We start from the raw sequence: 72,089 nt of genomic DNA, 5'->3' as shown, positions 1-72,089 counted from the left end.
TTACAGTGAGGGGTGTGGGGTATATCGGTGTTACAGTGAGTGGTGTGGGATATATCAGTGTTACAGTGAGGGGTGTGGGGTATATCAGTGTTACAGTGAGGGGTGTGGGTATATCAGAGAGTGTTACAGTGAGGGGTGTGGGGTATATCAGTGTTACAGTGAGGAGTGTAGGGTATATCAGTGTTACAGTGAGGGGTGTGGGGTATATCAGTGTTACAGTGAGGGGTGTGGGGTATATCAGTGTTACAGTGAGGGGTGTGGGGTATATCAGTGTTACAGTGAGGGGTGTGGGGTCTATCAGTGTTACAGTGAGGGGTGTGGGGTATATCAGTGTTACAGTGAGGGGTGTGGTGTATATCAGTGTTACAGTGAGGGGTGTGGTGTATATCAGTGTTACAGTGAGTGGTGTGTGGTGTATCAGTGTTACAGTGAGGGGTGTGCGGTGTATCAGTCTTACAGTGAGGGGTGTGGGGTATATCGGTGTTACAGTGAGTGGTGTGGGATATATCAGTGTTACAGTGAGGGGTGTGGGGTATATCAGTGTTACAGTGAGGGGTGTGGGGTATATCAGAGAGTGTTACAGTGAGGGGTGTGGGGTATATCAGTGTTACAGTGAGGGGTGTGGGGTATATCAGTGTTACAGTGAGGGGTGTGGCGTATATCAATGTTACAGTGAGGGCTGTGGGGTATATCAGTGTTACAGTGAGGGGTGTGGGGTATATCAGTGTTACAGTGAGGGGTGTGGGGTATATCAGTGTTACAGTGAGGGGTGTATGGTATATCGGTGTTCCAGTGAGGGGTGTGGGGTATATCAGTGTTACAGTGAGGGGTGTGGGGTATATCAGTGTTACAGTGAGGGGTGTGGGGTATATCAGTGTTACAGTGAGGGGTGTGGGGTATATCAGTGTTACAGTGAGGGGTGTGGGGTATATCAGTGTTACAGTGAGGGGTGTGGGGTATATCAGTGTTACAGTGAGGGGTGTGGGGTATATCAGTGTTACAGTGAGGGGTGTGGGGTATATCAGTGTTACAGAGAGGGGTGTGGGGTGTATCAGTGTTACAGTGAGGGGTGTGGGGTATATCAGTGGTACAGTGAGGGGTGTGGGGTATATCAGTGTTACAGTGAGGGGTGTGGGTATATCAGAGAGTGTTACAGTGAGGGGTGTGGGGTGTATCAGTGTTACAGTGAGGGGTGTGGGGTATATCAGTGTTACAGTGTGGGGTGTGGGGTATATCAGTGTTACAGTGAGGGGTGTGGGGTATATCAGTGTTACAGTGTGGGGTGTGGGGTATATCTGTGTTACAGTGAGGGGTGTGGGGTATATCAGTGTTACAGTGAGGGGTGTGGGGTATATCAGTGTTACAGTGAGGGGTGTGGGGTATATCAGTGTTACAGTGAGGGGTGTGGGGTATATCAGTGTTACAGTGAGGGGTGTGGGGTATATCAGTGTTACAGTGAGGGGTGTGGGGTATATCAGTGTTACAGTGAGGGGTGTGGGGTATATCAGTGTTACAGTGAGGGGTATGGGGTATATCAGTGTTACAGTGAGGGGTGTGGGGTATATCAGAGTTACAGTGAGGGGTGTGGGGTATATCAGTGTTACAGTGAGGGGTGTGGGGTATATCAGTGTTACAGTGAGGGGTATGGGGTATATCAGTGTTACAGTGAGGGGTGTGGGGTATATCAGTGTTACAGTGAGGGGTGTGGGGTATATCAGTGTTACAGTGAGGGGTGTGGGGTATATCAGTGTTACAGTGAGGGGTGTGGGGTATATCAGTGTTACAGTGAGGGCGTGGGGTATATCAGTGTTACAGTGAGGGGTGTGGGGTATATCAGTGTTACAGTGAGGGGTGTGGGGTATATCAGTGTTACAGTGAGGGGTGTGAGGTATATCTGTGGTACAGGAAGGATGTGAAGAGATTAATTAGTGCCCTATTCAGTTTCTCCAGTTGCTACGGTATTTGAGATTTGTTCCATGTTTACCCTGCTGGGCCCAGCAGTCAAAGCTGATGGAATCTCTGAATGGCTGTAAACCGTTTGGGATTGAGCAGCTTTGAGGAATTAAAACAAAGGCCTCAAATATAACATTAAACCACGGGCGAGAGGGGTTGTTAAACCCATAGGACCATGTTTGAGTTGTGATAACATGCTGAAAATGTTTGAGCCTCACTGTGATGTCTTTTCATCACTGAAATTGTGTTGTTCTCTCTAATCTCAGCCTAACCTTTCCATTATTGTCTATTTAATCTTTTAATTGCAGTTGGAGGTTAACCAACAATTCGAGCTTAACATTCGGTCTTAGTTTGGGGACAGAAGTCGAGCCATTCTGAATGATTGTATTGGTGCGAGATTTCATCCCAATCCCCCCCCCTCCCCCCCCCCCCCGTGCCCCCTCCCCCTCTCCTCCCCCTCCCCATCCCAGTTATCACCTTCCCCTCCGCCTGCCCGCTTCCGTCCTCTGCCCCTCCCTCTCTCTCTCGCCTTCCCTTCCCGCTCCCTTGGCACTAACCCACTCCTCCTTCCCACTCCCCTTCCCGTCCTTCCTCCCCCCTCCCGTAGCTCTCCCCCTTTTCGGGAAGCTCCCACCGTGACAAATTTAATTCAGGTTCATTTTCCCAGTTGAGCGTTGCTCCTTTCTTTGCGATCTTATGGTCTACCTTACGACAAAGAATACACTTCAAAGGCAACCAGCGGCTGGAGAGCTTGCTTAGAATTCCTGAGACGGTGAAACATGTTATCGAAACACAAGCCTTTCTTTTTTATTACCCCACTGCCTCCTCTGGTTCCACAGCTTCTGACTTGCCTCTTGCCTCCTGTGTATCCAATCTTGGCAGTCAGGTACACTTCCTTCCATCTCCCAGATTTACTTCTTGAACATTTCCATTTTCTTCCTGTCTCTCAACGTTTGTCAGGCTCCTGGAAACCTATGTCGCTGACCAAACATTTGGCCCTCTGTTGTAATACCTCTTCCGATGGTATAGTGTCAAATTATGTTTAAGTCATCTTCGGATGCTTTCCACAAGTCAGGAGTGTGATGGAATACTCTCCACCTGCCTGGATGAGCGTAGTGCTAACAACACTCAAGAAGCTCGACACCATCCAGGAGACAGCAGCCCTGCTTGATTGGCATCCCATCCACAGGCATTCGCACCAGCAGCAGCCGTGTCTACAAGATGCTCTGCAGTAACTCACCAAGGCTCCTCAGGCAGCACCTTCCAAACCCACAACCACTACCATCTAGAAGGACAAGAGCAGCAGATACCTGGGAACCCCACCACCTGGAGGCTCCCCTCCACGTCACTAACCATCCCGACTTGGAAATATATCGGCCGTTCCTTCATTGTCACTGGATCAAAACTCTGGAACTCCCTCCCTAACAGCACCGTGGATGTACCTACACCACATGAACTACAATGGTTCAAGAAGGCAGCTCACCACCACCTTCTCAAGGTGCAATTAGCGATGGGCAGCAAATGCTGGCCCAGCCACGGACGCCAACATCCCAGGAATGATTTTTTTAAATGATGCTGTATGCTCAAGTTGTTGTTGCATTACTCTAATAATAATAATCTTTATTGTCACAAGTAGGCTCACATTAACACTGCAATGAAGTTACTGTGAAAATCCCCTAGTCGCCACATTCCGGCACCTATTCGGGGACACAGAGAGAGAATTCAGAATGTCCAATTCACCTGACAGCACGTCTTTCGGGATTGTGGGAGGAAACCGGAGCACCCGGAGGAAACCCACGCAGGCACGGGGAGAACGTGCAGACTCCGCACAGACCCAATCCGGGTATCGAACCCCGGACCCTGGTGCTGTGAAGCAACTGTGCTAACCATTGTGTTACCGTGCCACCCATATGGATACCCCATATCGGATCACGTTTCATGTGCCGCCTTTCGCAGCTGAATAGCCTGTGTCTTTCCACTCTTCCTTTATGAATCAGGCCTTCAACACCTGGCGTCAGTCCTGGGAGGTGCCTCATGCCTCCAACGCTGGACGGCCTCCCGTGTCTCTTGGCGACGAAGAGCTGAACATGGTTCCGCAGGTGACTGCCGACTATGGCAGCACGTAACCTGATGGCAACCTCGCGGTTAGTCTCTCCGAAGAACTGAATTTCTGTCTTGCTGCCTTGATCTGATTGCCCTCGGACTGCTCTGGGATGTGGTGGGCTGTGGTCTCAGCTAGCCAGTGACTCACTCAATAATGGATTATCCAGAACAAGAATCACACTCGGACGTTGGTTCAGATTTTTCCGCCTAATGAATCACAAATAGTTTTTGCAGTGCTCCTGGGACTGAGGAATATGTGCAATCTCCTCCTGACAGGGGTGGAGGTGTGTTGAGGCCTGGTCTGCCAGGATCCAAACAGCTGCTCTACCTCTCGTCCATCTTCACTGTGCTGAAATCAAGGGTTATTTATTATAATATTGATACTAATTTGGAAGGAGGGGTGACCGCCAAGCAGAGTAACTGCAGAACTCTCTACCGCAAAAGGCTGTGTTGAGGTGACAGTCTGATCAGCCACGATCTTATTGAATGGCGGAGCATGGTACGAGGGGCCGAGTGGCCTACTCCTGATCCTAATTTGTGTGTTTGTAGTTATGGCCACAAGAACTTACATTTATAGAGTCTTTAATGCAACAAAGCTCAGTCCACACTGTCCCAATCAAACACTCCCAGGACAGGTACAGCACGGGGTTAGATACAGAGTAAAGCTCCCTCTACACTGTCCCCATCAAACACTCCCAGGACAGGTACAGCACGGGGTTAGATACAGAGTAAAGCTCCCTCCACACTATCCCAATCAAACACTCCCAGGACAGGTACAGCACGGGGTTAGACACAGAGTAAAGCTCCCTCTACACTGTCCCCATCAAACACTCCCAGGACAGCTACAGCACGGGGTTAGATACAGAGTAAAGCTCCCTGTACACTGTCCCCATCAAACACTCCCAGGACAGGTACAACATGGGTTAGATACAGAGTATAGCTCCCTCTGCACTGTCCCCATCAAACACTCCCAGGACAGGTACAGCACGGGGCTAGATACAGAGTAAAGCTCTCTCTACACTACCCCATCAAACACTCCCAGGACAGGTACAGCACGGGGTTAGATACAGAGTAAAGCTCCCTCTACATTGTCCCCATCAAACACTCCCAGGACAGGTACAGCATGGGGTTAGATACAGAGTAAAGCTCCCTCTACACTGTCCCCATCAAACACTCCCAGGACAGGTACAGGACGGGGCTAGATACAGAGTAAAGCTCCCTCTACACTGTCCCCATCAAACACTCCCAGGACAGGTACAGCACCGGGTTAGATATAGAGTAAAGCTCCCTCTACACTGTCCCCATCAAACACTCCCAGGACAGGTACAGGACGGGGCTAGATACAGAGTGAAGCTCCCTCTACACTGTCCCATCAAACACTCCCAGGACAGGTACAGCACGGGGTTAGATACAGAGTAAAGCTCCCTCTACACTGTCCCCATCAAACACTCGCTGGACAAGTTTAGCACGGGGTTAGATATATTTTAAAACCTCTTGAATGGTGAAGGTGTATCAGGCCCTGCGCTCCACCAAACATTTTGAGGACCTTCAAAATTTGATTTGGCAAAATGTGTAAAAAGATAAAACTGCCCAAATATGGTTATTTCTCTGAGGGAGAAATCGAGTTCACGTTTCACGTGCTTTGGCCCTTTTGTTTGAGCTGGAAAATGAGAACGGAGATGAACAGCCGACGTCAGGTAATTCCCCACTGCGGTGCAGAAGTAATTTGCTCGAGATTCCCTCTTTCCCTCATCTTTAATCAGAGAGAGAAGTGAGAGGTTGAAAGAAAATAGCACATTTGGAAAATCCCAGCCGAAGTGGCAGACTGGGACTTAATGTTTGGTTTGGTGACAGCTTTCGACACGCTGGGTGTTGAAGAGTCAGCGAGGGGGTTGTTCGGAGGGAGCGCAGTCGATGGCGAACTGTGAGACAGATTCCAGATGGATGCCGATTTCATTTCCAAAACAGGAGCTGAACCCAGCCAACTCATTGGAGGTTTGGAAAGGCAGCTGGCAGTTCATCAAGGAGAAGCGAGAACATGCATATCCTTTTACACCTTTCGGAAGCTCAGGATGTCCCGCAACACGAGAGCTAACAAAGTGTTGTTGAAACATATTCGCTGTTGTGATGGTGGAAAATTCAAGCGGACTTTTTCTGGACACGGCCAAGATCCCACATTGCGGCAACGTGCTGACGACCAGATAGCCTCCTTCCCTGACATTACGTATTGACCAGGGCACAAGGGGGAAGCCCCTGCTCCCCGTCACGCAGCTGCGTAGGGCAGCACGGCGACACGACGGTCAGCACCGCTGCCTCAGAGCGCCAGGATCCCAGGTTCAATTCCGGCCTCGGGTCACTGTCTGTGTGGAGTTTGCCCGTTCTCCCCGTGTCTGCCTGAGTTTCCTCCGGGTGCTCCGGTTTCCTCCCACAGCCCAAAGATGTGCAGGTTAGGTGGATTGACCACGCTAAATTGCCCCTCAGTGTGCAAAGATGTGCAGGTTAGGTGGATTGACCACGCTAAATTGCCCCTCAGTGTGCAAAGATGTGTAGGTTAGATGGGGTTAAGGCAATAGGGCGGGGGTGGTGGCCCTAGGTCGGGTGCTTTTTCAGAGGGTCGGCGCATGCCCGATGGGCCAAATGGCCTCCTTCTGCACTGTACGAATTCTCTGGTTTCGCAGCCACCCGGGAGGGCAGGCCAGACGGACAGTTTCCTGGCATGCTCGGTGAGGAAGCACTTCCCTCAGTCCTGTCCTTGGACGATCACCGTAGATCAATGGTGGGCCACTGCCCTTCCACCAGGTATCTGAGTGCCGCCCGCCAGACATTTCGTTGACCGTTTCCCAGGCCCCAGGAGTGCCTCCGTGCCGTTTCCTCAGTCTGTACTCCTTCGCCTGAGGAAGGAGCTGCGCTCCGAAAGCTAGTGTTTGAAACAAACCTGTTGGACTTTAACCTGGTGTTGTCAGACTTCTCACTGTGCTCACCCCAGTCCAACGCCGGCATCGCCGCATCATGTACCCATTTGAGGCGGACGGCAGTTCTATTAATAGGTGAACGAACGAGCACTTTTTATAGCTCGCTTTAGAATATCCGGGAGGCGTTGATCAAATTTAGCCTTACTGGGGTGGCCGTGGTGAGCAGAGGCCCACTCGCCCGCCTCGGTTGCCCATCAGCCCAGCGTGGACTTTGCGCTGGCGAAGTGGGCCTCACGTCGGGTGATGGGTAACCGAGGTATTCCCAGCCGAGTTGCCCAACGCACCAGGCGGCGCAATGATGCCGACTGCCCGCGTGAGTGAGTTGCCAGTGGGGACGCCCGGAAACGCAGCCCGGAAGGAATCAGGGGTGGAGGCTAAATGGTCGGAGGCCTGTGGTGTGTTGGGGGGGGGGGGGGGGGAAGGAAAACCCGGAACAAAACACAAAAAAAAAACAGAGACTGCGGAGGCCTGGAGCCGCAATTGTTTATTTTTTTCCTGCTTGCCCGTGCCTCTCCTAATTGATATATATCTGCATTAGAGGAAATGAAGTACCGGATCTCCAGATTTGATGTTACAGAATCGATTTTCACAAGGAATGATGATAAACTGTGTTGCTAAAGCGAGACTGAGAGCTGCGCAGTGTTTTAAAATGATATATCACACCTTCAGCAGCAGGCTGGCTACTGAGTCCTGATTAAAAAACATTTTCTCACTCCAGTTTTCTAAGCATCCTGTGATGTATGTGTAATGATTCATGAACCTGCTCTTCAACGTAACACAAATGTAATTCTTCGATTCTGCGAACACCGACGGATCAATTCTAATAGAGTTATTTAAAATTAGCTGTGGGTCACTCGCCAACAAACTGCACTCAGCGTTACAAATCAATAATAATCTGAATAGTTCTTTGGTGTAACCAGGAGCGATTCGATCCAGCGTTATTAGCTGGGTCCTCCACCGAACGGCTTGGAAAATAACAAATATAATCTGTTTCTCTCTCATTTTCTTCAGAGGAAGTTTTTTTTTTGATTTGAACAAGTAAAAGATCTTTTTTTATTCCCCTCAAAACATTTTCTTTATCGACGCGACAAATAAAAAAAAAGGCAAAGAATTCGGATGGCGCCCGGCTGGGAAGAGGGAGCATCTGCTGACGGGCCCCTTGCTGCTTGGGCCTCCCCCGTCTGCAGCACAGCGAAGGGCCTACTAGTCTCCCGCGGTCGGGGGATGGTGAGTCCGGGGCCCGCTCCGGGCGTAAAATCCAGTCAGGTGCCGGTGGGGGCCACTCTGTCAGCGATGCCATCTTTGGATTTTAATCCGAGGCTGATTTGCCCTCTCAGGTGGGCGAGGAAGGTGCTGTTTCGAAGATTCAGGGGGAATTTCCCCCCGTTTGTCCCTGTGACGATATGTAAACTATCATCGATCGATAAAATATAATAACCAAACCTATTTGGTAAACATTTGTGCCTGTGTGTATAGATTGGTCTTCTATCATCTGGCCACAGGTGGTGTGGTAACAGGAGAGCGTTACTGGAACACAGCTACAAGTGAGACAGGACGCATTCTAGCATCTGGCCACAGGTGGTGTGGCGACAGGAGAACGTCACTGGAAGACACCCACATGGTGAGAGAGGATGTATTCCAGCATCCGACCACAGGTGGCGTGGCGACAGGAGAACGCCACTGGAAGACACCCACATGGTAAGAGAGGATGTATTCCAGCATCCGACCACAGGTGGCGTGGCGACAGGAGGACATTACTGGAACGCAAACATGGGACACAGAACCGAGCACAGGCACAACCCAAGTAGAGACTATCGTCACAGATCGAGCAGCTCCTGAGTCAACAGTAATTAATAGTAGTTAATCATAGTTGTTTGCATTTAGCTGCCGTGTCCAACTGTAATCTTAGTAGACATCATAGAAATCCTTTCATGTTTTAGTTAGTTAATAAACAGTTTTGTTCATTTTCAAAGCTGGATGTTGTCTGATCACTTCAACTATAAAGACCTTACCATCCGTGCCGACAGAGACTATTACAGACCCGGCCAACACTTGACCCTCAATCGAGATCAGGATATTCGGCCATAGGGCAGCACGGTGGCGCAGTGGGTTAGCCCTGCAGCCTCACGGCGCCGAGGTCCCAGGTTCGATCCCGGCTCTGGGTCACTGTCCGTGTGGAGTTTGCACATTCTCCCCGTGTTTGCGTGGGTTTCACCCCCACAACCCAAAGATGTGCAGGTTAGGTGGATCGGCCATGCTAAATTGCCCCTTAATTGGAAAAAAATGATTGGGTACACTAAATTTAAAAAAAAAAAACTAAAAGAAGGATATTCGGCCATCGTCGCATTCCTGTTATTCGGAGCTTATTTGTTTCCCATGTTGCCAGTAGCCGGATTTCTCCTCCGACGGAATCTTGTGATTCCACCGAAGGTGATAACAGCAGCTCCCCCCCCCCCCGCCCCCCACCCCCCTCCGCTCCTTCCCCAAAGGCGGGACTGAAAGATCTTACCAATGGCAAGCCGCCTCTGCCGGCAGAAAAGCACACGGTGAGGGTTGGGTGAGTGGAAAATCCAGTGACTGAACGTGAAAAGTGCTCCATTGGCGGCAAGCACCGTGGAGCTGCCCGGGGTTCTGCAAAGTGATGTTTAAATGCAAACGTTTGTTGTAATTAGGGAAAGATGGTGGTAGTGCCACTGGGCTAGTAATCCAGAGGCCCGGGCTTTTGCTCTGGTGCCAAGAGTTCAAATCCCGCCACAGCTGTTGGTAGAGCTCAAATTCAACAATAATTAATCTGGTATATAAAGTTAGTCTCAGTGCTGGTGACCATGAAACTATCAATTGTTATCTAATCCCGTCTGGTTCACAATTGCCCCATTAGGGAAGGAAATCTGCCGTCCTTACCCGCTCTGGCCTACATGTGACTCCAGACCCACAGCCAATGTGGTTGACTCTTAACTGGGTCCGCTCAGTTCGAGGGGTAGTTAGGGATGCGGAACAAATGTTGGATCCCGTACGAAAGAATAATTTTTAAAAATCATTCCCCGTGTGACTTCTGTAGAATCCTGCTGGGGAGATTAGTGAAAAGCAGGGGTACTTGTCGAGAAAAGGCGGAATGAAGGAAAAGCTGAGCAAAGAGATTCTCTGTAGCTAACTGATGTACGGCCAATGGCAGATAGGAAAACCCCACTTGGTCCAACCCAAACTGTCTGACAGGGCGGCAAAGACCTACGTAGCGAAGGATTAGCTAGATAGCGAAGGGCCGCACGGTAGCATTGTGGACAGCACAATTGCTTCACAGCTCCAGGGTCCCAGGTTCGATTCCCGGCTTGTGTCACTGTCTGTGTGGAGTCTGCACATCCGCCCCGTGTGTGCGTGGGTTTCCTCCGGGTGCTCCGGTTTCCTCCCACAGTCCAAAAATGTGCAGGTTAGGTGGATTGGCCATGCTAAATTGCCCTTAGTGTCCAAAATTGCCCTTAGTGTTGGGTGGGGTTACTGGGTTATGGGGATAGGGTGGAGATGTTGACCTTGGAAGGGTGCTGTTTCCAAGTGCCTGTGCAGACTCGATGGGCCGAATGGCCTCCTTCTATGTAAATTCTATGATCTATGATTACCAGACAGATTCCTGAGGTGGCGGGATTGACACATGAGGACAGATTGAGTCGGTTAGGATTGTTTTCGCTGGAGTTCAGAAGACTGAGGGGGGATCTCGCAGAAACCTATAAAATTCTAACAGGACTGGACACGGTGGATGCAGGGACGATGTTCCCGAGGGCGGGGGAGTCCAAAGCCTGGGGTCACAGTCTGAGGATACGGGGCAAACCATTTAGGACCGAGATGAGGAGGAATTTCTTCACCCAGAGAGTGGTGGGCTGGTGGAATTCACTACCACAGGAAGTAGCTGAGGCCAAATCGTTATATGTTTGCAAGAAGCAGTGAGGTATCACTCTTGGGTCGAAAGGGATCGAAGGATATGGAGGGAAAGCGGGATACAGTTACAGAGTTGGGCGATCAGCCACGAATGAAATGAAAAATGAAATGAAAATCGCTTATTGTCACAAGTACGGGGCTGTTTAGCTCATTGGGCTAAATCGCTGGCTTTGAAAGCAGACCAAGCAGGCCAGCAGCACGGTTCGATTCCCGTAACAGCCTCCCCGAACAGGCACCGGAATGTGGCGACTAGGGGCTTTTCACAGTAACTTCATTTGAAGCCGACTCGTGACAATAAGCGATTTCCATTTCATTTTCATTTCAAGTAGGCTTCAAATGAAGTTACTGTGAAAAGCCCCTAGTCGCCACATCCCGGCGCCTGTTCGGGGAGGCTGGTACGGGAATTGAACCGTGCTGCTGGCCCGTCTTTAACAGCCAGCTATTTAGCCCAGTGGGCTAAACCAGCCTATGTCCCGATAATGATGAATGGCGGAGCAGCCTCGAAGGGCCGAATGGCCTCCTACTGTTCCTATTTCCTATGTTTCCACCGCGATATGCGCACCTCCCTATCCCACCCAAGCGTCAAGTGATCTCTCCCGAGCCCAAAAGGGGACAAGTTTATACAAATAAAAAACCCGCAAGGAAGCAAGTAAAAAAAATAAAATCTCGAAAATTCCTCACACCTCTCGGAGTTCGGCTATCGAAACGAGGTCCAAGACCCTATTGCGGGGCTGGGTAATTCAAAAGGTATCCCTTCTGAAAAAGTATGGAATTTGCGTTCATTTGGATGGTGTCAGAGCGATAAAACAAGGCAGTACAAATTGCTAATAGTATCCTTCCAGACAAACAGTTCATATTCTTCATAACAACCCCCCTTCATTCAGCCAAGCAATCAGCAACGAGACTTCAGAGGTTTCTTGGCGTTGAATCGACATTAATAACAGATCTTGTGACTGGAAAGTGTTGACTGCATGCAGACAGTCAGTGATTTATGAAGGTGTTGCTGGATGAAGTACATCATGTGGAATAAATAAACATATTTTAAGCCTTTTTGGAAGTGCGGTAAACAGTTTGAGGATAGTAACAGATTTCAGGAGGGCATCAACAGACTGGAGAAAATGGGTAGACACATGGCAGATGATATTTAACACGCCAAAGTGTGCTCTGATGTATTGGGGAAGGGGGAGAGGCAGGGAGATATAAATGTTTTAAACCACCAACCTTCACATTGTACTTAATTCGGGCACTGTATATCAGAAAGGATGACAAGGTATTGGGGAATGTGAAGAGGAAGTATACTGGGATACTACCGGCCATGATGATAGGGCATGTGCAGCACATAGAGCATACAGAGCAGAAGAAGGCCATTCGGCCCATTGAGTCTGCACCGACCCACTTCAGCCCTCACTTCCACTCTATTCCCCAAACCCAATAACCCCGCCAAACCTTTTTGGACACTAAGGGCAATTTATCACGGCCAAGCCACCTAACCTGCACGTCTTTGGACTGTGGGAGGAAACCGGAGCACCCGGAGGAAACCCACGCAGACACGGGTAGACACCGCACAGACAGTGACCCAAGCGGGAATCGAACCTGGGATCCTGGTGCTGTGAAGCCACAGTGCTAACCACTATGCCGCTCACTTGGTCAGACACAGAGTAAAGCTACCTCCACACTGTCTCCATTCACCACTCCCAGGACAGGTACAGCACGGGGTTACATACAGAGTAAAGATCCCTCTACACTGTCCCCATCAAACACTCCCAGGACAGGTACAGCACGGGGTTAGATACAGAGTAAAGATCCCTCTACACTGTCCCCATCAAACACTCCCAGGACAGGTACAGCACGGGGTTAGATACAGAGTAAAGCTCCCTCTACACTGTCCCATCAAACACTCCCAGGACAGGTACAGCACGGGGTTAGACACAGAGTAAAGCTCCCTCTACACTGTCCCCATCAAACACTCCCAGGACAGGTACAGCACGGGGATAGATACAGAGTAAAGCTCCCTCCACACTGTCCCCATCAAACACTCCCAGGACAGGTACAGCATGGGGTTAGATACAGAGTAAAGCTCTCTCTACACTGTCCCCATCAAACACTCCCAGGACAGGTACAGCACGGGGTTAGATACAGAGTAAAGCTCCCTCTACACTGTCCCCATCAAATACTCCCAGGGCAGGCACAGTTACGAAAAGTTCAAAAGCAAGTAAACCAAAGTAACACAGAGTCGAAAGTTGCTGAAGAGCTGATCCAGTTCAACTTAGTGTCCTGAGTAAAGGTCAGGCTTGGCGAGACCCTTTGCGGAGTGCTTGGAGGGAACTTTGGGCCAGATCCAGATCAGCGTATTGTTATGCCATCTTGGGCGAGTACGCGGTCAATTGCAGCCTCACGTGCTTCAACACAAGTGAATTAGCCAATCATTTTTATGAAAATACCCAAAGTCTTTGGCCTTTGGTTCCTCAATAATCACAGTCACTAGGTTTGTAAGTTGAAACACGATTACAGTTTATTTATAACTCGAACGAATATGAAATATGCAGTAAACAGAGCAGCTTAATGTCGAGCAATACCTGACTCCCCTTTAATTTCCCCACCCTCCACCCACACACACACACAAGACAGACAAACACAGAAGGGGGCAAGAGGTGGAAAAATAATAAGGACTAAGGTGAAAAGATAAAGTCCTTGCTTCAGATGATGAGTCCATTAGTGCCATGTCTGCATGGGTTTCCTTCGGGTGCTCCGGTTTCCTCCCACAGTCTAAAGACGTGCAGGTTAGATAGATTGGCCATGATAAATTGTCCTTAGTGACCAAAGAGGTTAGGATGGGTTTTTGGGTTCGGGGAATAGGGTGGAAGTGAGGGCTTAAGTGGGTTGGTGCAGTCTCGATGGGCTGAATGGCCTCCTTCTGCACTGTATGTTCTATGTTCTATTGCCCACCAGCCAAGTCCATCAAAGTGAGTCATCACTGGTGTCCCCTACTGCAGCAATCCTCTGCTTGAATTTAAAGGCACAGGCCACCGACAAGCTGCTCTACCTTAAAGATACAGGCTGTGTTAAAGTCACAGGTCCATTAACCATCCATGGAACAAAATGCTAATTGCACAAATAAAAGAACGAGGAGGTAAAGGAATAAGCAGGAAACCAACAGGAGGGCTTTTACAATATTTATATGAGACATTAGGCTCATTGAGTATTTGTGTCGGCAAACATTAGGGTACATTATCAAAGGCTGACTTGCGGGTTCATGGAGAAATTGCCCAGATTGTCACTAAAAATTGAGTTTCAGCTTGAACATGGACCATAGGAAAGGTAGTCCAACTTTTAAACTGATATTTTTTCTTCATTCATGGGATGTGTGTGTGTTGCTGAAATCTATTGCCCATTCCTAGTTATCCTTGAGAAGTTGGTGGTGAGTCGCCTTCTTGAGCCGCTGCAGTCCCCGAGGTGTAGGTACACCCCCAGTGCTGTTAGGAAGGGAGTTCCAGGATTTTGACCCAGCGATAGTGAAGGAACGGCCGATATATTTCCAAATCGGGATGGTGAGTGACTTGGAGGGGAACCTCCAGCTGGTGCTGTTGCCTGCTGGTGTTCTTTTAGATGGTAGAGGTTGTGTTGAAGGAACCTTGGTGAGTTGCTGCAGTGCATCTTGTAGATGGTGCACACGGCCGCCACCGTGCATTCATGTTGGATGGTGTGATGCGTGGAGTGCTGATTGAGTGGACTACTTTGTCCTGGATGGTGTCGAGCTTCTTGAGTATTAGAACATAGAACATAGAACAGTACAGCACAGAACAGGCCCTTCGGCCCTCGATGTTGTGCCGAGCAATGATCACCCTACTCAAGCTCACGTATCCACCCTATACCAGTGACCCAACAACCCCCATTGACCTTATTTTTAGGACACTAAGGGCAATTTAGCCTGGCCAATCCACCTAACCCGCACATCTTTGGACTGTGGGAGGAAACCGGAGCACCCGGAGGTAACCCACGCAGACACGGGGAGGACGTGCAGACTCCGCACAGACAGTGACCCAGCCGGGAATTGAACCTGGGACCCTGGAGCTGTGAAGCATTTATGCTAACCACCATGCTACCGTGCTGCCCAATTTTGTTGGAGCTGCACTCACCCAAGTGGAGAATATTCCATCATGCTCCTTGTGAATGATGCAAAAGCATTTAACTGACACAAGTTAAGTTCAATATCATCCAGGTCTTTGAGCGTGGATGTTCCAAGATCATTTTGCAATAAAACCTTCTATGCTAAAGCTTCATAAGCAATTAGAGCCATACACCCTTGAGGTTGGCTGTACCTGGAAGATCTGTGCTTGTGCCTCAGACAGTGTTTATCAGCATGGATCTCATGAATGCAATCTTGGCCTTGATTGGAACACCATAATGGAACAAAGCAATGTCATCTCTGACCATCCGTGTGGGAGGAACTACTCAAATAATGAAAGATCAGTTTGGAGGAAGTTTCTTGAATGTGTAGAGGCTGTCGCTGGTGGGAAAACCCTGATCCAGGAACAAAATGGGAATCCGTGTTGGCATGGTACCTGGATATCCACCCGAGGTGCTGTGACCTGCAAGGCTACAGAGCAGGCGCTGGAAGGTGAGGTTAGAATAGACAGCTAGATTTTTTTAGGGTGGGATTCCTCGTCCATTCACGGCAGCGGGATTCCCCGTCCATTCACGGCAGCGGGATTTGCCGGCTGCAATGGCCGGGAGATTTGGCTCAGCACCAGATTCTCCGTCCTCGCTAGTAGCGATAACGGGGCAGATTCATAATGGAGAATCCCGACCTTATTTTCTCTTTGAATCACCCAGCTCTGTTCCTACGGTTCTATTATCAAGTTTAATAAGCGGAAAGGTGGGGAGAAACCTTCTGATATCAGTGTCACTCAGAATGCCTGCGACTTGTCCGGCAACAACGCTCCAGTCATTATGGCTGCGTGGGACAGTTCCTAATGGACTATCTGGTCTTTTCCTTCCAGCCAATGTCACATATTTGGCAATCTGCAGTCAGTACTGATGGCGATAGTGGGCGGTGTTGTGTTTTGAAAATGTGCATTTTGTCCTCTTGTGGCTACCGTGCACACATGTACCAGCAGAGGGAGTCTGCTTAGAAGAGGCAATAAAGGATGTTCAACAGCCCACACCACTCTGAGCAAAATTCCTCTGGCTCACTGAATACATAACAGTTACTGTTCCAAGAACATTGCAGTCTGTAGTAATGGTTGCTTGTGGGGGTGAGGCAGGGCTGGCAGTCTCTTTCTCACTCTCACTCTCTCATTCTCTCACACTCACTCTCTCACTCACACACTCTGTTGTTGCCTCCATAGGAATGGCTGTCTTTTTGTCAATGTACCTAGGTTCTCTTTGATCTGCGTGTGTACCTATGGCGCTGTTCCTCCTGTGAGGAATGGGTTAATAGACCTTCCAATTAAATGCTAATTTGACGTCAATTATCCAATAGAAGTCACTGAGATATAGAACATAGAACGTACAGTGTAGAAGGAGGCCATTTAGCCCATCGAGTCTGCACCTGCCCACTTTAAGCCCTCACTTCCACCCTATCCTCGCAGCCCAATAACCCTGCCTAACCTTTTTTGGACACGAAGGGCCAATTTAGCATGTCCAATCCACCTAACCCGGAGGAAACCCAGGCAGACACGGGGAGAGCGTGCGGGGTTCCGGACAGCGAGTGACCCAGCGGGGAATCGAACCTGGGACCCTGGCGCTGTGAAGCCACAGTGCTAGCCACTTGTGCTACCGTGCTGCCCAATATAATATATAGGGGTTACAGGTGGCACTATTTGCTGGTGGAGGCTTGTGTGTGAAGTTGGATTAAGGAAATAAAGGTATTTTGTGGAGAAACAGAGCTCTTGTCTCCTTTAGTCTCCATCAACCCAGAAACTTAAACAGCAACTTCAGTGTGTACCTCTGTATCAGCCTCACCTAACAGAACGGGGGTTGGGGGAATCACAAAATAATTTACAAAGTGCGATTAACTTATCGTCGCTGCGTTGAAAATGAGCACTCTGATGGTGCAAAATGATAAGCACCAACCAAGTACTCTTCAATCCTTAATCTTCTTCTGAGCAAACAGAAAGCAGTTGTGGTGACATTCACGTTTATAAATTTTGTTACCTTCATTTTCACGCACAGATCTGACAATAATCCTCTGAAGGATTGCTCCTGTGCTGAGCTTGTCAAAGATGCTGATTCTTAATTGCTGTGAATTCTGAACCAAATGGTGCTATTTTTGTTCTTCCATCACTGTCAACAGAGTCGATGGAATGAATGATTAGAATCAGTTCTGAGAACTCGATGCTATCTATATAAATTAATTTCCCATCTGACACCAGGCAGATGCAAGTTGGCTCCCTTTCTGCAAATCCAGACTTACGAACACAGTCAGGCCATTCAGCTGGGCAGATACGATGCTGGTGCTTATGTTTGACAACGCCCGCCTACCCCTCTTCATCCACCTCCACAATCCCGTCATTCAGTTCTTCCTCCTTAGAACATAGAACATTACAGTGCAGTACAGGCCCTTCGGCCCTTGATGTTGTGCTGTCCTGTGAAACCCCTCTAAAGCCCATCTACACTATTCCCTTGTTGTCCATATGCCTATTCAATGACCATTTAAATGCCCTTAATGTTGGCGAGTCCACTACTGTTGCAGGCAGGGCATTCCACACCCTTACTACTCTCTGAGTAAAGAACCTACCTCTGACATCTGTCCTATATGTATCTCTCCTCAATTTAAAGCTATGTCCCCTCGTGCTAGACATCACCATCTGAAGAAAAAGGCTCTCAATGCCCACCCTATCTAATCCTCTGATCATCTTGTATGCCTCAATTAAGTCACCTCTTAACCTTCTTCTCTCTAATGAAAACAGCCTCAAGTCCCTCAACCTTTCCTCATATGATCTTCCCTCCATACCAGGCAACATCCTTGTAAATCTCCTCTGTACCCTTTCCAATGCTTCCACATCCTTCCTATAATGTGGCGACCAGAACTGCACGCAATACTCCAAATGCGGCCGCACCAGTGTTTTGTACAACTGCAACGTGACCTCATGGCTCCGAAACTCAATTCCTCTACCAATAAAAGCTAACACACCGTACGCCTTCTTAACAACCCTCTCAACCTGGGTGGCAACTTTCAGGGATCTATGTACATGGACACCGAGATCTCTCTGCTCATCCACACTACCAAGAATCTTACCATTAGCCCGGTACTCTGCCTTCCTGTTATTCCTTCCAAAATGAATCACCTCACACTTTTCTGCATTAAACTCCATTTGCCGCCTGACAGCCCAGCTCTGCAGCTTATCTACGTCCCTCTGTAATTTGTAACATCCTTCTGCACTCTCCACAACTCCACCGACTTTAGTGTCATCTGCAAATGAATGTGCTTTTGTTTTGGTCACTCGGGGGATGCGGGTGTCGTTGGCTAGGCCAGCGTTTGTTGCCCGTCCCTAATTGCCCCATGGGAAGGCAGTGGTGAGACGCCACCTTGAAACGATGTCTTTGAGGTGTAGGTGCACCCACCGCGCTGCTCGGGAGGGTGTTCTCGTGTTTTGATCCAGCGGCAGGGAAGGTATGGCCAATATATTTCCAAGCCAGGCTGGCGAGTGAGTTGGAGGAGAATCTCCAGGTGATGGGGCTCTTGCCCTTCCAGATGTCAGCGGACACGGAAGGTGTCGTCGAAGGAGCATTGACGAGTCTCTGCAGTGCGTCTTGTAGAGGGTACACGTGGCTGCTGTTGTGTGTCGGTGGTGGAGGGAGTGAATGTTTGCGGAAGGCGTGCCAATCAAGCTTTGTCCTGGACGGTGTCGAGCTTCTTGAGTGTTGTTGGGGCTGCTCTCATCCAGGCAAGTGGAGAATATTCCATCACACTCCTGGCTTCTGCCTTGTCGATAGTGGACAGGCTTTGGGGAGTCAGGAGGTGAGTTACTCATGTAGCATTCATAGAAACATAGAAAATAGGAACAGGAGGAGGCCATTTGGCCCTTTGAGCCTGTTCCACCATTCATTATGGTCATGGCTGATCATCCAACTCAGTAACCTGTTCCCACTTTCTTCCCATATCCTTTGATCACTTTCACCCCACGTGCTGTATCTAATTCCTTCTTGAAAACATGCAATGTTATGACCTCAACTGCTTTCTGTGCTGATGGATTCCCCAGGCCGACCCCTCCCTGGGTGAAGAAATTTCTCCTCATCTCAGTCCTAAATGGTCTACCCCGTATCCTTAGACTGTGACCCCTGGTTCTGGACACACCCACCATTGGGAACATCCTTCCTGCATCTACCCTGTCCAGTCCTGGTAGAATTTTATAGGTTTCTACGAGATCCCCCTCATTCTTCTGAACTCCAGCGAATATAATCGTAACCGACTCAATCTCTCCTCATACGTCAGTCCCACTATTTCAGGAATCAGTCTGGTAAACATTCGCTGCACTCCCTCCATAGCACTCTTCCTCAGATAAAGAGACCAAAACTGCACTCGATACCCCAGGTGTAGCCTCACCAAGGCCTTGTCTAACTGCAGCAAGACACCTCTGCGCCTGTACCCGAATCCTCTCGCTATGAAGACCTTCTTTACCGCCTGCTGTACCCACATGTTTACTTTCAGCGACTGGTGTATGAGAACACCCAGGTTTTGCTGCACATTCTCCTCCCTCAATCTATGGCCATTCAGATTGACGTGGTCGGACGTCTGGTTTGAAGGTCACCAATTATTTCTTGGGTTGCTGGCGGCCATCTTGTGTAAGGCCTGGTTGTCGTCGGTGGCCATGTTGCGTGAGGGCCGATCATGATCTAGAAAGTGGAGGAGTGTGTATTGGAAATACTGCCCCTCCAGTATCTGTCGCTTCTAACATTGCACGATATATGTACTTCAAGTATATATATATATATATATTCAACTTAAACATCATACATTGGCTTGTAATTTCCGCTCTGCTTAGCAACTTAAGTTCCGGGCTTGGTCAGTTTTTACAAATTTTTTTTCAAAACGTTTTTATTGACGTTTTTCAAATTTACAGAGTGATACTTTTAATGGATGATGTGTCTGGTGTTTACATGTTGCACAATTTCTTATTTACATACTTAAGGCTGGCAGACCTAGAGAAGATAAAGTACACTGTCATGTGAGAGTACCTTTAAGAAATTGGTGTTTATAAACGGGTGTGTATATAAATATCTGTAGTGAGAATACATTTAAGAAATGGGTGTTTACTACTGCAGTGATGTCAGAGAGTGGGTGGAGCTGGGCTGTCTGTCAGCTTTTTACTTTCGTTTTTGAGCAGGCTGCAGGGTGTGTTTTAGTTTTGTTTTCAGTGTTGGAGCTGAAGCCAGACAGAGCTGGTGTACTGCTGCTCTCTCTGCCATCAAAAGACTATCTCTTGATCATTTGGTGAATTCAGAATTATAAATGTTCTCAGTAATGAATGTAAACCTAATGTGCTTCTGTTAAAAGGTGTTTTTAAGTCGTACTAATGTTAAAAGGAAAGCTAAAAGGATTACTTAGTGTTGTATTCTTTGGGGGTTGTATTTGAATTAATGGTTACTGAGATGTTCACTGCATGTCTTGAAAAGGTTAACTTGAGTTCATAGAATAAACATTGTTTTGCTTTAAAAAATACTTCTCCATTTCTGCTGTACCACACCTGCAGAGTGGGCCGTGTGCTCCCCATACCACAATCTATTAAAAGTTGTGGGTCAGGTGAACTCCATGATACACTTTGGGGTTCTCTAAACCCAGACCCATAACAACACCATCCAAGGGTTGGAAGAGGGCTTCTACACAGTGTGGGGGCCATTCGGAGGTCTGTTCCAAAACCCATTCGAGGCCAACAGCGACTGGGGAAAGAGGGGGAGACGGGGGAGAGCGGACAGGAATGCATCCAATGAGGAGGTACAAAGGGGGGAGGAGGGAGGTGGTGAGTAGGGAACCCAAGGGAGGCAAACAGAGAAATATTGCGGAAGAAGGGAGGAGGGAAGGAGGCAGGAGGCTCCCCCCTCCCCCCCTGAACCCACAAGGTCAATAACAAAAGCTGCAGAACAGAGGAGAGGAGCTAGCAGTAGGAAAGCCTGGGTGGAAGAGGGAGCTACTAACGAGGGAACAGGGAGGGTGGCAGCGAGGGGGTAAGGGGTGATGGGGAGAATGTAGCTGCACATTTATTTTTCAGTCCAGTAGAGGGATTTTGGTAGGTTAATAATAATCTTTCTTTGTAATAATCTTTTCATTGTCACAAGTAGGCTTACATTAACACTGTAATGAAGTTACTGTGAAAAACCCCTAGTCGCCACACTCCGGCGCCTGTTCAGGTACACAGAGGGAGAATTTAGAATGTCCAATTCACCTAACGAGAACGTCTTTTGGGAGGAAACCGGAGCTCCCGGAGGAAACCCACGCAGACACGGGGAGAACGTGCAGACTCCGCACAGACAGTGACCCAAGCCGGGAATCGAACCCGGGACCTTGGTGTTGTGAAGCCACAGTGTAAACTCCTGTGCGACCGTGCTGGTTAATGTTTCATATTATTATTGTTCATCGTTTATAAATATATTTAATATGCCACTAAAGCTAATAAAGTCAAAGGAAGATTTTAATTTTAATCTTTGGTTTGTTATGAGGCTGTCTTATTCCATTAAAGGAACTATAATGGATAGAATGTGGTCACCACTCGCTAACGGGTATCATTGACCACTGACGATAGTGTTTCTGATCACGGGTTCTGTGGGTCCTTGTGTGGCTGATGAGGTCGATCCTATAGCTGCATCTTCAATCACTCACTTTGCCAGGAGAATCCAAAAGGTGGGATCGGTCCTTGGACACTAAGTCTCGGGTATTCCTTTCTTCGGTTCCATTTCCGGGACCTCCTCTTGCCGCCGGGTGTTCTCGAAGAATTGTGTTCCGTCAGTCAGGTGGTTCCTCCAAGTAGGTCTCTTCTGAGCAAGGCTCTCCCAGGCACTGACGTCTGTGTTCCATTTCTTGAGGTAAGCCTACAAGGTGCCTTACAAGAGCCTCCCTTGTCCTCTTCTTGTTCCATAAGACCATAAGACTATAAGACATGGGAGCAGAATTAGGCCACTTGGGCCATCGAGTCTGCTTCGCTATTCGATCACGGCTGATATTTTCTCATCTCCATTCTCCTGCCTTCTCCCCATAACCCCTGATCCCCTTGTTCGGGATCCTTCCTTGAGGTGGGTGAAGAAGCTTTGCTTTGGCAGTCGGGCGGCCTAGCAGAGTTGGTTTTGGATGATTACGGCCTCAATATTTGGTGTTATTCACTCCTTCAAGGACATTAATTTTGCACGCTTATCCTCCCAGCTGATTCAGAGTTAAAGTACATTTGCATTTTGCAATGTATTTTAAGCTGTATTGTTTACGAGTCTCCCTGATGTACAGTTTATAGTTATGTTGCCAATTCGCACTGGAAACGCCAATAATGTTGCTCTTTTTAACTGGACGCTGATATAGCAGTTATTAATGAGGATATTGCTTTCAGAGTCGGCAGGTATCAGATGATACCACCACAAGGTTTAACCGGATATCGATCAAAGGCCCAACAACCAGTTAGTTAGTTCAAGTTCAATGATAGTTTATTTACACACAAAAATTACTTTGACATGCAACATAAAACACTACAAGCTAAAATACACCTAACATTACAACAACCTGTACTTACCTTCAGGAACCCGGCTTTACGCAGAGGAACAAGGCCTTTGTTCGGATTTGGCGTGGCTGGGTCTGGAGAAGTGACTTTGTTTCTGCTGGGCTCATCCGTCTGGTACGGTTGATGGTCTTGAACTTGCTTCTGGTCGTGATGGGTAAGTCGGGGCCAAAAGAGACTGAACACATGGCAGTGTCTCTCTTTAGCCTTTGGGGCTCTTTTGGGCGGTCCTTAGCTTTGGGCCCAATAATTCGGCAGGCTTCGATTACTGCCTTTGATTTTAGCCAATAAAGGGGCGGGTGCCTTGATGGCTGGGTGTGTCCTGAGCGGTCATTGGCCTTGGCTGTTTGGGCTTCCAGGGTGAAGGGAGTGGCGGTGATGAGTCTGGATCTGTATCTGATACCTGAGTACAGGTCTTTTGTTCTGGGGAAATGGGCCATTAGGATGCAAATAGGATGGAGGTTTCCATAGTGTCTGGTTATCTAGTGGTCAATATATCACTAGTGGCAAACATAACTTTAGCTCTGAGTTCGTCTGGATCCTGCATTGGCCATATTTCCCATGATTCTTTGCAAGTGGCCATGTTTCCCTTTGTAAGTGGCCATCCCGGATGGCTACATCTACAAGCCTCAGTGATTATTTCAAATGCTTTAACACTAACGCTGCATTAGTTGAGGTATGCAATCCTCCTGTAAGCTAATGTGAACTATCTCTCTGACAGGTATTGCAGAATCCAGCGCAGACTCAAAATGTGTAGTCAGGCTTCACTTCCGCCGGAGCTTCTTAAAGTCCTTGAACTTCTGTTGAGGTGTCGACGCCTGCGCAGGGATCATGAGAGAAGAGTCAGGCATCATCTCCGCCTGACGAGGAAGTGAATCAGTTACCCACCCCTAATAGTGGACAAAGGACAGCGTATGAAATGGTCTCAGAGGAGATGTGTGCCAGGAGACTGCGCTTCAGTAAGGAAGCCTTTGTGAAATGTTGAAGGAAGACCTGAAGCTGAACTCTAACTGACACACTGGCTTAACAGTGAAAATAAAACTCACGACGGAGCTGAATCGTTTTGCGCCCGGGTCCTTTCAACATGGCATTAGTGACATATGTAACATTTCACCGAATGCTGGGAGGATCTGCATTCACCAAGTTATGAATGCAATTCATCGTAAGGCTTTGGAGCTTATTTTCTTTGACACATCCCCTGTGAAGATGAAGGAGAGGTCCATCGCATTCTCCAGGAATGCTGGTTTCTCAACAGTAATCGGGGCTGTCAATGGGACACATATTACATTGAAGGCACCAAGAAATGACACCGTTTCATTCACCAACAGGAAGGGGTTCCATTCTTTAAATGTGATGATGGAATGTGATGCACAAGTCAGGATCCTCACTGTAAATGCAAACAACCGGGGAACTGTCCATGACTATTTATCCTTGAAAGCTCAATGTTACACCGGCCCGCGGCAACGCCACCAGGAATTAAAGGATGGTTTCTGGGTGATAAGGGATACCCATTGAGAATGTGGCTTTTGACACCATTCCGGAGGATCATCAATGAAGCACAGGAACGATACAACTGTGCGCACGTCAGGTAGTGGAGAGGACAATTGGAGTTTTGAAATCATGTTTTCGATGTCTGGACAGGTCAGGGGGCATGTTACAGTGTGCACCAGAGATAGTGTGACAACTTTGCCATTCAGCACGGACTGAGCATTCACCCGGAAGATGGGCTGGAGCAAGCTAATATGGCCTATTGCAAGCCTACCTCCTGATGCAGGTCCGCAAGCCCAGGTGACACGAGGGCCGTTCAAGATCGCCTGGCAGCTGCTGATTTCGGACGTTAAGCTTGTTATATTAACAATTTGGTAAATCAAAACCTTTCCTTGCCCCTGCTTCCCTCCCCTCCCCTTTACAAATAGACAGAACCGTTGTGTTTATGTGGAAACATGCATTTCATTGACCCTTGTGTTTAAGTGAGAAAATACATTTTATTCCCAAAAATTTGTAAAAGTCGAAGTTGTGTTATGTCATTGTTCAGCTGATAAAGTTAAGCGCTAGGTTAAATGCGAACTGGTTTCAAAGCTTTGTTTTTAGAAAATAATTTTTGTTAATAAATGTTTCCAGTGACATTTACAAGCTTCTACAAATGCCTTCCTGAAACATCAAAACACGTTTATTAATGAGGTCATTATAAATGACTAAATGAAGTAAACAAGGCAGGAACAAGGCCACGGTGGCACAGTGGTTAGCACTGATGCCTCACAACACCAGGGACCCGTTCAATTCAGCTTGGGTGACTGTGTGGTGTTTGCACGTTCTCTCCAGGTCTGCACATGTTTAAAATCTCATGACCGTATTCTAAATTAAAACATACAAACATTTTTAAGCATGCCCCACTTAAAATTGTACAACAATCTTGTGCAGATTTAAATAGTTTCACAGATTTAAAACAAATAACCAAACGTGTTCACTTATAAGTAATCACCCTTAATCATAAAAAATAAATTACTTTACAAGAATCAACAACAATAGTAATGCCTGTTTCAAAGAAAGAGCAAAACAAACCTGTTAAAAAAACTTGTGTATGCCTGTGTATGCATTTAAGGGCAGCACGGTAGCATTGTGGATAGCACAATTGCTTCACAGCTCCAGGGTCCCAGGTTCGATTCCGGCTTGGGTCACTGTCTGTGCGGAGTCTGCACATCCTCCCCGTGTGTGCGTGGGTTTCTCCCGGGTGCTCCGGTTTCCTCCCACAGTCCAAAGATGTGCGGGTTAGGTGGATTGGCCATGATAAATTGCTTTTAGTGTCCAAAATTGCCCTTAGTGTTGGGTGGGTTTACTGGGTTATAGGGATAGGGTGGAGGTGTTGGCCTTGGGTGGGGTGCTGTTTCCAAGAGCCGGTACAGACTCGATGGGCCGAATGACCTCCTTCTGCACTGTAAATTCTATGAATTCTATGAAACAGTTGTTAAAAAAGTTGCCTGTTGTGTTCAATCTAAATCTGCTGTTTAAATGCTTGCCCCCAATGGGCGTTCCCAAGCTGGCCTGCCCTCAATGGGCGTTCTCAAGATGCCCTGTCCTCAATGGGTGTTCTCAAGCTGATCTGCCCTCAATGGGCGTTCCCAAGCTGGCCTGCCCTCAATGGGCGTTCTCAAGATGCCCTGTCCTCAATGGGTGTTCTCAAGCTGATCTGCCCTCAATGGGCGTTCCCAAGGTGACCTGCCCTCAATGGGCGTTCCCAAACTGACCTGCCCTCAATGGGCGTTCCCAAGCTGACCTGCCCTCAATGGGCGTTCCCAAGCTGACGTGCCCTCAATCGGTGTTCCCAAGCTGACCTGCCCTCAATGGGCGTTCCCAAGCTGACCTGCCCTCAATGGGCGTTCCCAAGCTGACCTGCCCTCAATGGGCGTTCCCAAACTGACCTGCCCTCAATGGGCGTTCCCAAGCTGACCTGCCCTCAATGGGCGTTCCCAAACTGACTTGCCATCGATGGCCGTTCCCAAGCTGACCTGCCCTCGATGGGCGTTCCCAAGCTGGTCGCTTCATTAGGCGGCAGTGTTGCACTCCTCTTGCGCTGCGCTGGAGCCTGGCACTGGACGCATCATCAGCGCACAGTTAATTGCGCACATTTCCCTATTAAAAACAGTGGCCCGTGCTTCCCATCATTACAGGCCATTGTTCCTCACTGGATAACGAAGATTCTCCTGAATTCCCTATGGGATTGATTAGTGACCAACTTATATCTATCACGCCTAGTTCAGCTCGAGCACAAAAGTGCGGAGATGGTGACATTTTATTCCAGAAACCCAGACTAATGATCCTGGGACACGAGTTCAAATCCCACAATGGCAGCTGGTGGAATTTAAATTGAATGAATTAAATCTGAGTGTTGACCACGAAACTACCATTGATTGTCGTAATAATTCATCTGGTTCACTAATGCCCTTTAGGGAAGGAAATCTGCCGTCCTTACCCGGTCTGGTCTACATGTGACTCCAGACCACAGCAAATGTGGTCGACTCTTAACTGCCCCTCTCTGAAATGGCCTAGCGTGACACTCAGTTCAAAGGGCAATTAGGGATGGCCAACAAATGCTGGCCCAGCCAGCGACGCCCATATTGCATCCCAAGATAAAAGTAATCTGGGGCAGGATTCTCCGACCCCCCCGCCGGGGGGGGGGGGGGGGGGGGGGGGGGGGGGGGGGGGGGGGGAGGGGGGGGGGGTGCGTGGGGCGATCTGACCCTGGACCCACGGTGGCCTGGCTCGAGATCGGGGCCCACCGGTCGGCGGGCGGGCCTGTGCCATGAGGGCATTCTTTTTCTTCCACCTTCGCCATGGTCTTTACCATGGCGGACGCGGAAGAGACCCCCTCCCCTGCGCATGTGCTGGGATGACGTCAGCAGACGCTGACGCTCCGGCGCTCGTGCGGACCTACGCCGGCCGGCGAAGTCCTTTCGGCCCTGGCTGGCGTGGTGCCAGAGGCCGTTCATGCCAGCCGGCGGAGCAGGAACCACTCCGGCGTGGGCCTAGCTTCTCAATGCGAAGGCTTGACCCCTAAAGTGCGGAGACTGCCGCACCTTTAGGGGCAACCCGACGCCGGAGTGGTTCACGCCACTCCAACACGCCGGGACCCCCCCGCCCCACCGGGTAGGGGAGAATCCCGGCCCTGGAAACTTCTTCTCGATGTTTACCCTAGCAAGTCTCTTCACAATCTTATGAAGCTCGATCGGGTCACCCCTCAGCCTTTCGCCTTTTATAAACCAGAGACCTAGCTTGCTCAGCTCGGCAGAAATGCTCATTTCTGACGCTATTCTTGTAAACCAGCAAAACCAGGTTGAGGGAAGGGAGTGCAATAGGAGTTAAAATCAGGCCCATTCGCAAAGGCCTGCCCTCACCCCACCCCCCCCTTCTCTTCTTCACCCACCGCTTTAGGATTTCTGACAGGAAAAATCTACAGAGAAACAAAGTAAAGGGAATTAAAAGCACCCAAAAAATGGAAAGGGCAGAGAGAAGGAGAGAGATAGAAGAGTAGGAGAGAGATGCTACAGTGTGCAGGTTAGGTAGGTTTGTGGGGTTACAGCAATAGGGTGGGGGAGTGAGCCTCAGTAGACCGCTCTTTCAGAGGGTCGGAGCAGATTCGATGGGCCGAATGGCCTCCTTCTGCACTGTTCGAGTTCTATTCTATGATGAAGGTGATTGAGTTTAGATTTAAAAGGCTTTGGGATAGGGCTGGATTTGGCATGGAAGCAGCCATTAAGACACTATTTGCTTGACCACCTTGAATTTATCGCCCCTCGTTCAGGTCTTGCCCACAAGAGTGGGGATGGTGGCATCGTAATCCAGAAACCCAGGCTAACGCTCTGGTGACACGGGTTCAAATCCCACAACGGCAGCTGGTGGAATTTAAACCTGATGAATTAAATATGGAATTGGAGGCTGGTCTCGGCGATGGCGACCACGGAACTATCATCGATTGTCGTAAAAACCCACCTGCTTTCACGAGTGACCCTTTGGGGAAGGAAATCTGCCGCCCTTACCCGGTCTGGCCTATGTGTGAATTCAGGCGCCGCAACAATGTGGTTGACTCTTAGCTGCCGCTAAGATGGCCCAGCGAGCCCCTCGGCCTTTGTCTGCAAGGACCTGGTCGCACCTTCTGCTGAGAATTAGCCGCAAGCTGTCGATGTGTCAAAAACTGCAATGGACCATGGTATGAGCATCAAAAAAGGATGTAAAGTCGCAAACGCTCTCTTCACTGGAGTCAGCCCGTCAGTAAATGCGTCTTGTTGCCATGGAGAGCAAAGGGCATTTAAATATCTATAGCCTGAGCAAAACATAATCTAACAGTGTGAGAGTCCAAACATTGCTTTGCCACTGCTCAACGTACAATATAATGCTGTTATCCCTTTTAGGCGAGTATTTCACAGAATTGCTTTCTGTCACTCAGTGTGTTGAGCGGAGCTGGTATTATTTGTGTAACCCCTTCAGGACCAGAGTGTTGTGTTCTTTGTTTTTGTTCTTTCAGGACGGTGAAGGGCGCAGTGTTAACAAAGAACAGCGAGCAGAGTTGAACAAACAAAACCAATTTATTACACTACACTGAATTAGATCCGTACACATTGCTAAGGAATTAGTTAAGTAAAGGTAACACTGCACATCTACAATACTAAACCATCAGTTAAGCTACCTCACACTTACTTCTTTTGCTCTGTCCCGCTCTCTCTCAGAAGTCAAGGAGGCATGTGATATTATAATAATCTTTATTGTCCCACGGAGGCTTACATTAACGCTGCAATGAAGTTACTGTGAAAAGCCCCTAGTCGCCACATTCCGGCGCCTGTTCGGGTACACTGAGGGAGAATTCAGAATGTCCAATTCACCTCACAGCACGTCTTTCGGGACTTGTGGGAGGAAACCGGAGCACCCGGAGGAAACCCACGCAGACACGGGGAGAACGTGCAGACTCCGCACAGACAGTGACCCAAGCTGGGAATCGAATCTGGGACCATGGTGCTGTGAAGCAACTGTGCTAACCACTGTGCCACAGTGCCGCTCTAGAGCACCATCTAGTGACTAGAGTAGTAACATTACATTAATCCTTTATGTACTCTACAATATCCAATACAACAATATGCATTGTATAATACAACGTCTCAACTCCCTACGGAAGCTAAATAAATTCGGCATGTCTGCATCGACTCTCACAAACATCTACAGGTGTGCCATTGAGAGCATCCTATCCAGCTGCATCACAGCCTGGTATGGAATCTGCTCGGTCCAAGATCGCAAGAAACTGCAGAGTGTGGTGAACTCAGCCCAGAGCATCGCACAAGCTTGCCACCCTCCCATTGATTCTGTCTACACCTCCCGCTGCCTCAGGAAGGCAGACAGCATTGTCAGAGACCCCTCCCACCCAGGCATTGCCTTCTTCCAGACCCTTCCATCAGGCAGAAGGAACAGACGTCTGAACACATCCAGATATAGGAACAGCTTCTTCCCCACAGCTAGAAGACTCCTCAACGACTCCCTCTCGGACTGATCTGTTCCCTGTAAGAACACCATTCACGACGCCCTATGCTGCCCTTGCTCATGTATTTGCTTTGTTTGGCCCCTTGTTCCGCACTGTAACCAATCACTGTTTGCTGATGTACCATTTGTCAATGTTCCCTGTTGGTTATTCTTTTTTTGTCTACTATGTACGTACTGTGTACGTTCCCTCGGCCCAGAAAAATACTTCTCACTGTACTTCAGTACATGTGACAATAAAACAAATCAAATCAAAATCAAATATCCACATACTGTGACATAGGGAAGATGAATATGAGTGCAAACTGACAGATAGACTGTTACAGCACCCGGACCCCACCCTAATTTAGTTTAGGAAACCGGACAAGACCCCAATTACTTTTCCATTTTGTAAACCGCAAGGAAATTATACTTCACTCCAGGAGTGATTCCACTGACAACCAGGGATCTTTTATATTCAAACAAACTTCATTATTAACACAGGATTAACCCCATTAACATTCAAGGGAGAAACACAGCTTTTTAATTATCAGTTAAACAGCTTTTTTAAAATAAAGAAAGTTCTTTGAACTTACTTTCCCATCTACTTCCAAACTTTCAATGAAGCAAAATTCGCACACAACAGGTCAAATACCACTTAGTAATAAAGTTAACACTCAGTGGCTTACAGATGTTGGGCGGGCGAATCCCACCCTGATTCACAAAGTCCTTGAGAGAGAAGCTTTCAGAAGTCAGCCTGAGAAACACAACTCATTTCCTGAGAATCTAGAGCAGAATAAAAAAATGAAAATAAAAAAATAATAGACACAGAGGTAGGGCTGAAAAAGAAACTAAAAAAATCAGACCCAGCCCCCTCCCATTAGTGACAGCACCCCCTGCATAGCTGTTAACCCCTTGATCACAGCTTCAATCCAGTAATCTGGATACTTTAGCCTAACTTCTTGAATTATATTAGTGCAGCAGACACATAATACAATGAATATGTACATTTCCTACATTCATCACAGACCCAGGTCCTCCACGGCATTAAAGGCCCCAATCCCCTTCAGGAGAAAAGACCCAGTTCTGAAGACTCGATGGTCTGAATGACTGCTATCTGTGCTGGGACGGCTCCATCAGTGCTGTAGTCTCAAGCCTCGGGGCAACATAGTGGATCAGTAAGTAGCAGTGCTGCCTCACGGCGCCGAGGTCCCAGGTTCGACCCCGGCTCTGGGTCACTGTCCATGCGGAGTTTGCACCTTCTCCCCGTGTCCACGCGGGTTTCGCTCCCACAACCCAAAGATGTGCAGGGAAGGTGGATTGGCCAGGCTAAATCGCCCCTTAATTAGGAAAAATGAATTGGGTACTCTAAATTTATTGGGAAAAAAAGTCTCAAGCCTCTCTCAATGCTAAACACACAATTTCCTTCCAATCTTAAACACCCAACTCCCCTTCATTGAACCTTTTCGCACGCACCACATTTGTTACCTTCCATTATCCCACCTTTGGGAATGTTTGCAGGGCTGCATTTAGTGACAGCAAGGAAAAGATCCCCGCATCTCGCCAAATAGTGCCGCTCGTTCAGAGAGCAGGCACTCTAACATCTCACACACAAGGCAGCACTCCCAACGTAGCCGCACTCCCTCAATACTGCACCGGGATTGGCTGTCCAGAATCGGTGCTCAAGCCTCTCAAGGATTGAAACCTGAAACCATCAGGAATCAGAGACCAGAGTTCCGTCCGTCAAACCACCAGAATATCTATCGTGAACCTAATTAAGTAAAGCAGTCAAGAGAGCCACCTGCACCAGTCTGAACAAAGCAGCCTTGGTTACTTCACGGAACAATCAGTATTCAAATGGATAATCTTCACCCCTTGACATTCAATGGCATTAGCATCGCTGAATCCCGCACTATCAACATCCTGGGGTTACCTTTAAGAAACTGAACTGGACCCAGCCATATAAATACTGTGGCTACAAGAATAGGTCAGAGGCTGGGAATCCCGTGGTGAGTAACCCACCTCCTGACTCCCCAAAGCCTGCCTGTGGTAACCGGACAATACATAAGGAAGCCAGGTTCGATTCCCGGCTGGGTCACTGTCTGTGTGGAGTCTGCACGTCCTCCCCGTGTGTGCGTGGGTTTCCTCCGGGTGCTCCGGTTTCCTCCCACAGTCCAAAGATGTGCGGGTTAGGTGGATTGGCCGTGCTAAATTGCCCGTAGTGTCCTAAAAAAAGTAAGGTTAATGGGGGGGGTTGTTGGGTTACGGGTATAGGGTGGATACGTGGGTTTGAGTGGGGTGATCATGGCTCGGCACAACATTGAGGGCCGAAGGGCCTGTTCTGTGCTGTACTGTTCTATGTTCTAAGCCATTCAGCTCATCGACTCTGCCACTCAGGTCCACTCCTCCACCCCCAACCCGCCCTATCCTTGTAACCTAACCGACACATCCCTGGACACTAAGGGGCAATTTGAGCATGGCCAATCTACAAAACCCGCACATCTATTAGGCACAAGTCAGGAGTGTGAGGGAATACTCTCCACTTGCCTGGATGAGGGCAGCTCCAACAACACTCAAGAAGCTCAACACCATCCAGGACAAAGCAGCCTCGCTCGATTGCTCCCCCTTCCTCAGACATTCACTCCCCCCCCCCCCCCCCCCCCCCACCACCACCGACGAGCAGCCGTGTGTACCATCTACAAGATGCATTGCAGTAACTCACCAAAGCTCCTTAGACAGCACCTTCCAAACCCACGACCACTACCATCTGGAGGGATAAGAACAGCAGATACAACGTGGTAAGAGCACACCTCAATGTTCCCCTCCAAGTCACCCACCACCCTGACTTGGAAATATAACGGCCGTTCCTGCACTGTCGCTGGATCTCCCTCCCTAACAGCACTGTGGGTGTACCTACACCTCGGGGAAAGCAGTGGTTCAAGAAGGCAGCTCGCCACCACCTTCTCGAGGCCAACTAGGGATGGGCAACAAATTGGCTGGCCTACCCAGGGACGCCCACAGCCCTCAAATTAATCTTTGAAGAGTAATTATTCCGAAGAACCAGTTAGTGGGAAAATGCTTCCGACAAGAGCCAGGCCAAGTGAAAGAGCCATCCTGTGTAGGCCCGAGAAACCCTTGTGGGCCTGATCGACAGGCACGCTTTAAATCCTGCCTCCCTGCGGAGAAAACACATTGAGGTCACGACAAAGCTCCAGTCATTTATAAACTTATCTGTATTCTGCAGCGGCATTGTTGGGTTCCCAGCTCTCAGCCGGGGGATTAGGCGATGAAAGGCCCGACTTGACCTTTGGCCCCGCCTGACAAATTGGACCACTTTTCTCTCGTGGAAGCGGGCGAGGACTATAATACTTCATTACAGACTCTCTGCCGAAAGCTGCTCCAACACAATTCACAGCCTGAGCGACTGAATGAGCAGTTTTGACATCTCGTGACCCTCCCCCACCCCCCCCTCCTTTAACACCACATTGGCAAGGCCACCCCCCCCCCCCTCCCACTCAAGTTGCAAAAGCACAAGCAGGCCTCGTACATGTTTCAGGTCAAGAAAAGTGGCTCCAAAAACCCATTCGGGGGAACATAATGAACGCGCCTCAGATTAGCCCCGGTCACAGGGCCTCTCGGGGGCTGTGCATCCGCGGCGGTTCAAAGTTCACAGACGGCGGCGCACTGTTGTCGGAAGGCTTCATTCAAACTGCAGGAGTCTACTCTGCGTGGGGTAATCGGGAAACATGCATTGCACCAACAGGCGCCTCCAATGCCGGGTCCCAATCCTTTCACCTTCCAACTAACTGCTCAACATCTGCCCCCTGAGAGAGGACAAAACCTTTGTGTTTGCCTCTTTCGCCATCTCAAGATGACCCAAAGCGTTTGCGACCAGTGAGGTGAACTTTTGAAGTGTAGCCACCGCAGCAACGTCCGAAATGCAGCAGCCAAACTGCGCACAGCAAGCTCCCACAGGCAGCAATGCGATCAATCGTCAGATCATCGAATTAACGGCGCAGAAGGAGGCCATTTGGCCCATCAAGTCCGCACCGGTCCTTGGAAAGAGCACCCTCCTTAAAACCACGCCTCCACCTTATCCCCATGATCTCACCTCATCTTTTTGGCCACTAAGGCGCAATTTAGCACGGCCAATCCGCCTAACCTGCACACCTTTGGACTGTGGGCGGAAACCGGAGCACCCGGAGCAAGCCCACGCACACACGGGGGAGAAGGTGCAGACTCGTGCACAGACAGTGACCCAAGCCGGGAATCGAACCTGGGGCCCTGGAGCTGTGAAGCAACCGTGCTAACCACTGTGCTACCATGCTGGGCAAAAATAAAAGCAGGGGCTGCTGGGGCTGCCGGTGTGATTGTGAAGATAGAGTCCTTGACCTTCACTACTCGTGAGGAGTCATTGAACTCTATTTTTTTTGCACGCATCCACATGCAACCAATGTGCCACTGTGCCGCCTACTTGTGGAGACAGCGAGTTGGATTCAATTTGAATTTGAATTGCTTTTTTGGAGCAAGCAGGCAGATGGATAAAGGTCTTGACCTGTCCCACTCTGCACATTGTCTTTGTAACTTTCAGAACAGAATAAATATTCGGAGAAAAAAAAAAGAAAATTCATACGGAAATTCAAATTAGGAGCAGGAGTAGGCCATTCAGCCCCTCGAGCTTGCTCCACCATTGGATTATACATGGACATAGAACAGTACAGCACAGAACAGGCCCTTCGGCCCTCGATGTTGTGCCGAGCAATGATCTACGGGCAATTTAGCATGGCCAATCCACCTAACCCGCACATCTTTGGACTGTGGGAGGAAACCGGAGCACCCGGAGGAAACCCACGCACACACGGGGAGAACGTGCAGACTCCACACAGACAGTGACCCAGCCGGGAATCGAACCTGGGACCCTGGAGCTGTGAAGCATTTATGCTAACCACCATGCTACCGTGCTGTCCCTGTAGCAATGTTTGCAACAGCCTGTCTTCGGCATCGGTTGAGGGATAAATGTTGGCCAGAACGTACTCGAGACGATGACGCCATGGAATGTTTTGTGGTGTGAGGGATGCCTATACACTGACCAATAGGTGGGATCAGAAAGATGTGGCGTAGCCGCGACCTCAACAAGCACCAAACACGTACCAAAGTATGATCCTTCGTCAGGCTTCCCGCTGGGCACACTCCTGATCCGGAGCCGGAGGGGTGGGTGGGGGGTGGGGATAGCGGAGACGCTCACACGAGCAGAACACGTCGGGCGCAAAAATAATTCTGGGTGAACGGGAATTCGACAAGGGCTGGAACGTCGGGTGATCCGCAATTGTGAGCGATCAGCTTCGGGCCTGGAGGGACAGGTCGGGTGAGTCTCCGCTCAGCGCTCGCCAAGGAAGGAGCAGGACTTCGCCATTTCGTAACGCCCCCCCCCCCCCTCCCCTCCCCCGGTTTTCCTGATGGCTCACATCCCGAGGCTGCAAACTGAGGGAACTAGGAGTTAAATGGATATTTAATAACATGAGTCCCGAAAATGTCACCAAAGGAAAAAACAAACCCAAATGAACAAGCTCCCTCCAGTCACGAGTCATGTCCTTCAGCTGAATAGGTTGTCATGGTTCTCAAGCATTTGGGTATTGAATAACAATGATGCAGAAGGCTGCATTAAGGAGACAATGAGGGTAATTTTTCCTTTTCTGCAATAATATAAAACAGGGAATAATGAAACTCGGCGCCGCTCTACATCCCTGATAATTTTAACTTGGATCAAAGTCATTGGAAGTCATGAGGGGCAAAGTTATAAATAATGCATTCGTAAACAGGGGACGCATTCTCTGCAAATAAATGGAATATTTTCAAGCCGATTGCGCCTTTTTCTAATTGCCTGGGAGCCTATAATTTCCTGCCGCTCTCTCCATGGCAACCCCTCGGCCAATCAGAGCCGACTCTCCAACCAATCGGCACCTTCTTCTCCTATCGTACAAATTGTCGGGGTTGGTTTGAAACTTGGCATTCTTGTATTTGTCCTGAGAGCCGCCAGATGGTTAAGAAAAAACTTCAGCAAAGGGGCCTCCTTTTCCGCAATGACGGACGACAATGCGGACGGGGTTTGACAATATAGGGCGGGGGGGGGGGGGAACTCTCGTGGAGCTCGAACAATGGCAAGCAGCAGATGGGCCGAATGGCCTCTCTCTGTGCTGTACGTTCCACGTGATCCAATGCGGCAGATAAACTGACAGCTGACAAACAACATAAACCTGACAACCTTCTCTGACAAAAGGCCATCGACCGACGGCACCATTTCAAGTCTGAGGGATAAGTCATAATCCTTCGCATTATGTTGGGTTTAAAGAAACTGAGTGAAGCTTCGGGATCAGGACCTGGCATTCCGTCTCCTGGGTCTGTTTCGTCGGATGAAAGCTGAATGAACAGAATGTGTGACATTTAAAAAAAAAAAGCAGCCATTACAATGGGCAGGGCACAGGTCATGTGCTTGTCACCATTTAACCTGCAGTTCTGTCCAATAGTCCTGCCGTGGTGTGGGAGAACAGAACTGGCAAAGAGATAATTCCGCAGTGCGGGATTTCCAGGAGAGAGGTGATGGCCTTCAGGCTTTGCTACGATCTTGCTTTTTTTTCAAAACCCCAATTGTCCAGGAGTGAGAAACATTTTGAGGTAAATCAGCCAGGACTATGTTGTTGGGAGTCGGTTTAGTTCAGCTGGTCGGACACCTGGCTCGTGATGCGGACCGAGGCCAGCAGCGCGGGTTCAATTCCCGTACTGGCTGGGGTTATCAGCGAAGGCTCAACCCTTGCCCCTCGCCTGAGATGTGCTGACCCTCAGGTTAAATCACCACCAGTCAGGTCTCCCCCCCTCAAAGGGAACATCTGGGCTGTGGTGACTTTACTTACTTACCGAGAGTGGGTATTGATGTGTTGGGTAAGCTGGGTCTGCGAGGACTGTGTTTACTGTAGCAGTGAGAGAGAGAGGCTTCCAACACTTAAAGAAATTCAACTCGATTTTATTGAACTCTTAACTATCATACATACTTTAACTGTGGGTTGACACTCTGCTGAGTTGACTGGAGACCTGAGGCTAACCTGACCAGACTAACTGACTACCACCTGGTGTATGGTCTAGTTGTTGCTCACGGGCTCTGACTGTCTCAGAGGCTGGATCCCGAGAGAACGGGAAAACTAGTGCCCTCTGGCTTTATAGTGGCCATGCCCTGTCTGGTGATTGGCTGCTGTGTTCTGTGTGTTCATTGGTCATCCTGTGTGTCAATCACTGCCTGCCTGTGCACCATCATATACCTGTGTGTATATTATGACAGGTATCACTACTGTTCTGTAGGCTGTGAACCTGGTGCCAAGTCGAAGGTCTTGGGGCGGGATTCTCCGCCGGCGGGATTCTCCATTTTTTCCGGTGTTTCCTGCCGGCATGGACAGCCCCACAATAGGAAACTCCATTGACCAGCTGGCGTAACGGAGAATCCCGACAGCGGGTCGGGGAAGAAATGTGGCATGGCGGGGCGGAGAATCCAGCCTCTGGTACTCAAACACTCTCTTCTGGTGGCACATGCCAAAGCTGGTGGCCAAATACTATGCTGATACACTAAAGACGGTGTTGAACCTCACAACATATACTGCTGTTATGGCACCATGGGCTAGTGTGCAGTCAATTTCAGTCCCACAGACCCCAGGGTCCCAACATAAATGAATTCACTAATGATACGTATAGAGTTTGCAGAATCTTTGGCCCCTTGATTGCTCAATAAGTTATAGCCACCAGGGCTGGAAGTTGAACACAGTAACTGTTCATAACAGAAACAAAGTTGAAATATACAGTAGGTATAATGGAATAACGGTCAGCTGATCACCCTTTTACCACCCCACCCTCCACCCATATACACACAGGATGGGCATACGCAGAGGGAGCAGAAGGAGAAGGGGATAATAATTGGAAGTAAAATGAAATGAAAGATGAGGGTCCTTGTTTCTGATGTTGAAGTCATTGCAGCAGGCTGTCAGCCCAGGATACCGAAGGATCGAAGCTAACTGTGTCATGTTAGAGAAGATCGTCTGCCAGCTGCATTCAGTCAGTACTCCCAGCCAATAGGTTCTCCTCTGGAGAGGCACTTTCACTTAGAACATAGAACATAGAACAGTACAGCACAGAACAGGCCCTTCGGCCCTCGATGTTGTGCCGAGCAATGATAACCCTACTCAAGCCAACGTATCCACCCTATACCTGTAACCCAACAACCCCCCCCCCCCCCCCCCCAAGTAACCTTATTGGTTATCCGCCTAACCTGCACATCTTTGGACTGTGGGAGGAAACCGGAGCACCCGGAGGAAACCCACGCACACACGGGGAGGACGTGCAGACTCCGCACAGACAGTGACCCAGCCGGGAATCGAACCTGGGACCCTGGAGCTGTGAAGCATTTATGCTAACCACCATGCTACCGTGCTGCCCCCTAATCAACCTGGGCCTTCACTCATAGGAACAGCCTCAGGTCTGTTCAATTCTTACTTGTTTCCAACTCCATCAGAATGACCAACAGCCTTGTTGAAATAAGAACAGAGTCGCCCACGCAAGGTTGCAAAAGGGTTTTAAACAACTGACCCTGCCTTCAGATGGTGGCCGGGCTGGATTGGATTTCCCTCCAGTTCAGTATGACTGTGGAGAGAGAAAGGTCCTTAATTTGGATCTTCAGAAATAATCCATTAAAGAAGAGAAAGAGATCAAAGCTGTGACCCTCAAGCTTCACCAAATGGAAAGGAAAAATAAATAGTCACACAGAGGAAGGAACTAGTCCGACCAATTGGCAGGGGCCATTATATGGCCCTCGAAACAGTCCATTGGCCGACAGCCAAGTCCATCACAGTGTGTCAGCAATGATCTCCCTTGAATCTGCTGATCCACAATGTGAACAGCTCTTTGCAACCTGCCTTGCATGAGGTCATACATCAGGGGGGGGTCATGGTAGCACAGTGGGGAGGCACGGTAGCACAGTGGTTGGTTAGCACTGTTGCTTCACAGCTCCAAGGTCCCAGCTTCGATTCCCGGCTTGGGTCACTGTCTATGCGGTGTCTGCACGTTCTCCCCATGTCTGTGTGGGTTTCCTCCGGTTTCCTCCCACAGTCCAAAAATGTGCAGGTTAGGTGGATTGGCCATGCTAAATTTCTCTGAGTGTCCAAAAAATGTTGGGTTGGGTTGGGTCGGGCGACTGGGTTGTGGGGATGGCCTTGGGGGTGTGGGCTTGGATGGGGTGATCTTTCCGGGAGCCAGTGCGGACTCGATGGGCCGAGTGGCCTCCTTCTGCGCTTTAAATCAATTCTATGAAATTCTAAGGTTACCAGCCACTCGAAGTAAAGGTGAAGTCCATCTTAAAGGCATAGGCACATTAAATGTCCTTGTACAAAAAGTTGAAATAGCTAAACAACAGAAATTGAAAGGAGGAAAAGGGAGAAGACGGGGATTAAACAGGAGGATCCTTACACCACAACTGCGTAGGGAGCAAAGTTTTGAGTTGAAAGACAATGATTCAGCTACGGACCTTACAATCACCTCTGACCTTGCGAGTTGCTTTTCAGAGAATTGGTAGTGCTCACCATCTGCATGAGTGGGGGAAATATTGCTACTCCTGCATGTGTGACGGTGGAAGGAGGAAGCCAAACTCAACCTCACTCGCTGAAAATCCGATATAAAACTTCCAGAATCCAGGTGCCTTAATAATTACGGAACATCAGGAGTCGACACCGACGCTGACTGTTCCAGTGATATGGAATCAGTCCATAGAACTGAAACACGGCTCCTTCAATCTCACCCTCACCCATAGCAAAGTGACTGACAAGTAGCAGAGGCAGTCTTCAAACAAACCGATTGATTCCCTTTCACAGAACTTACAGTTTGGAGAAGCTTGTCACAATTTATTTGAATTCCCTCAGGCAATCACCGATCTTTCTTTTTTTTAAGTTATCAGAGGAGAAATCAGGCTGGAAGCCCAGGTGCTGTCTGCAAGTGGTTCACAGGGAGACGGCGCTCTCTCTCACTCCAGTCACCCCCCCCCCCCCCCTCCCTGCTTGTTTTCAATTGCCTTTGCTTTTACTGCCCTGCCATGGAAGTAATATCAGGCGGAGACTTCGAGCTTCGTTTCAGGAATTTATTGACACGATATCGTGGCGAGGCTGCAACGGTTAATGACTATTCATCAGCACTCTGAGTTACAGCAGAAATAGAACATGGGCGGGATTCTCCGACCCCCCCCCCCCCCCCCCCCCCCCGGCTAGGTTGGAGAATCGCTGGGGGGGGCGGCCTGAATCCCGCCCCAGCCGGCTGCTGAATTCTCCGGCGCCAGGGTTTTGGCGGGGACGGGAATTGCGCCGGTTGTCGGCTGCTGGCAATGGCCCCTTGCCGATTCTCTGGCCCGCAATGGGCCGAGTGGCCGCCCGTTTTCGGCGGGTCCCGCCGCCGTTAATCACAACAGGTCCTTACCGGTGGAACCTGGCTCCATGGGCGGCCTGCAGAGTCCTTGGGGGGGAATCTGGCCCCGGAGGGTGCCCCCACGGTGGCGTGGCCCGTGATCGGGGCCCACCGATCCGCGGGCGGGCCTGTGCCGTGGGGGCACTCTTTCCGCCCGCACCGGCTGCTGTCAACCTCCGCCACGGCCGGTGCGGTGAAGAACCCCCCTGCGGATGTGTTGGGATGACGCCAGCACACGCTGGCGCACCCGCGCATGTGCCAACTCGTGCCAACCGGCAGAGGCCCTTCGGCGTCGGCTGGCGGGCGCCAAACACTCCAGCGCCGGCCTAGCCCCTGAAGGTGCGGAGGATTCCGCACCTTTGGGGGCGGCCCGACGCCGGAGTGGTTCATGCCACCCCTCGGCACCGGAGTGGCCCACCCCGCCGGTTCACTGAGAATCCCGCCCCATACCTTTATACCGAAATCAACAATTTTCCGTGCAAAACAATCTCTGGTCTGGCCATGTTTATGTTAAACAACCTTGGGAGCACTCTTGGTTTATTATCTCTTAACTAATAACATTCTGCAGTCCTTGTCAGTACAATAGGATTAATCTAAACTTTATTTGCAAATACCCATCATTCTAAGATATGGCTCAAAACAGTGTTAAATGTAGCCAAGTGATCCCAGCATGCTTTAGAAAGTGTTTTTTTATTATCGCAACTAATATTAATCTTTTCTAAGCGGTCCAAAGCAACTAATAATTCCTCATTACTTTCCTTCTACACTGCCGATACTTCCCAAGGGCACCTCCAGGTGGTGGGGTTCCCAGGTATCTGCTGCTCTTGTCCTTCTAGATAGCAGTGGGCATGAGTTTGGAAGGTGCTGTCTGAGGGGCCTTGGTGAGGTCCTGCAGTGAGTCTCGTAGATGGTACACACGGCTCCGACCGTGCGTCGCACTTGGCCCGTTACGTTGTCTGTTCTGGCATTTCAAAGGCTCCTTTAAATGTTCTTTAAAGGTTGGGAGGGTTCCCTCCTCCACCACCCTTTCAGGCAGTGAGTTCCAGAGTCCCACCACCCTCTGGGCGAAATTGTTTTGCCTCAAATCCCCTCAGAATCTCCTGCCCCTTGCCTTAAATCTATGTCCCTGGTTATTGACCACCCTCGACTAAGGGGCAAAGTTCCTTCCTGTCAACCCTGTCTATGCCCCTCATAATTTTGCCCGCCTCAATCAGGTCCCCCCTCAGCCTTCTCCGCTCAAAGGAACTCAACCCCAGCCTGTCCAGCCTCTCTTCATCGCTGAAACATTCCAGGCCAGGGAACAGCCCGGTGAATCTCCTCTGCACCCTCTCCAGTGTGCGTAGGCAAATGAGAAATTGGTGACGAGACTGGTGTACTCCAGATTTAGGAGGAGGTGGTGCACCTTAAAGAAGTCGCCAAGGTGATGGTTCCAATTAACAGTCCCTGTTGCCTTTCAAACCTCCTCCCAGTCAACACCCACCTGAATGGAAATGAAATGAAAACCGCTTTGTCACAAGTAGGCTTCAAATTAAGTTACTGTGAAAAGCCCCCTAGTTGCCACATTCCGGCGCCTGTTTGGGGAGGCTGGTACGGGAACCTGTGCGAAGACGAGACAAATTTGCACCTCTTCCATTGTTGACCACGTACGCCCATTCGGTGTGTGTCACAAGGGAAAGCATCGCTTTAAAAGGCTTCAGATGTGAAAGCAGTGTTGCACAAACCTATCTGGATGATGCATGGTTAAGGCTCATGGGCTCTTTCCACACAGGAGTAGTTAGATAGCAATTGTGTAGCAGAGTCAGGTCACAGCCCAGCCACCACGTGTAGTTCAGATACACGTTTGTACAGTTATTTCTCATGACTTTATTTCTGGAATTAGTTCAGTAGAGTGTCAAACTCATTTATTAGTTTTATCGTGACTTAATAAATTTGTTTACTTAACATTGAAGACTCGTGCATTCTTAAAGAGCATCTGCAACCGGTAACGACAGATATTACTTTAACCAAGTAATACATGGTACCAGGACCCCCCTGCACACTCTATTCAAATTGTTGTTGGCGGACCTTCGCACCAATCGCCTGTTTTTTTTAACCCTTTAGGGAATGGTGGGGAGAGGTGGTGGAAGGATGTCCGAGCTGATTGGCAGCCCGTTGAACAACATTGAACTGCTCTTTGTGTGACCAACAAGTCCTGGCGTTGGACTTGAACCCGGATCATCTGGTCCATCAGTCGAGGCGTTACCCACTGTGCCACTAGGCTTTGATTCAAATAATCATCCAACGCCCTCTTGAATGTTTCGATTGAACCGGCCTCCACCACAGTTCCAGGCAGCGCACTCCAGGCCCCAAACACTCGCTGTGTGAAAACATTTTTCTCACATCACGGGCGAAATTCTCCAACCCCACGCAGGGTCGGAGAATTGGCGGGAAGCGGCGTTATTTCCGCTCCCGCAGGTTTTTGAATTCTCCCGCCGGTCATAAACCGGCGTTGTGCAAATCCCGCCGGCAGCCTGTGAAAACAGCTGGCGCCGGCGGGATTTCATTTTTTTAAAACTTACCTCAAATCTCCGGCCCGGATGGGCCGAAGTCCCGCCGCTGGGAGGCCTTCTCCCGCCGCCGAGGTTTACACCACCTCTGGAACGGCGGGCTCAGCGGCGCGAGCAGGCCCCCGGGGTCCTGGGGGGGCGGGGGGCGATCGGACCCGGGGGGGTGCCCCCACGGAGGCCTGGCCCGCGATCGGGGCCCCCCGCTCACTCCGCGGGGCAGTGCCGTGGGGGCACTCTTTCTCCTTCCGCGCCGCCACGGCCTCCGCCATGGCGGACGCGGAGGAGAACCCCGCATCGCGCATGCGCCGGCAGTGACGTCAGCGGCCAGCTGCCGCTGACGTCACTGCCGGCGCATGCGCCGACCGCCGAAAGCCTTTCGGCCAGCCCCGCTTCCGACTGCGCCGGGTGTTTGCGCCAGTCTTCTGGTGCAAACTGCTCCGGCGCGGGGCTGGCCCCCAAAGGTGGGGAGAATTCCCCACCTTTGGGGAGGCGCGACCCCTGAGTGGTTGGCGCCACTCCCCTACGCCGGCACCCTCCGTCACGCCGGGTAGGGGAGAATCCAGCCCCACATCTGCATGTGTGCTTGTGCGTGTTTGTGTGTGCATGCTTGTGCGTGTGTGTGTGTATGTGTGTATATGTTTGCATGTAATAATAATAATCTTTATTAGTGTCACAAGTAGGCTCACATTAACACTGCAATTAAGTTACTGTGAAAAGCCCCTAATCGCCACATTCCGGCGCCTGTTCGGGTACACGGAGGGAGAATTCAGAACGTTCAATTCACCTAACAAGCACGTCTTTCGGGATTTGTGGGAGGAAACCGGAGCACCCGGAGGAAACCCACGCAGACACGGTGAGAGCGTGCAGATTCCGCACAGACAGTGACCCAAGCCGGGAATCGATCCTGGGATTCTGGCAATATGAAGTGACAGTGCAATCATGCCTCCCATTGATTTCTCCCTATCTACTCTATCCAGCCCCCTCATGATTTTGAACATCTCTGTCCAATCTTCTCTCAGCCTTCTTCTCTCCAAGGAGAACAGTCTGTCCAATCTACCCTTATAACTGAGGTTTCTCATCCCTGGACCCACTCTTGTGAACCACGCCTGAACTCTCTCCAACGCGTCCAAATCTTTCCATTAGTGTGGCGTCCGGAATTGTACATAATCTTCCAGATGAGGTCTAACTTGTGTCTTGTATAAGTTCAGAGAGAAGTCTGACAACACCAGGTTAAAGTCCAACAGGTTTGTATCGAATCACTAGCTTTCGGAGCGTAGCTCCTTCCTCAGGTGAGCTCTGAAAGCTAGTGATTCGAAACAAACCTGTTTGACTTTAACCTGGTGTTGTAGGACTTCTTACTGCGCCCACCCCAGTCCAACGCCGGCATCTCCACATCATTGTATAAGTTCAGCATAACTTCCTTGCTCTTGTATTCTATGCCCCTATTATTAAGGTCCAGAATCTAATATACATAGAATCCATTGAATTCCTGCAGTGCAGAAGGAGGCCATTTGGCCCTCTGCAAAATCCTAACTAGCCCCCCCCCCCCCTCCCCCGCCCTATCCCTGTAACCCCACCTAACCTCTGCATCCCTGGACACTAAGGGGGCAATTTAGCCTGGCCAATCCACCTAATCTGCACGCCTTTGGGCTGTGGGAGAAAACCGGAGCACCCGGAGGAAACCCACGCAGACACGGGGAGAAAGTGCAAACTCCACATCAGGCGGGAATCAAACCCGGGTCCTTGGCACTGTGAGGCAGCAGTGTTTTTTTTTTTTTTTTAAATTTAGAGTACCCAATTATTTTTTCCAATTAAGGGGCAATTTAGCGTGGCCAATCCACCTACTCTGCACATCTTTGGGTTGTGGGGGTGAAACCCACGCAGACACGGGGAGAACATGCAAACTCCACACGGACAGTGACCCAGAGCCGGGATCGAACCTGGGACCTCAGCGCCGTGAGGCAGCTGTGCTAACCACAAGGCCACCGTGCTGCCCGTGAGGCAGCAGTGTTAACCATTGTTTGATTAATTTTCCCTACTCTCCTGGTGGGCTGACTCGTGTGCAGGACCAGAGTGTGTCTCAGCCCATCTCGCTCGCCCATTCATTTGGAAGGTGGACCATGGGATTGACTTACATTCCATTGGACGATTAGACTTGGTAACATAAGCTTAAGAATGAGCAGAAAAGAAAGCGCCAAACTTGTGTCTCGATCTCAACTTAACATAGCGATGAAGTCTTCCATTGCCTGCTCGGCCGTTGAGGGATTTTTGGACGCACTTTGCCTGGCACCTCCCCGGTGCCATGCAGCCATGGGTGGACGTGCCAGGAGCAAGCAGCTTCTGATGGCATCGGCCGAGGGATTGAGTCGGAATTCGGAAGCCGCGTCAAGGGGGGTGGGGGGGGGAGATCTCCCCGAAGTGAGGCGGTGTTGTCGTTAGCGGCTGGAGATGGCTGCCAATCGTTCTGAATGGACGCCAACTTGCCCTTTGAGTCGTGGGCGCCTTGACGGGGAGGTGGGGTAGGGAAGGAAGCGACTCCCGCACTACGGATCGCCACCATCCCGGGGGGGAGGGTCCAGCTGCCGCGTGTCCGCAGACCTGAGTGCGGCGGAATACGCGACGGAGCCAGGCGGCCTAGAAACCAGGGGCCAAACGGCGTCACCATCCGCGAGATCACCCTCCCCCATAACCTTCGACCCCCACCCCTCCGCAACCCTGGGCTCTGACTCTCGACCCAAGTGGCACGTGGAGGATTTAATCTTGTTGGGAAGTGCGTGGGTTTAGCAAACTGAAGCAGGTGTGAGTGTGTGTGTTGGAGGGGGGGGGGGGGGGGGGGGGCGGCAATAGTGCACCTTCCTCTCTCAGCAAAGCGAGGAAAATAAATAACGCAACACGAAGAACATCTTCCCTCGTCCCCAACAGCGGAACGTGATGCAATTTCACACACTATTAATATTTTTTGCTTTTACCTCTCTCTCCGTGTCAGTCAGAGATGTCGAAAATTAGCAGCGCTGTGGTAATGAGAGAGCAGCTCGTACACCTGAGCAGACTGTCAGGCGGCTGATTGCTAATCTCCGCACCGCCCACTGAATCATTCAATGGTGTTTAAATTACAATCCATCTCCACTCCGACCGATCCGACAAGAGCCCCCGGTTCCACCACCCTGATCAACATGCCCTGACAGATAACAAGCGTGTGAATAATTTGCACCGAAAGTAAAGCTGGAGATTTAGTTCCATCCACTGCGTTGCCTGATTCTCTGGTGCTGGCTGCAGAGTGGGCTCAGTTGGTACAGGCTCTGGGCGACAGAGCTGTGCGGAGGAGAGAGAGAGTGTGTTAAACCCTGCCCTCTGTGTTCACCTGCAGCACGGCGGCACACTGGTTAGCACTGCTGCCTCTCAGCACCAGGGACCCGGGCTATAGGCAGCGACCCCGCCCCCCCCCCCCCCCGGCAATTCTCCGGGCTCTGATGGGCTGAGCGGCCGTTGGTTTCTTGCCAGTCCGGCCGGCGTGAAATGGACATGGTCCCACACCACGAGACCTGGTGCGGTCCTCGGGGGGGGGGATCCGGCCCCGCGGGGGGGGGGCGGGGGCACGGTGGCCTGGCCTGCAATCAGGGCCCACCGATCTGTGGGCTTGTCTGTGCCGTGGTGGCGCTCCTTACTTCCGCGCCGGCCTCTGTCGGGCTCCGCCATGGCCGGCGTGGAGAAGACAGCCCACTGCGCATGCGCAAGAATACGCCGGCCGGTCTGCGCATGCGCGGAACCACATCGATGGTTTTACGCATGCGCTGACTCGCGCTGGCCCTCTGGCGCCGGCCAAGCCCCCGGAAGTGCGGCGGATTCCGTACCTTCCAGTTGGCCTGACGCCGGAGTGGTTCGCGCCAATTTTTTTACGCCGCCGTTGGGCCGTCGGGGAATTTGGTAGAATGCCGCCCACGGTTTCATCAGCCGATGCAGAGAAAAGGATGCATGAACATGTGAGTTCTCTGCTGTCAGAATTCTCCGCTGTCGGGATTCTCCGCTGTCGGAATTCTCCGCTGTCGGAATTCTCCGCTGTCGAAATTCTCCGCTGTCGAAATTCTCCGCTGTCGGGATTCTCCGCTGTCGGGATTCTCCGCTGTTGCTTTGGCAGCCCAGGGATTTCCTGACGGCGTGCGGCTGTCCACAATGAAAACCCCATTGGCTGGCTGGCGAGACGGAGAATCCCACCCATGGTTTTTCAAACGCAGAGCTGGCAGACAGAATTATTCCGTTGCTGACTGCATCCGCTCCTATGGAATGCATTCCGGAATGATCAGCTGGGCAAGCATATAGTGATGACGAGCTACTCAATGGTGGACGAAAGTACGAGGCAATTCTCACCGGAGAACGGAGTTTACAGGTCCTAACCCTAACCCCAATTGTTGCCGCACTCACTCGAACATCTAAATCTAGCCAGACATTTTTAAAAAATGTTTGCTTACTGGATGTGGGCTTCGCTGGCTAGGCCACCCTATATTGTCCAACCCTAGTTGCACTGCAGAAGGTGGTGGTGAGCTGCCTTCTTGAACCACTGCAGTCCTGAGGCGTAGGTACACCCACAGTGCTGTTAGGGAGGGAATCCCCGGATTTTGCCCCAGCGACAGTGAAGGAACGGCCGATATATTTCCAAATCAGGGTGGTGAGTGACATGGAGGGGGATCTCCAGGTGGTGGTGTCCCCAGGTATCTGCTGCTCTTGTCCTTCGAGACATGTGGGAGGTGTGGCTTCCTGCAAGGACCAAAGAAATGCCCAACTGAAATCAATTCTGCAGGGGGCTTGTGGCAGAAAGGGCCGCTGGCAGAGGCAGTGCTCTGGAGCGAATACTGAGAAGAGTCTGAACTCCTTGAAGCAGACCGTACACGATGGGTACCTTCAAGCAACCAGAATAACCATTGGTATCCCATCAGATGCATGACGTGATTGACAAGCCAATAATTGATGATGATATTGTTATGGGCCAAAGTTTAGAAAACTCAAAAGTATATTGTTGAGTTCACCTGCTCTACAATTGTTTATTGATTTTGGTCATGATGAGCACAAGAGCCTGTTTTTCAGGTGTTAATCAACCGAGTTCTTAGGCATTTTTAATCAAAAAACAAGCTTTATTCTACAAATGTATCATCAACTTTCATGAAGAATTTTCATCAACTACAAACATAAAGACCCCACACAGCTACAGTTAGCTATGTATAACCCTTAATTAATTCCCCCTTAACTGTTCCAATTCAATGACAAAATCCAAGTACCACCAGAAACCCCTTTCCAAAGGCTTGGCCCAGCACACAGCCTTCTCACTGGTATAAGACTTGTTATTGATACTCTGTTCTTCTTTTCAAACTGCAGGTTTAGATTCCTTCCAGAAAGCAATTGTCTCTTTTAAGTTATCAAGCAGTCCAGAAACAGCTTTCAAAATGAAGATAGAGAGATACTTCTTTCCACCTGTGCAGTACAAACCCAGTCCAAACTCAAAGCGAAAGTAAAAACTCCCAGAGCCACAGCCCAGCTCCACCCACTCAATGACATCACTGAAGCCATGCGATCAGACAAAAAACATTTCTTCAAGGCACACTCACATGACACAATGCAAGGCAAGTCGAAGAGCAATGGACACATGCTTGACACTATCAATCCTGTGGATTCACACTGTGTGGAATGTTTTTCAAGCTTCAAGTCACCCTTCCAAAGATAGTTGGTAACTGCACATACTTGACCAAGATTGACACAGGGACAAGTGAATTCTAAAAGACCTGCATTCACAAATGTGGCCAAAGTTACGACTGTGAAACATTCAGCAGACATCGGTTTCGGGCAGCACGGTAGCACAGTGGTCAGCACTGTTGCTTCACAGCTCCAGGGTCCCAGGTTCGATTCCCGGCTCGAGCCACTTTCTCCCCCGTGTCTGCGTGGGTTTCCTCCGGGTGCGCCGGTTTCCTCCCACAGTCCAAAGATGTGCAGGTTAGATGGATTGGCCAGGCTAAATTGCACTTAGTGTCCAGAAAGGTTAGGTGGGGCTACTGGGTTACGGAGATTGGGTGGGGGGTGTGGGTTTAGGTAGGGTGCTCTTTCCAAGGGCCGGTGCAGACTTGATGGGCCAAATGGCCTCTTTCTGCACTGTAAATTCGATGATTCGATGATCCTAGTTCCATGCACTGGATCCGTATCACTGGTATGCAACTGCAATCAATATTCCTGGGTGCCACAGTCCTGCATGGTGGAGATCAAAGGCCCAGCAATTGCAGGATCAACCGGTAGGTCGTGACCTCACACAGGTAACAATCTGTGGAATTAGTTAAACATCAGAAGGCTGGACGGTGGCACGGTGGTTAGCACTGGTGCCTCACCGCGCCAGGGTTCTCGGTTTGATTCCAACCTCGGGCGGTTCGAGAGTTTGCACGTTCTCCCTGTGCCTGCGTGGGTTTCCTCCGGGTGCTCCGGTTTCCTCCCACAGTCCCAAGATGTGACGGTCAAGTGGATTGGCCACGCCAAATTGCTCCGTAGAGTCCAAAGATGCGCAAGTTAGGTGGGGTTATGGGGATAGGACGAGGAAGTGAGCCTAGGTGGGGGGCTCTTCCAGAGGGTCAGTGCAAACTCGATGGGCCGAATGGTATTCTATGATTCTATGAGCGTTAGGAATCGCGCCTATAACCTCAGTTCATGACCAGACATTAAAATATCCAGATTCTTTCCACAAAGTGGCAGTTTTGTTACGCCTGCAAGAGAATGTGTGTCTCAATTGATCTGGTACACTTTGCACGATGCAAGGATAGACAGCAAAAGAACGGGTGAAAGATTCCGCGCTGTAACAAACTGGAAAACCATCAAGAAAGGATGGCCTGATTCAATCCACTTGTCCTCAAACATTGGAGACCAGTTTAGCCTTTTTGGGACGCGTCGGGCATCTCCCGGACGGTCCTTCTTAAAGTCACGTAAGCGGAAACGTGGTCACCGGATGTCCTTCAACAATTTCATCACTGGCATGTGGGCATAAAGAGTCGTGAGAGTTGGGTACGAGCAACGATACTGCAGTTCTCTCAAAAAGTGCGACGCATATCAGGAGCATGCGCCAAGTCAGCAGAACGCACCACCGATTTCTCATGATGGGCGTAAGTCACCGTTCCCCGACACCAATAGCGTCATCAGCGATTTGGCGGAGAATCCCTTTCGACACTGAAATTGGGGATGGCGCCAGTTTGACACCGGTTTTCTATCCTCCGCTCTCTCTGAAATGGTATCATCGCGCAGCTACGCCACTGGAACGCCATTGGTGCGTCATCGGAAGGCCCTCCCCGATGTTACAGCTCCCGATGGGCCGAGTTCCCGACCGCGTAGGGGACATGTGGTCTCAGCGGTCGGGGACCCGCTGTGTCCAGCGGTGCCACAGTTGGCCGGGAGCCGTGCTGCTGGCCGGGTGGGCTTCCGCGAGGGTGGGGAGACTGGTGAGGAGTGGTCCGGGGGAGTTCGGGGGGGGGGGGGGGGGGGGGCACTATTTGGCAGGTCGGGTCCGCCACGGCCGCTGACATGTTTTACGGCGCAGCCATTCTCCAGGCACAGCTGCCAGCCCCTCACCGGCCCCAGGGTTGGTGAGGATTCGCCGCCGATTTTGCCGTCATAAAACGTCACAGATCCCACGCCAGCGTCGGCCCTCAGCCTCCAAAACGGTGAATCCAGCCCGAGGTTCTCACCCATTCCTGGTCAAGGAAAGCATCCAACCTCCTTTACGCTCACGGCACTGACTTCATCATCACCGTCGACGTCTTTGCCGAATAGCCCACTATCCAACAATTGCACAATTCCCCAAGCAGGACAGTCACACACACACTCTGAGTGCTCTTTTCCATTCACTCGCTGTGCCGAGTGAGAGATCATTGTGGATAATGGTCCACAATTTATTGGTAAGCCATTACAGGATGTGCCTGAGAATTGGAATATCGGTCACACTACTTATTCTCCCCCTTTCCGCGAGCTAATGAGCAGCTTATCACGACCAGTTTAGCACAGGGCTAAATCGCTGGCTTTGTAAGCAGACCAAGGCAGGCCAGCAGCACGGTTCAATTCCCGTGCCAGCCTCCCCGAACAGGCACCGGAATGTGGCGACTAGGGGCTTTTCACAGTAACTTCATTGAAGCCTACTCGTGACAATAAGCAATTTTCATTTTCATTTCATTTCCTAACCTGCACATCTTTGGAATGTGGGAGGAAACCCGAGCACCCGGAGGAAACCCACGCAGACATGGGGGAGAATGTGCAAATTCCATACGAACAGCCACCCGAGGCCGGAATTGAACCTGGGTCCCTGGTGTTGTGAGGCAACAGTGCTAACCACCGTGCCACCATGCTGCCCATGGTTTACTGGATTACTAGTCCAGTGACAATATCAATATGCTAGCACGTCCCCCAAAGAGTCATATTTTGTTTTATAATGTTTTTGTGAAGCACCCTCAGGGTATTTTATTATGTTAAAGGTGCTCTATAAATATAACTCATTGTTTTTATTGTTAAAGTTATTGACTACTTGGACAAGGTAGTTCTGTGCCTGACGTACAGTGTTACCTGCTCTCTGACCGCTTCACAGAGTGCCTGCATTGGAATGTGTGAAAAACCTGCACACACACATGTGCAAACACGCATGCACACACACTTATTTTTTTAACATAAATTTAGAGTACACAATTCATTTTTTCCAGTTAAGGGGCAATTTAGCATGGCCAATCCGCCTAAACTGCACATCTTTGGGTTGTGGGGGCGAAACCCACGCAGGCACGAGGAGAATGTGCAAACTCCACACGGACAGTGATCCAGGGCCGGGATCGAACCTGGGACCTCGGCGCCGTGAGGCTGCAGTGCTAACCACTGCGCCATCTTGCTGCCCTTGCACACACACTCATGCACACACACACACAAACATACTCGTGCACACACACATACACACACTGTTAGGATACTGTTGTTCAAGCTTTGTCTATTCTGTGATTCCGTCGGAACAACACATTCACACACACACATGCATGCACATGCACCCATACATGCGCTCACACATGCACTTACACACACCGTTAGGATACTGTTGTATACCTTTGTCTGTTCGGTGTTTCTGTGGTAACAACACGCACACACACACACACGGGTAGCATGGTAGCAGAGTGCTGTCACTGTCTGTGTGGTCTCTGCACATTCTCACCCTTTCAGCGTGGGTTTCCTCCGGGTGCTCCGGTTTCCTCCCATAAGTCCCAAAAGACGTGCTGTTAGGTGAATTGGACATTCTGAATTCTCCCTCTGCGTACCCGAACAGGTGCCAGAGTGTGGCGACTCGGGGCTTTTCACAGTAACTTCATTGCAGTGTTAAGGTAAGCCTACATGTGACACTAATAAAGATTATTATTTTTACATGCAAACATACACATACATGCACACACACACACACACGCACATGCATGCACACACGTACACGCACAAGCACACACGCACACATGCACACACATGCACGCACACAGACGCACATGCACATACATGCACACAAAATGCATGAAGAGAGACAGCGAAGATGATGAAAATGAGAACTCAAACAACCCAGCAGTTTGCATGATTGAGAACGTAGCCCATTTCCTGAAGAATAACAAGTTGTGACAGGGTCCTTAGCTCGGTGGATGTCGGGTTACAGGAGGGGAAGATTCTGTAATTACAGAAGTCACAAACAGTTACCAATCATTAGGTCAACTTCATCCCCTCGCTCATCCACTGTAGTTTGGGAAATCAAAATGTTATTTAAATCCGTAACGTGCTTTCCACATCATTAACACAGAGGTGGCTTTGTGGGGTGAGGGGGGGGGGGGGGGGGTTACGCGGCCTCATTTTTTTTTGGGACAAGTTGGAGAGTTTGCCCAGATTCCCTGGCTGCTGCCGGATCAATCCTCTGAACTCACCGACCTTCCTGCTGCCTGAATCATGCACATCCAGCCCCCCCCCTATTTCAGTTCTCGGCATTATCATTCCTCGTTGTCACGATTCCGGTTCCATCTGCAGTTTATCCCAGGGGACATGGAATCATTTTGCCAGGCGGCGTTTGTTGGGGGGGGGGGGGGTTGTGTGTGTGCCTGGGGTAGGGGGCTGGGGAAGCATTGTGTGGGATGTCAGGTTTATATCCCACCCTGATACTCCTACCCATCAACCGCGGCAAAATACGCACAAATGCCTGATTTGGGGCCAGGGGTAGGCCACTCGGCCCCTCGAGCCTGCTCCACCATTCGTCAGGATCACTGCTGTGGATAGTCCCGCCTCCCCCTCCTCCCCCCATCCCCGCTCCCATCACCCTCGGCCCCCATTAACCTTTGACTCCCTTATTAGTCAATAATCTCCCTCTACTGTAAAATGATTCAATCGCCCTACATCCAACGCTCTCCAGGGAAGAGAGTTCCAAAGACTCACCATCCTTTGATGGAAACAAGTTCTCCCATCTCTGTCGTCAATGGGTGACCCCTTATATTAAAACTCTGTCCTTCGATTCCGGCCACCCCCGCATGGGGCAATACCCTTTCAGTGTCCGCCCTGTCAAAATCCCCCTCAGGATTTATACTTTCCTTCACTGTCGCTGGGTAAAAATACTGGAGCCCCCTCCCTAACAGCACAGTGGGTGTACCTGCACAGCATGGGCTGCAGTGGGTTCAAGAAGGCGGCTCACCGCCAACTTGTCAAGGGGCAATTAGGGATGGGCAATAAAGGCTGGGCCCAGAGCCAGCGATGCCCACCTCCTGTGGAAAGAATTATGGGCCGGAATTCTCCATCCGTTCCCGCCGGCGGGATTCTCCGCTGAGGCGAATTGAGTTTTTGCTGAGCGCCACGTGTTCCGTTTTTGCTGCTGGCGGGGCGGTAGGGAGGGGGGGGGAGGCGAATTCATAGCGAGAATCCCAACCTTGCTTCAGTAACATCGCCTCTGAGTGGATATAGGTCCAGCCTGTCCAACCGTTTCCCTTCGGATCACCCCACCGCCACAACACCCCAGGTACCAGACGCATGAACCTGCTTCGAATGCCGTCATATTCGTTCTTAAATAAGATCAAGATTGTGCGCACTGCTCCAGATGTGGCCTCACCAATGCGGCGTGCAACTGTGGCAAAAGGTCTGAGATGTGCCACCGTGGATACACTGTGCCACCGTGGATACACTGTGCCACCGTGGATACACTGTGCCACCGTGGATACACTGTGGCACCGTGGATACACTGTGGCACCGTGAATACACTGTGCCACCGTGGATACACTGTGGCACCGTGGATACACTGTGCCACCGTGGATACACTGTGCCACCGTGGATACACTGTGCCACCGTGGATACACTGTGCCACCGTGGATACACTGTGCCACCGTGGATACACTGTGCCACCGTGGATACACTGTGCCACCGTGGATACACTGTGGCACCATGGATACACTGTGGCACCATGGATACACTGTGCCACCGTGGATACACTGTGGCACCGTGGATACACTGTGGCACCGTGGATACACTGTGGCACCGTGGATACACTGTGGCACCGTGGATACACTGTGGCACCGTGGATACACTGTGGCACCGTGGATACACTGTGGCACCGTGGATACACTGTGGCACCGTGGATACACTGTGCCACCGTGGATACACTGTGGCACCGTGGATACACTGTGCCACCGTGGATACACTGTGCCACCGTGGATACACTGTGCCACCGTGGATACACTGTGCCACCGTGGATACACTGTGGCACCGTGGATACACTGTGGCACCGTGGATACACTGTGCCACCGTGGATACACAAGTAAAGGGTTTAATGAGGTACCTTGCAGTGTAGTGAACGCCACATTGGCTTAGAGGTCCCCGGTCCAAACTGAGCAGAACTTTTTTCAGCCGTATCTGTAGTAGAGTGGTGGCTATCACATTCAATAAACACAAAACAACCCTCTCTTCAGTACAGGGGCAGCAACATTATCAAAACTTGCATGTTTGGGGCGGCAGGGCAGCACAGTGGTTAGCACTGCTGCCTCACAGCGCCAAGGACCCAGGTTCAATCCGGCCTTGGGTGGCTATCTTTGTGGAGTCTGCACGTTCTCCCCGTGTCTGCGTGGGTTTCCTCCAGTTTCCTCCCACAGTCTAAAGATGTGCAGGTGAGGTGGATTGGCCGTGATCAATTGCCCCTCAGTGTCCAGGGATGTGCAGGTTTGGTGGGGTTACGGGGAAGGGGCGGGGGAGTGGGCCTGGGTGGGGTGCTCTTTCAAAAGGTCGGTGGAGATTTGATGGGCCAAATGGCCTCCTTCTGCACTGTAGGAATTCTATGGTTGTATGGTCATGGTGGGAAAGTGGAGTTGAGGATTATCATACCAGATGATCTCTTTGAATGGCACAGCAGACTCGATGGGCCGAATGGCTTACTTCTGCTCCCAAACCTTACGGTCCGGTGGTCTTCTCTAATCTTCTATTCCATTTCCTTTACAATAAACAGCAGCATTCCAATAATTTGCAGCACTGGACCTTTTTTGTGATCTAGGAACCAAAACACCCAGATCCCGGGTGAAGCTCCAGTCATTCCAACGCCAGAGTCCCAACGCCATTGGTTATCCAGTGGGCACGTGAAGGAAATCTCTCCTGTCGAGTCTGAAATGACCACGGACAACAACAAGTCAATGCCATGTAATTCAGCAAGGAATCAAAAATTGTGACTGAAAACTATAAAGTACTTCTTTGAGGCCTGGTGGGGCGGGGGGGAGTGGATTGAGGGCTTAGATCTGAGGCAGACCACGGAAGGTTTTATAAATGAAAGCAGAAACGTTGCATTCAACATACTGGGAGAAATTGGGCCCGTGCTGATCAGGTGGTGAATGGGAGGGTTTTGTTGCCATGATGGATGGATGGGTGGTGCAAAGTTGGCGTGCATGGGCGGTGGAGGATGGAATGTAGGCTGGGAGAGCACTACTCTTGGCAATTGGCATTTCATTGCACCATGTATCTGACAGATGGAGCTGAGCCCACCCAACCACAGAGTTCCTCTTCACCCTTGTATTACACCGATATCTGGTGGGTGTTGTGACAAACACCTCTGCCCGCTGGTGCATGGGGCACAGCGGAGAAAGTTTAATAATAAGAATAATTAATAATCTTTATTAGTGTCACTAGTAGGCTTACATTAACACTGCAATGACGTTACTGAGAAAATTCGTCGCCACACTCCGGCGCCTGTTCGGGTACACAGAGGGAGAATTCAGAATGTCCAATTCACCTAACAAGCACGTCTTTCGGGACTTATGGGAGGAAACCGGAGCACCCGGAAGAAACCCACACAGACACGGGGAGAAGGTGCAGACTCCGCACAGACAGTGACCCAAGCCGGGAATCGAACCCGGGTCCCTGGCGCTGTGAAGCAACAGCGCTAACCACTGTGCTGCCGTGCCGCCCTCTGTCAACGAGGGCTGCCATCCTGTGTGTCTTTTCCGCATGTTTTCATTTTGTGAGGAGAGGGACCTATTGTACAACCAGTGCGCAACTGAGGAGTTAATTGGACGACCCCTCAACAACGTTGCTGAACCACTTGTTAAGTTTCAACCAGCACGTGGCTCCAACCTGCCAATGTCAAAGAGAGAGCTTGTATATGGTGGTTCCTTTGGTTTTTGATGGGCTCATAAAAAAAAATATCCAGTCATCCGCGCGCTGATAAGGGCAACCGATCAGTACTTAACATTTATTCGAGAAGCAATTTTGATGGAGTGCTTCATTGCAGGAGACTTCCTTACCATCCTTTGCATATCTTGTTACGAGCTGAACAATACCAATGTTAAGTCTATTAGAATAGACCATTAATTCTTAACAACTATGATGGTGAAATTTGAGTTGAACGTGACACGTGCCTGGAATATCAAGAATCTGTTATTATTCACAGGGTCTAGACACCTTTAATGGGGAATTCTGCCTTCAGCCTCCACCAGCTTTAAGTTCTGGCCGGGAATGCCTATGGTTTACTTTTACGCCCCATCTCCACTTGAATCCCCGAAGTGGCCAAGTGCAGGCAGGCGGTGGTGTCCTGGTATTGTAAGTAATACAGAAACCCAGGGTTAATGCATTGGGGATCCCTGGTTCGACCCCACCAGGGCAGATGGTGAAATTTGAATTCAATGGTATTCTGGAATTAAAGGCTGATTGTTGATTAAAAAAAAAACGCCATCTGATTCACTAATGTCCCTTTAGGGTCAGGGAATCTGCCAGCCTTGCCTCGTCTGGCCTACACATGCCTCCTGTTCCCACAAGCGATGTGGTTGACCCTTAAATACCATGGTTCAAGGCCAATTAGGGATGAGCAATAACTGGAGGCTCAGTCCAAAGATGGGGCTGGTTTAGCTCACTTGGCTAAATCGCTGGCTTTTAAAGCAGACCAAGCAGGCCAGTTCGATTCCCGTACCAGCCTCCCCGGACAGGTGCCGGAATCTGGCGACTAGGGGCTTTTCACAGTAACTTCATTGAAGCCTACTCGTGACAATAAGCGATTTTCATTTTTTCACATGTGCAACGTCTAGCCATGCTAAGTTGCTCCTTAATGTGTCCAACGTTTGCTTGGCTTCATAGCGCCAGGGTCCCAGGTTCGATTCCCCGCTGGGTCACTGTCTGTGCGGAGTCTGCACGTTCTCCCCGTGCCTGCGTGGGTTTCCTCCGGGTGCTCCGGTTTCCTCCCACAGTCCAAAGACGTGCGGGTAAGGTGGATTGGCCACGCTAAATTGCCCTTAGTGTCCAAAATGTTAGGAGGGGTTATTAGGTTAGGGGGATAGGGTGGAAGTGAGGGCTTAAGTGGGTCGGTGCAGACTCGATGGGCCGAATGCCCTCCTTCTGTACTGTATGTTCTATTGTAGTGATTCTATTCTTTTTCTATGAATGAGTAAAAAAGAATAACCACTCGATCTGCACTAATATGTGGGTGATGAAGGAAATAGATAGTCCCTGAGTGTGGACCCTTATGGTCCCCTCTCCCCATAATCCACCCCCCCCCCCCCCCCCCAAAACAACACTTACCACTTTCCCGGGTCGGTCCATAATCCCGGGACTCTGGGAAATGTTGTTCGGGCAGCAGCCACGGGCTCCTCTTGGGCCTCTGATTGGCTAACCGCACTTGGCAGGCGGGAGGTTTGCTTCCCGAGGTCCTCAGTTTGGTGGAAGGCCCCGAGGCCGTCCACCTAATTGCCTGATGGGTAGAAGGTACGGCAGGCCTTCTTCCTCGGAGTCGGCGCGGGCACCTTGTCGTATTCTTCAGGCCAACGCGTAAAATGTCCGCAAAGAACAACACATTCTGCCCGTGGTTCCCATTCAATTCATTCTGACATTTTACTTCCTTTTAATTTAATGACACCCATTCCTCAACGTGATTTGGAAATTGGAGTATGATAAGAATTATCAGACCTGCTGAAGAGTTGCTTTGAAACTTTGTCAAGATCAGCAGTCGCCTGATGCTATCGATTCCTGTGGCCCGCTCTCAAAAAGAGTCCTCCAAATCCATCCTTATCCTGAAAGATAGCTTGTTCATGTTGCCCAAAAATATTTCAATTCCTGACTGTTTATTCCTGATTCTTTGTGGCCGGTCTGGACTCAATAAAATTTGAGATGGATGAGCAGGTATCAATTATTGTTTTTTTCCACCAGCTTGCAAGGCTGACTCACTTATAGAACATAGAACAGTCCAGCACAGAACAGGCCCTTCGGCCCTCGATGTTGTGCCGAGCCATGATCACCCTACTCAAACCCACGTATCCACCCTATACCTGTAACCCAACAACCCCCCCCTTTAAACCTTACTTTTTAGGACACTACGGGCAATTTAGCATGGCCAATCCACCTAACCCGCACATCTTTGGACTGTGGGAGGAAACCGGAGCACCCGGAGGAAACCCACGCACACACGGGGAGGACGTGCAGACTCCGCACAGACAGTGACCCAGCCGGGAATCGAACCTGGGACCCGGGAGCTGAGAAGCATTTATGCTAACCACCATGCTACCGTGCTTGTGGGACATTAGAACACACACAGCTGTCTTCTCAAGTTCCCAAAAGTTAGTGAGAACTAAGACAAAGAAATCACAGCACATATGGATTGAATCACATCAAGGTTCGCATACAAGCTTCCCATAGGCCAATGTGTACACCTTCTGACCTGGCCATATGTCCTGATTGGGTCTCTTCGCATTTTCCCAATCCTGGCCTCTTGTTACCCAGCATCCTTTTCACTATTCTCTCCACGAGGCAAAGCTCCCCTCCCCCTTCCTAGCCATGCTGTGCTCATCCCTTTGTTCTCTGTCTGTGAACTAATTACCCTCAGGGTCCTACTGTCCACCATATTCGTTTGTTCACTTCCTCAGACCACTCTCAAAGGCTTTCGAGAAGCATCAGAAAGGTGCGCAGCTCGGCTCGATAAGGAGCGATACGCGCAAGTTTGAAGAGCCACATCGAGGACTGGCTCACCCAGGATGTGAGCTTCTTCCTCCAGAAATACAAATGCCGCAGATGCGGAAAATCTGAAATAAAATGCTGGATGTACCCAGCAGGCCTGACAGCCTCCGTGGAGAGGGGAAAAGCAGAGTTAACGCTTCGATTCCGTGTGAGAGGAGCAGAGTTAAGGGAGTTACCAAGACTCCAGCTATATAATCCATCACATTTCTCCCCCCTCTTCAGTTCTGAAGAAGGGCCACACGGACTCGAGACGGTAGCTCTCTCTCCACAGACGCTGCCGCACCTGCTGGGTTTATCGTGTGTTTTCTGTTTGTCATTGAGCTTCTTCCAGCCCATTTCTGTGGAAAAAGGAGCGATGCACCTGTGAACAACCAGCCGACATCAAGCAGGTCAGTAACTACAACACTTGGCATTCGGCCTCTCCCTCTCTCCCTCGGCAATATTGCCCCCATCCCTTCCCTTCAGTATCTGTTTCCTGTCCCTCAAGATCCTTACAGAAATGGTGAGTTTCGGCTCCATCAACAGGAAGGTAGAAAGGCCAATTTGTTGGTTTGCAGGTGCTATCTGTCATGCCTAGGAACCTGGGGCGCGATTCTCCGCTGCCCACGACGGGCCGGAGAATAGCGGGAGGGCCATCCCGACATTTTTCCCGACCTTCCGCTATTCTCCCCCCCCCCCCCCCACGGCCGCCCCACGACACGAAACGCTGCTCGCCGTTTTTTACGGCGAACAGCGATTCACCCCTGGCCGATGGGCCGAGTTCCCAGGCCTTTACGGCCGTTTTCACGAACGCAAACACACCTGCTCTCACCGTTCGTGAAAACGGCCGCAAAGTGCCGTCCCGGACAACCATGGCTCCGATTGGCACGGCCGCACCACGGCCGTGCCAAGGGTGGCATGGGCCTGCGATCGGTGGGCACCGATCGCGGGCAGCGGGTCCGATACCCGCGCACTATTTCTTCCTCCGCCGCCCCGCAGGATCAGTCCGCGGGGCGGCTGAGGGGCATGACGGCCCGCGCATGCGCGGGTTTGATGCATATGCGTGGCGACGTCATCCATGCATGCGCGAGTTGGAGCCGTCCAACCCGCGCATGCGCGGCTGACGTCATCGTGCGCGTCAGCCGCCGTGACGCTTGGCACGCGGGCTTAGCGACGGTCGCTAAGCCCACAATTCCGTGCTTCACGGGGCCGCACTGCTAGCCCTGCCCGGGGGGGAGAATTGGGTCACGGGAGGGGGCGCGGAGGCTGCCGTGAAACACGGCCAGTTTCACGGCAGCCTTTACGACTCTCCGCATTTGCGGAGAATCACGCCCCTGATTTATTCTTGACTCACAGTTTAAGCTTGTTTTCCTCATACTTTGATGAGGTTGAGTGCCACTCACAATGTCAGCCTTTGTGGCTCGTCCCTAATTGCCCTTGAGAAGGTGGTGGTGAGTCGCCTTCTCGAACCGCTGCAGTCCACGTGGCGTAGATACACCCACAGTGCTGTTGGGTCAGGAATTCTAGAATTTTGACTTAGTGACAGTGAAATGTTGGCGATATATTTCCCAGTCAGGATGGTGTATAGCTTGGAGGGGAACTTGCAGGCGGTGGTATTTGTTGTACTGTAACTTTAAGGGGTGGTAGCACAACATCAATAGAAGGTAAGTGTGTCATGTGATCCAGTCTCAGTTTCACTTTGACTTGTGAGCAGGACACAGTACACACAGCTCTGCTGCTGATGTTTCCACATTTTCTACCAATGTATATGTTCCTTTGTGTCTAGTCTCAATAACCAAACACACATATTAACAAAATCACTTATAATTATTAATGCCTTGAGATCATTATAACAAGACGTCACATTGGAACACAGGAATTACGAGTTCCCCATATCGCTTTAACCTGCTTTTTAAAATCAGAAATATATCTATCTCCTTCTTGAACCCATTTAATGGATCCCATTTAATGACTCAGACCCCACCGCACTACGGGGCAGCGAGTTCCACAAATTGATCACCCTCTGCGAGAAGTAGTTCCTCCTCATCTCAGTTCTAAGTCTACCCTCTCTCAACCTATATCTGTGCCCTCTCATTCTAATGCATCTGCGTTCCCATGACTTGTCCTCACCTGAGGAAGCAGCTGCACTCGGAAAGCTAGTGGTTCGAAACAAACCTGTTGGACTTTAACCTGGTGTTGTGAGACTTCTTACCCTGTCCTTCCACATGGTGGAGGCCGTGGGTTTGCAAGGTGCTGTCCGAGGAGGCTTGCTGAGTTGCTACGGTGCATCTTGCAGATGTGCTGACGATTTCAAAGACAGCACTGGATTATCCCTCCCAATTTATTTTCACCGCCGACTGCTGCTGACTTATGGGCGATGCAAAGATGCAGATGCCTTCAGGTGTCTGATGCAGATGGGCCACTTTTCATAGTTAATGCAAACTAGGTCAGGTGCAAATTGGGTGTACACACATGCACGTGCATGCACACTCATATACACGCACACACATGAACACACACTTGCGCACATGCGGAAGTCCGCGCGTGCGCAGGAGCGTCAGCGGCATCTGACGTCATCCACGCGAATGCGCGGGGGGGTCACATCCGCTTCGGCCATCGTGGAGGCTGACACGGCCGACCTGGAGGGGAAGGAGTGCCCCCTCGGCACAGGTCCTCCCGCGGATTGGTGGGCCCCGATCGCAGGCCAGGCCACCGTGGGGGCACCCTTTGGGGCCAGATCGCCCCACGCCCCCCCCCCCCACCCCAGGACCCCGGAGCCCGCCCGCACCGTCTGGTCCCGCCGGGAAGGGAGGTGGTTTAATTCACGCAGGCGGGACTGGCATTACAGCAGCGGGACTTCGGCCCATCGTGGGCCGGAGAATCGCCGGGGGAGGCCCGGAGAATTCGGCAGCCAGCGGGGGCGGTATTCATGCCGACCCCCCGGCGATTCTCCAACTCAGCGGGGGGTCAGAGAATCCCGCCCATGGTATTTTAAAACAATCCTTATTACAACATGGAATTAAAAGAACTTCAACAGCACACAAGAAAATAGCTAATAATTACCTATCAAACAATACTTAACAGTAAAAATGAAACACAAACTCCTAACACATATCTTTTATCTCCACTCAAGCAAACTCCATCTCAGGTCAAAATCCACTTTTAAACACAGTTTCTCAACCCAGGAATACTTGCTGTAAAAAGATGTCTTGGATGAATCGCTTTGAGAGAGAGAGATCCATCAGGAACCAGCTTGTAGATTCTTGGCTGTGTCAGACCACTGCTTAACCTGTCAGCCTTTGAGAACTGCTGTCTCATTCACCGACAACATCTAAACTGTTTTGAGAGAAGCTATTGGCCCGTTCCCACCCCAACCTTTAATGGACCTCAAACCCCTGTATGCTTCAGCCCCTGGCTCCTCCCATTAAGTAAACCATCTTACTAAGGCTGCACAAAATGCCTCTAATCATTTATTCCCCAGGGAACCTTCTTTATGCAGACAAAATTCCATTCACCCTCACTTTTACGATGCTATAATTGTACCTTTTGCAGGTACGAAGCCTTGCTGCCTTTGAAACTTAAAAAATAAAACATGATTGCAGCAGTCGTACACACATTAGCCAAGATTTTTAACCCTTACTGCACTAAATACATATAATACGATATATCTAAAATCGTTACATTAATCACAACCCACCCACACATGCACACCCCCCCCCCCCCCCATCCTCCACACATACACGTCGGTAACAAAGCATCATTACTTGCCTCAGTACTGGATTCCAATTACAGTTCATTATCTAACGCCTCTTCTGAAAAAGGTCAGTGGGTGCGTGTTATGTATGTTATGCTCGAAGGCACTTTACCTGTTTGGGTGGTTGAAACAGCTTGCAATTTCTGTAGTGCCGCCCACATTCACAGGGCTTCACAAAGTGTCCCACTGTCAATGCATATGTTGAGTGAAGCTGGGAGTCACGATTGTCTGGTTGTGAGGTGAGAGCGAGCAAAGTGTGAAATCCACGGTGCAATTTAATGTAGGTGACATGGGTCATGCTTAGGACCTACTTTCGGGACGTCCCATCGCGTTCGGTGCCCATCAGGCACTCAAATAGCCAGAGGCAGACTTTTGCCGGGATCGAGGCCCGCCAGGGTGGAAATCCCACTCCCTGAGTGCAGCCGGCCAATCAGTGGCTGGCAGCCATGCGTTGCTCAGCAGTGCCACCCGGGAGGCAGTGGCCGCCGGCGGTAATGCACCCACCCGGGGCCCGGAATGGTCAAGTGATGCAGGCCGCAGGTGAGTGATGGCCGGGGAGGAAGTCACAGAGGGGGGAGTTGGGGGGAGGGGGTGGGTCGGCATCGAGGCAACAGCAGGTGGGACCCTGGATTCAATGCCTACCCCAGAAAGACATGACCCCCCTCACCTGCACCGATTGAGCCTGCCATTTTGCTGTCAAGTCTCCGGAGTTACGGCCTCCGGTTTCGGAGGCGGGAGAGTTCCTCCGGAGCCACCTTGCTTGGGCGTGCGCAGGAATGCGGCTGCAGAATTCCAAGCCGGGAAAGAGGCAGCGACTGGGCTTTCTGCTTTCTTGGCAGAGCGATGAAGAGAGCTGCCGCAATCTCCTGAGGTTTTGAAGTTGCTGTGGTTACCATGTATGCCAAAGATACCAACAATGGATTGACAAGGGTTTGAGGAGCTGAAGTAAATCTCAATAAGTGACATCTGTTCTCGATGGAGGCAACAAACATATGGCACGCGATCAAGTAGTGAAAGCGTTGTAATAAGAAAACTCAGATTATCCACTAAGGAACTCAATTGTCTGCCGCAGATGGAGGCTACAGATGGACAGCTGTCCTCCCCTGATTGGGGCATGAGGAAATCTGTTCCCTTCCTATCTGGAAATCAGCAAGAGAATGCTGATGGATTGTCAGGAAGAGAACATTTTACAGATATCAGTGGAACGAGAGAGAGAGAGAGAGAGAGAGAAGAATTATCAACCACAGGATGAAAGAGATAACAGGGCCCTTTAATCTCCCCAAGACTCATAGTTTCGCCCCATTGATGGTTGCGGCCATAATCCAAATCCACCAGAAAGTTGGAGATTACCTTCGTCATCGGGTCCCAGCACCGGGGAATTAACTGGCTCGAACCCGTGAGGGAAACTTAAGGCGACATTTAAGGAAATGGGGATCGTGGAAAATTCGGAGAGTCCGGCAAGTGTTGGGGTCGCCGCTGGGTAACGTGAGCGTTGCCAGGAAAAGAGACATCCTGTCAAAGCTTTCCGCCCCGCACTCATCAGAACAGGCGCGAGAATGCCGGGTTTTGAAGGGAGCAACCGCATGAGGAACAGGGTGCCAACTGGTGGGCCCAATCGATTCGGATTGGTTAAAGAGTCGCCATGGAGACTGCAGCAAAAAGTGAAACGCTTTGACGGTGCGTCTCTTTGTTCAAGGAAACCCCAGTGTGGGAATTAGCCGACAGGTCCATCGACAGTTGAAGAATCCATGCCGCATGTCCACTGCTGTCCCCTATCCCAAGCTGGAAGGCAGCTTGATCTGTTCAGGCTTAAGTTCAAGTTTATTGAAAAAGTAAGATAACACAGAAGCAGAGGAAGATAGAGCGAGACACCAAAGGTTTAAATTTTGACTTCACAGTTACATAAGACAGCCCAAACAATAAGCAAGGCTGAAAATGTTGCTGCGCCTTTTTGATTTTGACAATGAGGTTCGAAAGAATAAAGGATAATTGCTCCATGGGGTACCTTTTAGCCACCACTTATAGAATAGAGAGTGTTGAGCAGGAATCAACACAGTTCTCCACCGAATCACACTCCATTCTTCTTTTCCATTCCGTTCCTTTTCTTTATAGCTCTACCCCCCCCCCCCCCCCCCCCCCCACCCCCACCCCCACCGCCTTCACAAACAGCTGATAGGCAGCATTTATTTTTGAGAAAAGTCTACCTTTCTCTTTCTTCTGAGCTGTCTCCAGCGTTTCCTGGTTTTATTTCAGATTTCCAGCACCTGGCATTTTTTTTTTAAAATGTCCCTGATATCTGTTTCAAGTTGGCAAGAATAAAATACCAATTATCCTTCAAAGGATCAATGATTTCATTAGTTCCACTTGAAGTCCTCCGAGAGCTTCGATCAGCCAGCCCAAATATGGTCACCAAGATGGGACTGTCAGTGAGTTTTCCCTTCAGCTGACTGAACCTCATTCCTATTTTTAACATTAACCTTGTCTGAGATTACAGGATCGCCAGGTAGTGACAGATGAGGCCATTCAGCCCATTTTTGTTCGTCCCGCCCAGCCCTCCATTGGAGAAGCCACATGTTCCTGAAGCCAACCCTAGTCTTGCCCCCTGCTATGACCAGACGAGCGGGGCCGAATTGGCTCCCTTTTCCGGGTTTCCTCCGGGTGTTCCGGTTTCCTCCCACAGTCCAAAGATGTGCAGGTCAGGTGGATTGGCCATGCTAAATTGTCCTTAGTGTCCAAAGGCTAGGTGGAGCGACAGGGATCGGGCAGGGGAGTAGGCTTCGGTGGGGTGCTCTTTTGGCAGGTCAGCGCACGACATAATAGGCCGCATGGCCTTCTTCTGCACTGTATGGATTCCATGATTCAACTTTCTCAACTCAAGGGCTGGTTTAGCTCACTCAGCTAAATCGCTGGCTTTGAAAGCAGACCAAGGCAGGCCAGCAGCACGGTTCACATTCCCGTACCAGCCTCCCCGGACAGGCGCCGGAATGTGGCGACTAGGGGCTTTTCACAGTAACTTCATTGAAGCCTACTCGTGACAATAAGCGATTTTCATTTCATTTTCATTTCATTTCAAGGGAATGCAGAACAGGTTTCTGCAACCTGCCCACAAAATTGAACCCTTAGGTCCTGGAACAATGATAACAAGTCTCCACCATAACCCCACTGAGGCATACACATCCTCCCAATGGTGTGGTATGGAAAGCTAAAGACAGCACTGAAGCTAGGGTCTAACCAAGACTCCCTATGACTGAAGCATCACTTCCTCTGTTTGCATTCCAGCACTATTGAGACAAAGGCAAGCATTTCATTATCCTTTCTGATTACCCTTTGGCCCCATACTCTAGCATTTATTAGTTTGTGTAGGCGGACACCAAAATCCCTCTCCTCCCCCACGTGCCGAGGTGATGCTTGTTTCTAAGTAACAGGTTCATTATCAAGAGCTTTCAAATATCTCTACAATCACAATACGTTGGCAACAATTCCCGAGAGCGGAGGAGTATGGAAAAGAGACACGCAGACGGGTAAGCCTCGAAAAAAAGGGGCACAAACAGGGGGGGGGGGAACAAGTCTAGAACAAAGGATTAAAAATGCGAGAGTCTAGGACAAAGGGCATAAACGGGAAGTCTGGAGCAAAGCGGCGAAAACAGGGGGAGTCTAGAACAATGGGGCACAAACACGGGAGTCTAGAACAAAGGGGGCACAAATGGGAGAGTCTAGAACAAATGGCGCAAACAGGGGAGTCTAGAGCAGGAGTTCTCAACCTTTTTTAACTCATGGACCCCTTTTCCTCTTAATTTTTTTTTGTGGACCCCCATAGCCATTCCACAGAAAAAAAAGCTTCTTATATGCGTGGTAAACTAATCCTTATATTTTGTCCGATGACTAAAGTCCATCTACCTTACCGTGAGGGTTGGAAACGGATTAGCGGTATTTTCGTACGTTGCCAAGCTTATTCTAATATGAAAAGTAATGAAAAAAACTTTTTACTAAATTGAATTAAATTACTCTAAAAATAACCAATTCATATCAAATATACACAGTTTCTAGTGATTACTGTGTTAAATCATTCATTAAACTTGTCAAGGAGAAACGATGAGTGATTTTCATCTCTGTTTGTTCTAGGTAACTTTAAATTTACGACACTGTCAAATGTAAAGTTTTTTCCTTCTACTTCATTGCCATAAACAATTCATAGCTACATGAATATTTTTACTTTTAGTATTTTAATATGGCGTTGATTACTGTAAAAATTTAATTCTCAGTAATAACAATTGTTCTGAAGTAGAATTGCTCTATGGACCACTAAAATATCACCGTGGACCCCCAATTCGGTATTTTTTTTATGTGGACCCCCAGTAATGTTACATGGACCCCCAGGGTCCCCCAGGGTCCATGTGGACCCCGGTTGAGAACCACTTGTCTTGAGGAAAGGGGCACACATGGGGGAGTCCAGAACAAAGGGCATAAATAGGGAGTCTAGAACAAAGAGACACAAACAGGGGAGTCTGGAACGAAGGGGGCGTAAATGGGAGAGTCTAGAACTAATGGCACACACAGGGGAGTCTGGAACAAAGGGGGCATAAATAGGAGAGTCTAGAACAAAGAGGCAAAAGCGGGGGAGTCTAGATCAAAGGGCAGAAATGGGAGAGCCTCGAAGAAAGGGTCAGAATCTTAAAATTAAAACCAGGCCGCTCAGGGGCATAGTACTGACACACCATCAATAATAGACGACGAGTGATAAACGTAACTGAGGCTTTAATACACTAAACAGCCACCCTCCTGCCTCTGGACCCGAACTGGGATTTTTGATGGGATTTCATTGATGACAAAAGATGTGCGGAAATATTAGGGAATTCTTTGATTTGACTTAGATCCAGACCTCTACACTTCAGAAGAGCCAAGTGTATGAGGAGGGGGGGGGGGATTGAAGTCAAGAAAGAGATTGGACAAATTTGCACATACCCATAATGCACAGCATCTGCCACTCACCTGACCTGTCTTTGTCTCTTCATAACTTGTCACTCCCATCGAGACAACTTCCTGTGCTTCCTGGCACAGCGATAGCAGCACACTTGGACAAGCAGCTCATCATTCAAATCATTGGTATAGAGAGAGAAAAGCTGAGATCCTAGTATCGATACCTATGTTACCACTTGTCACACTGCACCAATCACCTATCCTTGTCATTCCGAAGGTTATCGCGAATTCTGTGTCATGATTAATTAACGGGAAAGTTTGCCAAATACTTCTGGGAATCCAACCTAAACGAAAACCCATCAGATACGCTCATCGCCACTTCAGGGAAGGGAATCTGCCGTCCTTGCCCGGTCTGGACTCCACGTGACTCCAGACCCGCAGCAATGTCGTTGACTCTTAGCTGCCCTCTGAAATGGCCACGCAAGCCATTTGGTTCAAGGGCAATTAGGGATGGGCAACAAATGACGACCTTGCCAGCGACGCCCACATCCCGTGAAAGAATAAAGGATTCGACCAGGACTTGATGGTCTGAGTTATAAGGAGAGGCTGGATAGGCTGGGACTTTTTTCCCTGGAGCGTAGGAGGCTGAGGGGTGATCTTATAGAGGTCTTTAAAATAATGAGGGGCGTAGATAAGGTAGATAGTCACCACCTTTTCCCAAAGGTCGCGGAGTCCAGAACGAGAAGGTATAGGTTTAAGGTGAGAGAAGAGAGATACAAAAGAGGGGGGAAACCTCTTCATACAGGGGGTAGTGAACATCTGGAATGGGCTATCAGAGGCAGTGGGAAGGCGGGTACGATTTTGTTTTTTTAAAAACTGTTTGGTGGTTCCATGGGCAAGATGGGTCCAGAGCGATATGGGCCAAATGTGGGCGAGTCCAGACGCTTAATGATAGAAACTAGGCGGCATGGACAAGCTGGACCGAAGGGCCTGTTTCCATGCTGTAAACATCTATGACTATCTATGTCTCTATGACCGCACTCCCTCCAAGGCCAATATATTTCGCCTCAGGCATGGTGGCCATAACGTCGCTCTCAAACACTTCATGTGTGGTCTCACCAGGGATTTGTATAATTGGACCAGGACCTCTATCCTGTTGTTTGCTCGTCTCCTCCTATATAGGGCAGCTTTCCAATACCCTTCTCGATTGCTTTCTGCGTCTCTTCATGACATTTTAATGATGTGTCCACCAGATTTCCAAGGCTCCTTTGAACCTGCACTGCTTCCCAGTTTTATATCTATGATAACTCAGAGTAAGCTCGCGTTAGCGAAGATAGATTTATTTATCCAATTTTACATTTTGCAGATCATTGGGGTCCCCGTGCATCAGTCACTAAAAGTAAGCGCGCAGGTACAGCAGGTAGTAAAGAAGGCAAATGGTTAGCCTTCATAGCGAGAGGATTTGAGTACAGGAATAGAGATGTTTTACTGCAATTGTATAGGGCATTGGTGAGGTCACACCTGGAGTATTGTGTGCAGGGTTGGTGTTCTTATCTGAGGAAGGATGTTCTTGCTCTTGCTCTCGAGGGAGGGCAGCGAAGGTTTACCAGCCTGTTTCCTCGGACGTCATATGAGGAGAGAGTAAATCGATTAGGATTATATTCACTGGAGTTTAGAAGCTTGAGAGGGGACCTCTTCGAACCTTATAAAATTCTAGCAGAATTAGATATGGGAGATTCAGAAAGAATGTTCCTGATGGTGGGGGATTCCAGAACTAGAGGTCACAGTTTGAGAATAAAGGGTAAACCTTTTAGGACTGAGGTGAGGAGAAATTTCTTCACCCAGAGAGCGGTGAATCGGTGGAATTCGCTACCACAGAAAGTAGTTGAGGCCAAAACTTTGTGTAATTTCAAGAAGGATTTAGATTTCGCTCTTGGGGCTAAAGGGATCAAGGGATATGGGGGGAAGGCGAGATCAGGGTATTGAACTTGATGATCAGCCGTGATCATAATGAATGGCGGAGCAGGCTCGAAGGGCAGAATGGCCTCCTTCTGCTTCTGCTTTCTATGTTTCTACACAGCAGCTCACTCCCAGTGCAATCTTAGCTGGGAGGACCTATCTCAGAAGGGCCCATAACAAGCCCCTGGTGGTTGGCCTCTCCATACCCCGGGAGTACTCTGCGGGTCGCATGGGGAGATCAATGATTGCTTCCCCATGCTCCTCGTGAGGGTGATGACAACATCATGAACAAACATAGGGGGCGATTCTGCGCAGCACGGACCAAGAGCCCGTGCCGTCGTGAACGCCGTCGCGTTTCACGATGCACAACCTATTCTGGCCCCCACGGTGCCCCCCACAGGACAGTTGGGGCAGCTCAATCCTGCGCATGTGCAGTTGGGGCCGCGCCATCCTGCGCATGCGCGGGGAACTTCTTACACACGCTGGCCCCTCACCAACATGGCACCGGTGTTCTGGGGCTGGCCGCGGAAGGAGGTAGGCCCGGGGGGGGGGGGGGGGGGGAGAGGCCGGCCTGCCGATCGGTGGGTCCCGGTCGCGGGCCAGACCCCATCGGAGGCCCCCCCCCCCCACTTGCTGAAGGAGCCCCCCTCCCCACAGGCCGCACCCACAGCGTTCCCACAGAGTTCCCGCTGGTCGCAACCAGGGGTGGATGACCCCAGCGGGAACCTGTCGTGTCGTAGTGGCCGCTCGGCCCGTCCGGGTTGGAGAATCGGCGCTCGCCGTTTACGGCGATTCTCCGAGCGGCCCGGCGCAAGTTTCGGGGGGGGGGCGGTGGGAGAATCACGTGCGGGTGTCGGGGCGGCGTGGCGCGATTCGCCCACCCGGCGTGGGGGGGTGGGGGGGGGGGGGGAGAATCCAGCCCATACTCTTCTATCTTCTCGACGTCCACAATTGGGTGACCTAACATTCGCCTGCACTGAAACCCACTTGCTACATTTTTTTGACCATTTACCTAACCTACCAATGTTTCTTTGCCATTTTACGTTGCAGCTTAATACAGATCCTCACCTCATTTGTTGAGCGTGGTTGCTTAAGCACATGCTTCGCGCTGGACTGAGAGCTCCTCTGAATATGTCACAGTGTTTCGCTGTCGCTTCATCCATTAGCAGTGGAGTTTTGTTTATTGTGGTGATTCAATTCCCATCCAGTCAAAAATTACCTTCATGAAATAAAACATTTTGCCTTGTGCCCCACTCCCTTCTCCCTCGAGTATCAAATTTCAGCAGTTTCCGGTTGTTATTTGCAACGTGTTGCGCTGCAGTTGGAATAATTCTGGCCCTTTGCTACTTACTGAATTTAACACGGCCTTTTCCCCTCACCGTTATATTATCACAGGAAACTATTCCAGAAATTCATTGCCCTTTGCAGCTTAAGAAATTCAGTTCGCTCAGCCAAAGTAAATATCCAAATCTCCTATTTACCGCACTGAGCAATACTTTGTCAGCTCGTGTATCTCGGTGCAACAGCAACTTGCATTGTCGTAGCGCATTTTCCGTGGCGCAACGTCAGCTGCTAGGACTCTTGTCCCCACGTGTCGGAAGGTTGTGTGTTCAACTTCCACGCCTGTGACTTGAGTGCAGAACACAATCTCGGCTGGTCCCGTGACGCGGTGCTGAGGGGGTGCCGCACTAGCTGCAGTCCAAACCCACACCGTCGGCTGTTTTTCGATGGCCCATGTTTGCGAGGGACGCTAGTGACGGAACTCTCTGGCTGTTTACTGACAGCGGGATTCACTGACCCCCCCCCCCCCCCCCCCCCCCCCCACCGGCAGCGCAACCCCGCCCATGGGTCTCCTGGCGGGGTGGGGCGGCTTCAATGGGACCCCGCCAACAGCGAACGGCGCAGCCAAAATCTCTGTTCTGGCTAGCGGCAGTACATAGAACATACAGTGCAGAAGGAGGCCATTCAGCCCATCGAGTCTGCACCGGCCCACTTAAGCCCTCACTTCCACTCTATCCCCGTAACCCAATAACCCGTCCTAACCTTTTTTGGACACTAAGGGGGCAATTTAGCACGGCCAATCCACCTCACCTGCACGTCTTTGGACTGTGGGAGGAAACCAGAGCACCCGGAGGAAGCCCACGCAGACACGGAGGTGGGGGGTGGGGGGGGGGGGAACCTGCAGACTCCGCACAGACAGTGACCCAGCGGGGAATCGAACCTGGGACTGAAGCCACGGTGCTGCCCACTTGTGCTGAGCCCGAAGCGAGTCAAACTCGTAACGGAGAATCCCGGCCCTATATAAATGCAGGAGGTCAGAGTT

This window comes from Scyliorhinus canicula, chromosome 25 (assembly GCF_902713615.1).
Source record: "Scyliorhinus canicula chromosome 25, sScyCan1.1, whole genome shotgun sequence".
Lineage (NCBI taxonomy): Eukaryota > Metazoa > Chordata > Chondrichthyes > Carcharhiniformes > Scyliorhinidae > Scyliorhinus > Scyliorhinus canicula.
Note: the sequence above shows the minus strand (reverse complement) of the source record.